Raw genomic sequence first — 72,089 nt, forward strand, 5'->3', positions numbered from 1 at the left:
CACATTAATTAAATATAATCAAGAGGTTCTCGTAGAGTATTACGAATATTTAGGGTGCTAATACCTTCCCTAAATATAACCAACCCCCGAACCCTAAATCTCTCAATATGGGGTGTTTTGAACTTTTTTCCCCTTTTTCTTAAAAAATAAAATGTTCAGTCGTGAAATAATTAGTGAGTCAAAAGCTAATCAAATAGCCTTGATCTCCGAAAAATGACGCGACAGAAATGGCGACTTCACTGGGGGACCCCCCTAAGAGGGTTGAGCCTAACTTGGCTTTATTTAAATTTTGTGCTATAACTTGCTTAAAACAAAAACAAAAAATAAAAGATGGAAATACGTGTATATATGTTCTCTCTTCTTCTTTCTTCTTTCTTAAACGTGAGTGGTGAGATAAGTCCTACACCCGGACTTGAGAGAAATATAAGATAGGAGTGGTAGACTCATAGTGGCATACCGAGAGTATACTCGTGTCTTGTCACACGTGAGATAACCACACTTAGCGGAGGAGCTTAAAGTGATATATGTCGGCGTGTGTTTTCACGTTTAGACTTTATTACTCTTAAGTTTCCAATGAAGCTAAGGACCTTTAGTAACCCTTAACCCATCTTGGCTTTTAGGACGTAGTGCGGTGGCTAACCGAGTGTTGTCTCGGAACTAGTCGACACGCGATACTACACTCAAACGAGACTGTCCTACGAACGTTGTTGGACCGAGTGTTTTCTCGGTATGCGATAATATTCGAAAGTGGTCGAGGACTTTGGGAACTTGGTAGAACCCGTGATACAGGTACATTTGAAACCATAGTCCCTACCAAATGGCGTTGTTACCCTTAAGCTCCAACTTTGTGGGCTTAACCTCACCATGCGTTCCATGTTCTTTAGCATAATCATGCATACATGCATTCATTGATGAAAAAGAAAAAAAAAAAAACTCACTAATATCGATGGACTTAGATAAAGTTCTTGTAAACATCAAAGATATGGACCTTGTAAGAAAGAAATCCAAACATCAAAAATCTTAATTAAGCTTTAGCTTTTGTTAAGAACTTTTATCCTTGGTTTCGTTCTTACTTTTGAAAAGGAACCAATTGCAACATCTTCACAATTTTCAAATAAAACAATGTTCCTTATTATGTTTACAATGACTTTGACAAGTCCTTAAAAAAAAATGTGTCTATTTTTGCATAAGCATAGCATGCATCATTTTGCATTCATAAATTTCAAGTCCGAGTCTTACTCTGTGTCATTTCTACTAAAGGTCAATCCATTTCGAAAGGGGTCTGACTGTCCTCGTCCAAAGCCAACTCGTATCTACAACACTCGTGCAAACAAACAAAAAGAATATATCAGTTTGAACAAAGCATTCGTGAAGAGGTAACAAGACTCCGGGCCGAGTTAGAAAGACCGAGTACCTTGGTAGCTTCGCAAAAATCAGCTGCAGTTCCAGCAAGGGCCCAAACGCCAACATCAACAGTAGCCTCAACAACAGGCTCCAAGGATGCAGTTTGACCCAATCCCAATGACATATGCGGAGCTACTTCCCATTTTGCTTGAGAAGAACCTTGTCAAGACCAAAACACCTCCTCGAGTGCCTAACGAGTTGCCAGTATGGTATCAAGCTGACCTCTCCTGTGCCTTCCATCAAGGAGCTCCCGGCCACGACGTCGAGCACTGTTTCTCTTTGAAGATTGAAGTCCAGAAGTTGATTGAAGCTAATATGTTGCTTTTCGAAAGTTGAATTCAAACACGCAAGATAATCCACTAACGGGTTATATTCCCTGGTATTGCGACACATGGAGTGGTTAGCCGTAATTGGGCCGTTGTTGACGTTCCTTCCGCTACTTTTTGTTCAAATAATGTTTGTTTGTTGCTTTTCGTTTTTCAAAAGAACATCCTTTCGTCCCGCCCGAGATGAAAGTGAACTGGTGTAGGGCTTTTTGCTTTAAGAATTGTCATCATTAATAAAAAGGTCGTTTTGATCTCGACTTTGTTTTCACTTTGTGCTTCTTCTTGGAAAATGGTAATACAAAAAAACCAAAAAAATTCTTCTAAAAAAATCTTTAATCATTCTCAAATATCTGCATAATCATAACTTGTACTTACTTGTCAAAATCAATAACCAAATCATGCATTGATAAACCCGTTGAACACATTTACCATGTACTCTCTTCCAACTTTGAGTTCCTTGTACCCGAAGCTGAAGAAAAGAATGAAGAGGCTCCCGATGAGATCTCTCACATGCTGGGGCATCATAGCCGTCAAAGCTACAAACAGAAATCATGAAGATAGTCCAGAAGATGGCAATCGCTTACGAAAACTGGCTTGAGTTGCTACAATTCGCTTTGCTCGGATATCGTGCTTCAGTACACATTTCAACAGGGGCAACCTCCCTCCTTCCCTCAAGTATATAACATGAAGGTCGTGCTTCCTGTGGAGGTCGAAGTCCTAACAATAGGAGTCCTGTCGAAGTCCAAGCTTGATTGAACTTAAAGTGCATGACGACCTTGTACAACCATGTCAAAAGAGGTTGAAACAAACTTCCAACAAGAAGGTTCGTCCCCGTGAAATTCAAGAAAGAGACTTTGTGCCCAAAAAGGTACTATCATTCCAACCAGACTCCAGGGGCAAGTGGACGCCTAACTATGAAGGCTCGTGTGCAATGATTTTTAAAACTACGGATGGTGACAAACTCGCACGTCTTATGAAAGCCGATGCAGTCAAGAAATACTTTGTCAAAAAAATAAAAGCTCGATAAGTCGCAAACCTGAAAAGGCGGCTTAGGAAAAAATGAGCGTCTCGGTGGACTGAAAACCTGAAAGGGCGGTCCAGGCAAAAATTAGAGACATGAACAAAAATGATTATCTTGATAGATTGAAAACCCGAAAGGGCGATCTATGCAAAAGTTAAGGATCAAAAGACAAAGTAACTGCATATGGTCGGGCACAATCCACTTAGGGCATCCAGTTATCAAAAGACCTCTGATTCGAAGCATCTGCAGATCAAAGACTCGGAACCGGGGCATTCAAAGTTGTTAGGGAGAATAATGGTTATTGTGTTCAATGTACCATCCCATACATTTACCATTTTCCAAATTTTTCAAAGATCTGTGGAACCATGCCCTTGGTAGGTCACCACTCAATTCATCAAATTTGAGCATGTGCCCATTTATTTAGAACTCTCATTTATTCTATTTGCAAAATTTCTTCTATTTTTGATGGCAATACTTAAAGCAAAAAATTTCAAAATACAAAACTTTTTTTTACACCTTTTGAAAAGTGTGAACAACAAACACACTCCCTTTGAACTCATGAGTAGGTGAAGCGTACATCAACATTCGCCTCGAGAACGGTTACACTCCAGAAGAGAAACAGAGCTAAGCACTATGGAAAGGACCTCTGCCTTGAACAAGATGCTGTCACAGTAAAAAAAAATATAAAAAAATAAATAAATACAAAAAATCAAAGCTCGCTAAGTTGAAAACCTGAAAAGGTGGCTTAAGCAATATAGAGCGTCCCGGTGGACTGAAAAACCCGAAAGGGCGGTCCAGGCAAAAATTAGGGGCACAAAAAAAGGAATATAATCCCGGTGAACTGAAAATCTGAAAGGACGGTCCAGGCAAAAGTTAGGGATCTTTTAAAATAAAATAAAAAACGACTGCTGAAGCATACCAATGGAAGAATACTCTCTGCCGGTTTTCAAATGGCGACTTTCTTCCAAACTTTTTATCAACAATGGGCTTACCCCCTGGAGGCATCAATTGCTACCTTGTGCAGGTTCTTACATCGTCAATGGCTCGATTTGTTCACAATAGTATCATCTCCAAGGAAGTTTGCCGAGTGTTTGTACTGCGATGTCAGTCCACCTCCCATCTTGCCTGTCTTGTCTCGTTTCATCGAGTCACCTGTCATATACAGTCTATATAGTCATGCAGTTGCATATTTGTATATTCACACATTCATACATTCACACATCCATGCATTCATACAATCATGGATTCATCAATATTTTCACATATTCGTACGTTTATACGTACACATCATATGCACAACATCAATTCACACATAATTGCATCAGTCGTCCAGAATCTCGATTCGGTCGTGTCTCTTCGGTTCAGTCTTAACTTACCATTGTGTCAAGCCGCAAGTTTCTACAAATAAGCCTCTTTCATTTACCTTCTTATTGTCAAAGTGTCTTCCCCGGCGTGAAGCCATGCTAGTCATGACACTAACCAAACTTCAATTTCAATTTCAAAAAGTGACATCCCCAGCGGTAGCTGTGCAAGTGGTGTCACCAGTCAATTTCAACTCTCAATAGTGTCATCCCCATTGTGATTGACCAAGTTGTCCTTTCATTCTTACCTTTGTTAAGTTATCTCATCGATAGTTAGGTAAAAGTATCATTTGTCTTTGTTAAGCTATCATTTCAACGATAGTTAGACGATGGTTTTTCTTTCATTCTTACCTTTGTTAAGCTATCTCATCGATAGTTAGGTAAAAGTATCATTTGTCTTTGTTAAGCTATCATTTCAACTATAGTTAGACGATGGTTTTTCTTTCATTCTTACCTTTGTTAAGCTATCTCATCGATAGTTAGGTAAAAGTATCATTTGTCTTTGTTAAGTTGTCATTTCAACGATAGTTAGACGATGTTTTTTCACTCATTCTTACCTTTGTTAAGCTATCTCATCGATAGTTTAGGTAAAAGTATCATTTGTCTTTGTTAAGCTATCATTTCAACGATAGTTAGACGATGGTTTTTCTTTCATTCTTACCTTTGTTAAGCTATCTCATCGATAGTTAGGTAAAAGTATCATTTGTCTTTGTTAAGCTATCATTTCAACGGTAGTTAGACGATGGTTTTTCTTTCATTCTTACCTTTGTTAAGCTATCTCATCGATAGTTAGGTAAAAGTATCATTTGTCTTTGTTAAGCTATCATTTAATCGATAGTTAGACGGTGTTTTCTCTCATTCTTATCTTTGTTAAGCTATCTCATCGATAGTTAGGTAAAAGTATCATTTGTCTTTGTTAAGCTATCATTTCATCGATAGTTAGACGGTGTTTTCTCTCATTCTTACCTTTGTTAAGCTATCATTTCAATAGTTAGGTAAAAGTATCATTTGTCTTTGTAAAGCTATCATTTCAACAGTAGTTAGACGATGGTTTTTCTTTCATTCTTACCTTTGTTAAGCTATCTCATCGATAGTTAGGTAAAAGTATCATTTGTCATTGTTAAGCTATCATTTCAACGGTAGTTAGACGATGGTTTTTCTCATTCTTACCTTTGTTAAGCTATCTCATCGATAGTTAGGTAAAAGTATCAATCGTCTCTGTTAAGCTATCAATACGATAGTAGACAATCATTTTCCCCAGTGAAACTACATTCCCGTAGCGGAGTCGGACCCCTTTTTCTTCAACGAATTCGGGTATCCCGTTGTTATTTCTCAATCGAGTCAAATCATCCTGCATTCATAAATTGCATCACATGCATCCATAGCATCTTAGGTAAAAAATGGTGTACTTTGTATTTAAGTCTCTTCGCCTCGTCAAATCAAAGATTTCATCTTCAAATCTCCGGACGAAGAAACTTAAATAGGGGCATATGTCATACCCCAATTTTTGACCTAAGACCCGCTGACACATATCACTCGACTCTGATCGATCTGTGATTTTTCAGTAAAAAAATTCGGCAGAGTGGTATTTTAAAATACCTCATTTTTTATTCCGAGTCGGGCCCTCTTTTCTTTCATTTTATTTCATTATCTAATTTCCATCTTTTATTGATTTTAATTTTAAGGTTAGTTACTATATTTAATAATTTTTATTTTCCATCTTTTTTTTTTTTTTTACATAATTTAGTTTAATTTGTTTTTATTTTATTTCGTATTAGATTTATTTTATTTTTATTTTATTTCTTTTTAATTAATTAGTGTCCAAAAAAACAAAAGTGTCAATAGGTCCAAAAATAAAATGTCCAAGGTCTAAAAAAAATTCAAGTCAGGTGTCAACTTTAACATTCCTTTTTCAAAATTTACCATAATTGTCCATCATTTCCATTAAACCAATTTTCCATTTTTCATCAACCTCCTCACCTATAAATAGAGCTCTCATTCCACACAATTTCACACACCAAAAGTTCTCTTGAGTTGTCAAAGAACTTTTCTCTCTTCTCCCTTTTTAGCTTGTGTTGACGAGCTATTCTTTTCTTCTCCCTCTTTTTTCTGTCCCTTCGGAATTTTGTCCCTTCGGTTGTCCCTTTCTTTTATTTTCTTGCGTTTTATTTCTTTTTAGCATTTTTGCATTTTATTATTTCTGTTTAGCATTTTAATTATTGTTATTTATTTTCCAGCAATTAGAATGTATTTAGGTTCAATGTAAATATAAATGAGAAAAGTGTGCGTGTGTGTCCTTTTATTTCTTTACGGCCTTATATATATATATATCCAAAAAAAAAAATGCAAAAAAATTAGATTAGGGATTTTGTGGTGATCCAACGTCACTACAAAAATCCACGTGTTTTTATTTTTATATGCTCCGTTAGTTTAATTTTAGTCCAATTATTCAAAAACAACAAAAACATGCAAATAATCAAGATCACAAAAATATTTTCATAATAAACCTTGATTCCAAATCAAGTGACCGCATTTTTATTTTATTTTCTTAATCAAACTTCAATCAATTTAACTTTACTTCAAGTCTCTTTTTTCAATATTAAAAAATACAAACAAATTCTAATTTGCCACTTGGCTTTTCAATTTAAAACCTTTTTCAAAACAAATAAAAAACACAAAACAAATCAAACGTCAATTTTTACCCCGAACTACGAGGTTTTGATCCCTCACGAGTACGTAGGCAGAGGACCATGTCCTTCCAAATCAATAAAAAATGTAGATAATTAGGTCTTTATTTTTATCACTTTAATTCCTTCTTTTTCAAAAATAATAAGCAAGTTATATCACATTAATTAAATAAAATCAAGAGGTTCTCGTAGAGTATTACGAATATTTAGGGTGCTGATACCTTCCCTAAATATAACCAACCCCCGAACCCTAAATCTCTCAATATGGGGTGTTTTGAACTTTTTTTCCCCTTTTTCTTAAAAAATAAAATGTTCAGTCGTGAAATAATTAGTGAGTCAAAAGCTAATCAAATAGCCTTGATCTTCGAAAAATGACGCGACAGTTCTGATCAACTTTCTGATCAACATTCTGAACTAACTTTCTGAACTTCAGAATTAGTTCATGGATTCAATGTCCTTTGATTTTATGCATCTTGGTATGATTCAAACCTTGTTCCTGTCTTAGTGAAAACACTCAAGAGCACAAGTTAAATACCAAGGAATTAATCAAAGTCCATTTAATCCTTAATCATTAAAGTTTATTATCTTTAAAATTAATTAGGGATTTTGCCTCAACAGATGACACCTTGGAAACTTAAACCAAGAACACCCTACAGGTTATAGGTACTCAAGTATCGCAATAGCCTTTACACGTGTCATTCAGAAACCAAAGGTCATGTCTCATCAACCTTTCCCCCAAAGACGTGACCAATAATTCTGGAATGACAATCGACCAAACTTTCAGACGAGGGAATCTTTCCTCCGGCTTAAGTCAACCGAGCACTCACACGCCGGACACAACCTTTTCTATTGACGAACTAATCTAGTTAAAGAACAAGAGAATACCAAAGGATTGCGAGCGCGCCCACTCACGCGCCCGCACAGTCCTCGTGAAATTCATAATCAAACATCACGTTCTGGACCGGCCAAAAGGACCTTTGACCCATATACTTAGGCCCAATACAATCGAAAGCCCAAACACCACGTTTGACAAAGTTACTTGTGACACACCCCTTCCTCACAAGGGGGTGCACGGAGCGAAAGAGACTGGTTCAAACGAACCACAGCGTCTCTCTGCACGTTCCCGCAATAATCTCTCTAGCGATTACACTTCCCACGATTTCGTAACCGCCAGAGTCAGGTGTGCCATTACAACGGCTCTACAGCCCTCCACCTCTATAAATAGGGGACTCAAAGTACTCCCCAAGGTAAAATCTATCTCTTCCTCTAAACCCTCACTCTCTATGATCTCTACTTACTTGAGCGTCGGAGTGCCTGCAGGTACACACCCCCATCCGCTCCAAGAAGCATCTGGCGCATTTCACCACCACTCAAACCATCACATTCAAAGCACCGACAATCACCTTCTGATCAGGTACGATCACTTTGTATATTAAATTTTTCATCCATAATGATGCACATATTTGTATATCTCTTTTCAAAATCTTTTTTGAAAAAAATTTTGTTTGTGTTCAAGGTAGTGTAATGCTACCAAATATGTTTGTTGGAGATTTTGGTGATCAATTTATTCGTTATCCAACATTGGTCAATCCAAACAACAATGAACTACAAGTGTTAGTAGAGAAGTTTAATGGTAGTGTTTTTTTAACAAAAGGATGAGAAGCTCTTCTTGATTTCTATGGTATTCGTTTAGGTGCTTGAGTCATGATGACTTTTGTGGTTTTGGGTCGATTTAGAATTAATATTAAGGATAAGGTTGGTTGGTCAAACATTTAGTTATCCTAAATTTGATCATCTTATGAAATTTGTTGTTGAAAAGCCTGGTGTTGTTGGTCATATGTCTAATGGTATTCCACCGTCATATCAACATGGTGAGGTTAATTTTCGGTTTTACTATGAGAAAAAATTGTCTTCCTATAAATTTACTTCCAAATTTTTGGTGAGTTGACATTGAACAAACAAACAAATTTCTTTGGTTATGGTTGATGATTGCGGCAATAAATGGGATTGCATTCTAATTTTTGAATCACTCCCATACGAGCACTTCAAAATTGGAGAATAACCTCCTAAGTTGTTGGCTCCTTGTTCGAGGAGAGGACTCAGAAGTGCTCAAATGTATGGGGTTCCTATGTTTGTTACTACTTCCGTTCATTTTTAATTGTCACTTTTTAACATTTTTCACAAACCAAGACAATCAATAATTGCTACTACTTTTGATGCAATAATTTATACTTTTACTATAATGACCTTGTTCATTTAACATCTCATTTCATATATTTCTCTCTCCGCAATAAATAACTAAGAATAATATTGGTAAAACAACATTTAATGTTGCATTGAAATTTGAAAGTGACAGTTTAATGTTGCATTGAAATTTAAATAGGAACAAAAAATTTCTCCAAAAAGACACTTAAAAAGGAACGGATGGAGTATTAACCTCATATGAATATCATGATTATGTGATCAAGATGATGATTATTCTCGGAGGATTCAACCATAATTCATTATGTAGTGTGTCTTTTCATTTAATTAGCGCTTTGGAAATTTTTGCATGTTGTTTTTGTAATTTGAAAATATACGATGGAGCTTTTGAAACTATTACCGGGATGAGTCACGACCAGGTCGCTCTTTTTAAGACATTTCGCGGCACTACCTGAATTGTGCATTCTTACTCTACGATTAAAGGCTACACTGCCAGAAATCGCTCGAGAATGACACCTCGATATGGTACTTAGACCACTCTTCCGAAACCCACAATATGGTTCTTAGACCACTCTTCCGAATCCCACAATATGGTTCTTAGACACTCTTCCAAATCCCACAATATGGTTCTTAGACCACTCTTCCGAAGCCCACAATTTTCCGAAGCCCACAAAAAGAGGAGGAGGAAAAGAACGATTCGTCAACACAAATCGCGGGAGATGAGAAGGGGAGAAAACCAGAGAAGAGTATTCGATTCTCAGTTTTGGAGTGAAGAATACTATTCCCGAGCTCTCAATTTATAAGGAGGATTTCTACTAGAGTGTATGATCTACCCGATGTGGGACATAAAATTTTCAATTCACACTTTACACTAGTTTCTCCATCCTTGTGTTTACATTCCAAAGGCTCCACAAACTCACTAGTATACTCCAAGTTTTTCCAATATACACTAGTGTTCCAACAATCCCCCACTTGAATTCAAAATTGGTTTCGAAAGTTACGTTTTAAACGTTTCTTAAAGATTGCTAGTAAACAAAGGTGTCGCCAACAACTTGAACCTTTGCATAGTGAGTAGTATTCCGATTAACAAGAGTTGCTTACAGCATTGAACTCTATCTCAGACATAGGACCCACACACAACCTTTTCTTAGGTGTTTTCTAAAAAGCCTGTGCGTTAATGGCCTTGCACGTCTATCCCAGTTTTAACGAATGCTCTAGGAATTCTGCCTCGGAATTCCATAAGAACCGGCCTCAGTTCTACATGCGTATAAGTGAGTCTATCAGAAGTACTCCTGTAGCTTTGTACTTCACTCCATAAGGAGTATAGATCTCATTAAGAGTTTCTATTATCTCAACCTTCGGTCACTGCAGGATCATACGTTCTCATAGCATGTTCTATCACTTGTGATTTGTTATTACCCATTGAACCTAGTTCCTGGGATCTCCAGTCATATAGGTCGGGTTTCCATCACTTATGATCAATAGGCATTAGTCCCATCCTAATAGATGTATGTACGACTTTCTCTCTGTTTAGTCCTTTCATCAAAGGATCAGCTAAGTTTTCATTTATTCGTACGAAATCTACTCTTACCGTTCCGTTCGAAAGATATTCTCTTATCGTGCTGTGTTTTCGTCTTATCTGTCATCTCTTACCATTGTAATAACGATTCTCAATCTTTGCGATAGTCGCGGTACTATCACAATGAATTAACACAGCTGGTAACGGTCTCTCCCATAAAGGGATTTCAGATAGCAAGCATCTTAGCCAACTTGCTTCTTCACTAGCAGCAGCTAGTGCTATCATCTCAGATTCCATTGTGGACTGAGCCAGAATGGTCTGTTTCTTGGATTTCCAGGAAACAGCTCCTCCAGCAATGCTAAATATATAGCCACTGGTCGCTTTGGAATCATCTGATAAGGTGTTCCAATCTGCGTCACTGTATCCTTCAAGCACTGCAGGATATCTCTGATAATACAGTCCTAGAGTCATGGTCTTCTTCAAGTATCTCATGACTCTTTCGATAGCTTGCCAATGCTCCATGTTTGGCCTACTCGTAAACTTGCATAATAGTCCCACGGCGTAGCCGATGTCGGGTCTAGTACAATCAGTGGCATATCTGAGACTGCCAATGATGCTCGCATATTCAGTTTGTCTAACACTATCTCCAGTGTTCTTAAATAGCTTCACACTTGGGTCACAAGGTGTGCTCGCAGGTTTACAATCGAAGTAATTATATTTCCTTAAGATCTTCTCAACGTAGTGAGATTGATTCAAGGAAATTCCATTATCAGTTCTAGTAATCTTGATTCCAAGAATTACATCTGCCTTTCCTAGGTCTTTCATATCAAAGTTGTGGCACAACAATGATTTCACATCTTTAATGGCATTGAGGTTTGAACCAAATATGAGTAAGTCGTCTACGTATAGACATATGATCGTGCAAGTGTTATTTTCGTAATTGGAATAAATACACTTGTCGCTTTCATTCACCTTAAACTCATTCTCAATCATAAGATTGTCGAATTTCTCATGCCATTATTTCGGTGCTTGTTTTAGACCATACAAAGATTTGTCTAACTTACAAACTTTGTTCTCTTGTCCATGGATTACGAAACCTTCAGGTTGGTCCATGTAGATTTCTTCTTCTAATTCACCGTTTAAAAAAGTAGTTTTTACATCCATTTGGTGTACTATCAAATTGTGGATAGACGCCAATGAGATTAGTACCCTAATGGAAGTGATTCTAGTTACAGGTGAATATGTGTCAAAGAAATCTACATTTTCTCTTTGTCTAAAACCTTTGGCTACAAGGCGTGCCTTGTATTTGTCGATTGACCCATCAGGTTTTAGTTTCTTTTTCAAAATCCACTTACAACCTATAGTCTTGCATCCATGAGGCAAGTCAGTTAGGTGCCAAGTTTCGTTGGACATTAGAGAATCCATTTCATCATTTATAGCTTCTTGCCATAAATCAGCGTCAATTGAAGACAGAGCTTCCTTGATGCTTGATGGATCCTCCTCTATTGTATATGCCACATATTTGGGGCCATATTCTTTAGCAATTCTTGCTCTCTTACCTCTACGAGGTTCTATAACATCTCTTTCGATGTTTTCATTGCTTGTTATGATTTCAGAAGGTTGATCAAGAACTGAGTTATCGGTGCCCCCACTATTACCCCCACTGTCTCCTGACTTAAAGGGAAATTTATTTTCATAGAAGTCAACATCATTTGATTCTATGATCGTTTTAGATTTCAGGTCGTAAAACCTATAGGATTTACTATTTAAGGCATACCCAATGAATACACATTCATAGGCTCTACTTGCTAGTTTGACTCTTTTGGGGTCTGGTTTTCTTACATAGGCTAGATAGCCCCATGTTCTAAAATAAGACAAGTTTGGTTGTCTTTTCTTCAAAATTTCATATGGAGAAATTTTGTTCTTTGTTTTGGGAACTCTGTTTAGCACATAGCAAACAGTCAATAAAATTTCTCCCCACCAATGAGGCGCTGCTCCGGAATTAAGCATTGTTGCAACTACTAATTCGGTAAATGTTCTATTTTTTCTTTCCGCTTTACCGTTCATTTCAGGAGAATAAGGAGCAGTTGTTTCATGAATAATTCCGAGTTCTTTATAATACTCATTGAATATATGTGATCCATATTCAATACCTCTGTCACTTCTAAAACGCTTGATTCTAATATTGAATTGATTTTCAATTTCTTTTACATACTGTTTAAACATATCAAGCGCTTCATTTTTATTTCTCATTAAATACACATGTGTGTAATCCGAGCAGTCATCTATAAAAGTGATGAAATATCTTTTTCCATTTCTAGTCAAGTTTCCATCTAATTCGCATAAATCAGAATGAATTAATTCAAAAGGTTCAGTTATTCTGGTTACTGATTTATGTGATTCTTTATTTATTTTTGCTTGACTACAAAATTGACATTTTTCAAAATCGTTTAAAGATATTTTAGGAATTAATCCTAAACCGCTCATATTTGAAATAATTCTTTTGTTAACGTGACAGAGTCTAGAATGCCAAATATTAAAATCACACAACATATAAGCAGAAGAAGAAATTTTATTCATATCAATGTTCAACTTAAACATGCCATCAGTGGCGTACCCTTTCCCAACAAAAATACCATTCTTAGTGATGGTGTACAAATCAGCCCCTATGCTTTGAGTAAACCCAGCCTTATTCAAAAGAAAACCTGAAACTAAATTCTTCCTAATCTTAGGAGTGTGCAGCACATACTTCAGTATCAGAGTCTTTTCAGAGGTGAACTTCAGCTCTATATCTCCGATTCCAACAACATCAGTGGAGTGGGAGTCTCCCAACAACACCTTCTGATCATCACAAGCAGTATATGTTTTGAACATATCTCTATCATAGCAGACATGGCGAGAAGCACCAGTGTCCACCCACCAGCCATCAGAACCTGCAATCATATTGATCTCAGTAATCATAGCAACGTAGGGCTCATCAGGTGCAGCATCAGTAGCCATGTGAGCCTGTGCTGGTCGGTTAGTTCTGTTTCTCCACTTGCGTGCCATATGACCTGCTTGCCCACAATTGTAACAGTTGAAAGGTGGAGCAGCATCATTCTTTGGTGGCTGTTGAATCTGGGGTCTTGGATTGTTCCCAGTCTTATTCCTATTGGAATTCTTATTCATAGGGCGGTTCTGATTCTTAAAAGGTTTGCCAGCAGGCTTCAGAACAGCACCTACAAATTTCTTTTTAGTGTTGTTGTTAGAAACAACAAACACCTCTTCATTCTGATCCTGCTTTCTCGCTTCTTCTTCAATACAAAGGCGAGTGATCAGACTTTCAAGAGAGAACTCCTTAGTTTTGTGTCTAAGAAGACTCTTGAAGTCCTTCCAGGCAGGAGGCAGCTTATCAATAATCACAGCTATTTGGAACTGTTCGGGAAGTGCCATCCCTTCAGCTATGATCTCGTGAGCAATTTGTTGCAGCTCATGTGATTGTGCCTCAACGGACTTATCATCACTCATTTTGAAATTCAGATAGCGGCTTACGACGTATTTCTTAACACCAGCCTCTTCAGTATCATACTTCTTCTGAAGTGCTTCCCATAATTGTTTAACAGTATCACAGAGTCTATAATAATCATACAGAGGGTCTGTGAGTCTATTAAGAATATAATTCTTACAGAGGTAGTCATTTTCCTTCCATAGAGCTATATCTATGGCTAGCTGTTTATCTGGGTCAGCTTTCTCAGGTTCAGCTTTCTCAGCAGCAGTAGGGTCTGCTGCTTTACCGTTATTATTCGCTCCAGCAGGAGTCGAACTCGTAGGTGCTACATGCATAGCTTCCTTCAAAACGTAGGCAACCTTTTTAGTGGTCAAGAAGAACAACATCTTTTGCTGCCAACGTTTGAAGTGGCTACCCGTAAACAGAAACGGTTTGTTAAAGTCATCAGCTGAAACCGCGGTAATCTTTTCAGAACTCATCGTATCGTATTCGAAACGTCTTAAAAATGTTGTTTTTGTAATTTGAAAATATACGATGGAGCTTTTGAAACTATTACCGGGATGAGTCACGACCAGGTCGCTCTCTTTAAGACGTTTCGTGGCACTACCTGAATTGTGCAAGGTAGACTAGCAACCGCGCCGTCTCCAGGATAAAACAGCCCAGATTCTTACTGTACGATTAAAGGCTGCACTGCCAGAAATCGCTCGAGAATGACACCTCGATATGGTACTTAGACCACTCTTCCGAATCCCACAATATGGTTCTTAGACCACTCTTCCAAATCCCACAATATGGTTCTTAGACCACTCTTCCGAAGCCCACAATTTTTCGAAGCCCACAGAAAGAGGAGGAGGAAAAGAACGATTCGTCAACACAAATCGCGGGAGATGAGAAGGGGAGAAAACCAGAGAAGAGTATTCGATTCTCAGTTTTGGAGTGAAGAATACTATTCCCGAGCTCTCAATTTATAAGGAGGATTTCTACTAGAGTGTGTGATCTACCCAATGTGGGACATAAAATTTTCAATTCACACTTTACACTAGTTTCTCCATCCTTGTGTTTACATTCCAAAGGCTCCACAAATTCACTAGTATACTCCAAGTTTTTCCAATATACACTAGTGTTCCAACATTGCATAATCATTGCACTTGTCAGCCAGATTGCTCAATTTGCCATTTTGTTGACGTGTGTGACTACTTTTTATGGAGCATTAAATGGTGATTGAGGTGGTTGAAAGACGTCCTTATGCACTTCGAGGAAGATCTCAACCACATTAGTGTCGTTGGGAATTGAAACCAACACGGTTCAACAAAGAATACCCCGTAACTGTCGCAATCAATCTCTACACGGTTGTCTTTGTCGGAAAAAAAAAAAAAAAGATCCGACATTGGATAGAACAAGACAAGCACCTTAATGAGAGCTTCCTTCATAATCTTGGCGTCCAAGAAATTGGAAGTGGTGTTGGTTTTATAGAAGTAAACACCGAGCGTGTGAATACTTGGCGCCTTCAAATCAAGATTGGAGTTCCACACCCTTCGTCGTGCAACCTCCTGATCTAAAGGTTGCACCATCGTTGAATCTCTCACATTTATGATCATCTTTGTTTTTTGGTCTGGTTCCACACTATCAAGTACTCCCTTCGTTTCAAAATATAAATAAAATTCACTTTTTAGGTTCATTTATTTAATGATGTATATGATACATATTATAAACCACATACATCATTAAATGAATGAACCTAAAAAGTGAATTTTGCTTATATTTTGAAACGGAAGAAGTATAACAAAATAATTAACAAATCTTACTAATGAACGTCTATTATCAAAGATGTTATAATATCTCTCTCAATGCTCCATAAAAAAATATTCTTTCGCAAGGTATTAAATATGGCAAATTCTTATTTACCCACCTTTTTTTAAAGGATTTATCCACCTTTTATTGAAGGTAGTGTAGTTATCACCATTAATAAATGATCATACGTTTGCAAAAACCGATTATATTGGTACTATTTTAATTTTTTGATTAGATAACCCTTTACCTCAAAACTAACGAGTCATAAACACCCCTATTAGTAGTTAGTTATGAAAGAATTCGTACTTCGAGTTTAGAAACTTGAATTTAGAAAGAAAAGAAAAAAATACTTGATACTTTAGTCGTTAGATTAATTCAATAACCTAAGTTGGAAGTAAAGAGACAACAAATTATTCAAACTAGTAAAAAAGATGAGGTTTATTAATTTTTGGCTTATTGCATTTTGATTTTTAATTTTATCACGCTTACGAAATCACTCTCTTATTTTTATAATCAAACTCTTTGGTCCTCAATTATTACATTTGTAACAATTATGATTCAGAGTTCAGACTAGATTTTCTGCCTTAAAAATATTGATTTCAAGTTCTAAAAGTGATGATATTTAGCCACAAAAGTGATAGTTTTTTTAGTGGCGGAGTCAGAAAAAACTCGGATGAGTCACTAAAAGAAATTATAATATATAAATACAAATTAAAATTGTAATAAGCATTAAGTACAGAGTTGAAATGACGGAGTTTGACTAAAAGATATTTAAATAATTACATATTTTATAACTATTATAAAATATGTAACTTTTTTTGTACAGTACAACTGTTAACTAAGAGAATTTTCAATTGACAAGACAATATGCGGGAGATTTGAAACCCATGTAAATTTGAAGGTCTATAAACCTCCGCTAACATGTCAAGTATAAGCATCACATAAATCACGTATGCCACTTTTGAAACCGTCGAAAATTAAAACCGTTGAAAAATTGTTTAAAGTCTTTTATAATAGACCTATAATTGAATTGTTAAAAAATTTCGAATGGACCACTACGCCACTTTGTGGAAATTTGGACCAACCGAAATCTAAAATCGACACAAAATTGTATAAAATCTCTTAAAATAGACCTATAATCGTTAATTTTTTTATTTTTTTCAGGTGGGATGTGGCCACCCTATCAACAATGTTGTTTCTGAATCTCAATCAGCCTTCGTAATTGGGAGATAAATTCTTGATGTATTGACGATTGTTATGGAAAATTACACTCACTTTCTTTGAGGTCTTCTTAAATAACACTAACATTCCCTCTAATTTTTAACTAAACACTAACCTCCTTTCTCTTGTAACACTGTTAGCTAGAGCTCTCAAAACGGGCCGTGTTGTATGGGCCGGCCCGTTTAGCCCGATTAATTATAGGGCTTGAGCCTTAAATATTGATCCCAAATTTTAATAGGGCTTTTTAGCCCGGTCCTAAAAAGCTCGCTACCCATTAGGGCTAGCCCGAACGGGCCAAGGGTAGCCCGCTAGCCCGCATAACAAAAAAAAATCCTATAAATTATATATATTTTTCAAATAATTCTTTACTTAGTTGATTATCAAAGTAATAAATAAAAGTGAAAATTCAATGAATTAACACAAATATACATGTAATATAAAATTATATTTACTTGTTTCGTTATTTATAATTTTAAAGATTGAAAATATAAATATCTATAACTATAACGTATCTAATTTATTTAAAATTGTTTTCCTCGCCGTTTTAGTTTACGACGTTTGTACAAAAATGTTTACAATTTATATTTGTTCTAGGCATTATTTAAACATATTAAAAATATTATTTATATAAAAAAAATTATAGGAGTATTTTATAGTACTTTTTTTTAAAAAAAATATATAATTTTTAATACGGACCGGCCCGTGTAGGGCCGGACTCGGGTAGTATATTTCAAGCCCGTTTTTCAACCGGGCTTTTTGGCCCGGTCCGATAAAGCCTGAAGCCCGTTAGGGCCGGCCCTAAACGGGCCGGGCCGCCCGTTTTGACAGCTCTACTGTTAGCTTTCCCTTAGATACATGACAAGAATTTTATAGATTAGCTACCAATTTTGCTACCACCACTACCTGGGGTGGTTAACTCACTGCTAATTAAAACACTACAAGAATGTTAGAGATTAATAACGTTTCCCTGGATCGCTCACACTATATTCATCAAACCTTACTACTTAATCTAATTTTTTATATATATTCTTAGTTAAACAATGTACAAACGTTTCAATTGATTTTTGATTTCACACCTTCCTTCAATTCACACCCTCTTCTTCTAAGATTTCCAATTAACAAGTTTATCTTGATTTTACATCTTGCTGCTAATGAGTTCATATTTTCAATTCATTTGTTTCTATTTCTTTGATTTATGGACTTAATTATTCTTCATCCTCTTCAATTTGGTTTATCTAGTTTTTCAACAAAGAATTTCAGTTTCTATCAATTCACTTCCTTCTCCAATTCCGCAAAAAGCAACATTAAGCAATTCATCCAACTTTATTATGTCGATGTGAATTAAAATCACTTCCTTCATCCAAAAATTGATATTTATTACGTATAGACATCAAACTTCTCGCCTCAAAAGCTAAGGTTTTATCTCAGGTCTTTCCATTAAGCCTTTTTTTTTTTTTTTCACTAAATAGAAGATGGTCATTGTTATTGCTTTTCCATTTTTTTTTATATTTCCTTTAATCCTTCCATTATTCCATTTTTCACTAAATAGTATGGAGCATGTGTGAGTACAAAGAAGTTCGTTGAACAGCTTGCTGTGGCACTTTTGCTATCATTGCTCGGCCATTGTATGAAAAGCAAAGATGAATTGTAGGGGGGTAGTTTTTTCGACAGAGAGGGCTTAGTTAACAGAGAACTAACGGTGTTATATAATAGGGGAGGCGTTTGTAGATTTGAATAAACATTAAGGGTGCGTTTGATTTGCTAAAAATTGAAGGACAGGACAGAACAACTCTAGTTGTTCAGTGTTTGATTTGTAAAACTGTTTCAGGTACAGGACAAACTGGAAGCAAGGGGTAGGACAAAAACTCATATTTTTATCCCTCACCAAACCACAGCACAACTTTTTGTTCCACGTACAAGTTGTCTAAAATACCAAAATAGTATTTTGTCCCTCAAAAATCGTATAAAACAAAAAATTACTCAATGCCATAAAAAATTTGTCATGTGCTGTTCTGCCTTGTGTTGTACTGTTCTATCTTGTACTGTTCTGTCCAGTACTTGCTGTTTTGCAAACCAAACACACGTAAGTGTTTAGTTAAAAGCTAGAGGGGATGTTAGTGTTATTGCTAATGAGTTAATTAGTTGAGGATGCAAAAAAGTGTAAGAAATCTCATTCTATTTAAAGTGGATTTTGAAAAGAGACGTGGTATTTGAACAATAATTTATGTGACAAATTTTGGGACAATCATAAATTTATAAAGAAAAATATATATATTGACACGAAAATCAAAGCAATAGCGAGAGAGAAAGTAAAAACATAATGCGAGTATGAGAGAGAAAGTTATCAAAAAATGGTTGTACAAATATCATTTCTTTTTTGAAAAGGCCTACAATTATGTGGAGTGGTATTATTTGAATTCGATTATGTTAAAGATGGGTTTTCCGAATGAATGGTGTCATTGGATTATGGATTGTCCGACGGATAAATGGTGTCATTGGTCGGAAACAACATCAGTGTTGGTTAATGGCAGTCCGACATATAAGTTTGATATGGGTTGAGGGTTGTGTCAAGGGGGGCCTTTATCACCTTTTTTGTTTTTGTTTTTTGTTTGTTTTTGTTAGTTGTTGAAGGTATCAAAGTGATGTTACAATCATATGCGAAAGCGGGGTTATACACTTGTTGTGGTGTTGGGTTGAACTCTAAGCTGTGTATTTCACATCTACAGTTTGTTGATGCCACATTGATTGTGTAGGAGAAGAGTCAGGATAATGTAAGAGCTTTGAAAGCAAAATTGATTTTATTTGAACTCATTTGAGTATGTGTATTGGTGGAGGATTAGGGAATTTAATTTGGCATTGTTAGGTGAATGATACTGAAAGTTGTGCGTTGATTAGGATGGGTTGTGGTACAAGGTGTTGGCGTAGTAAGGCATCGAGCTGGTGGAAATATCTATGTGGCATAAGAGATGGTGTTGGTCCAGTCGTGGGCGGTTGGTTTGTAGATGGTGTTGTGTGTCAGGTTGGACATGGTGAAAATACGTCTTTCTCGAATGATCCTTGGTTAGGGGAAGTACCATTGCTGGTAAGATTTAGGCGGTTGTTTGAAATGGAAATATATGAGGATGTCGCATTGTCGGTCTAGGGTGGATGTGGTGGATGTGGTGGAGGAGATTATTTGCTTGGGATGAGGAGCAGGTGGGAAAGTGTATTTCTTTGATAGATAACATTGTTTTGCAGGAAATTGTGTCATACAAATAGGTTAGAAAGCATTGGTTATTCAGTCAAAGGTGTGTATCACTTATCAACTCGGGTGGATCATCGTAATCATGATCCTGTCTCAAAAATTATTTGGAATAAAGTGGTGTCGTTGAAAGTGTCTTTATTTGCTTCAAGGCTTTTAAATAGGAGAATTTCTACCAAAGACAATTTGGTGTATTGCATCACTAACAACTTGGATTCGTTACTATACTTAGGGGGCTCCAGAAATGAGGATACTATTAATCATTTAATTATGGATTGTTTTTTCTCTTTCTTTTGAAGCATTTGGATTGATGTTTTGCATTATTTGGGAGTTTAAAGTGTCTTGCCTAATGATGTGGGGTTGCATGTGTTTCAATTTCCTAACTTATATGGCTCTGCCTCTGTTTGGCAAGACCAAGAAGCTAGCTTATAGCGGATAGTTTATAAGTCTGTCTAAAGAAGGAAAAAAAACTCATTTGGTAATGATCTTTCACCACGAACTTATAGCCTCTTTTACTAACTTATAGCTTATTTTTTAGGCATTATTTCAAGTAGTGTTTGAGCTTGTAATTTTTTCTTCTAATTTTACCCTTATTATTTTATCTAAAATACATTTTTATCCTTTATAAATTAAATGCAAGGCATATGAAAGATAAAATTTATTTACATATGCAAGGGATACGAAAGATCAAATTTATTGACATTTCAGATTAGGGTTTTATAAATAATTTATGAAGACTTAATATGATTTATAATAATGTATCATTATATTCAATTTTATACTTCGGATTAAATTATAAAGTTACCTTCCGGTTGAATTGAAAATGATTGAGTTCTGTAACCAAAAAAAGAAATGATTGAGTTCAAGGGGTTAATGAGCTCCCTCTAGGACAAATCATTTAGAAGAATACGAGTTTGATTCCTGGTGGAAACAGTTATTGGCTAGGCTTTACTTACATATCAATTGAACTTCGGATTACTAGTGCCCCATTCTCCTAAAAATCGGAGGTTTAAAACAAAAAAAAATGATAAAGTCACTAACATTTTTGCAGTAATTTAAGTTTATTGACCTATATCAACTTTTCATATATTGAAACATATTATTATAAACTATAAATGAATAATACCAAAGAAATTATTTGCTCGAAAGAAGAAAAAAAACCAAATAAATTATAAAGTTACTAACATATTTTCAGTAATTTAAGTTTATTAACCTATGTCAACTTTTCATATATTGAAACATATTATTATAAATTAGAAATTAAATATAATATTATATAAGGTTAGATTCTCTAAAATGTCGTGTTAAATATCAAACTGGAGGTTTAATGCTAAAAAAATATGAAGTCACTAAATTTTTTTCAGTAATTTAAGTTTATTAACATATGTCAACTTTTCATATATTGAAACATATTATTATAAAATAGAAATAAAATATAATATTATGCGTAGTGGCAACAACACTTTCTTTTTAATATTCTCTCAAACACTCACTTCCTCCTTGGTTTAAATTAAAGTGAGTCTCACACTTTAAAAATAGGTTCTACTTGAAGTGGTGAGGCATACATTAATTTTATTCAATAAAAGATTGAATGTTAAAGAGAGTGTTTAAAAATGAGTGTCCTTAACATTTCTCTAAAAAAAATTAAATAAGCATTCCTCTAGTACTGTAATAGCATTCCTCTAATATTAATGTCATTTATCTATTAGTTTGCTTTTCTATTTAAATATAATAGATTACTTACTTAAATAGATCCAAATGAAATAAACTTTAAAGTAAACCAATATGTCATACCAGACTTTCGACAAAGTGATTTATGCTTGAAAATAAGTCCACGATAGACTACTGACCAGACCCATTCCTTAAAAAATTTATCAGACCAAACATAGATATTATAAAACTCGACATATTCTTACCCCTACTTTAAAACAATCTATACAATTTGAAACAATATATCAAAGAGAATGTTAGACCTATAATTGGGTGTTAGGCGTCCCAACACAACGCATTGTATTGGACATGTGTCTTTTATCATATTTGAGTAATCTTTTAATCATATTTTTGTTTAGAAACTCGTGACTTTAGCAGAGAAACACAAAGGAGGTTATTCTTAACATTATTGAACGATTTTTCTTAAGAATCGTTCATGAATTATTTTTGTAATTCTTTTTTAATCACTATTTTTTGTTTATTTATCATAAGTACCTAAAGCCCTCGTTGTTGGTTATGATGAGAACTAGATGAGAACCTTTATTATGTGATTTGATCTTTGATTATTAAATAAGTTTATCTAATTATTTAATGATTTTATCTCTTGATCACATTAAAACTGATTTGCGGTTAATATTGTGAAACATAATTTGAATTATGAATACTTTGACATAAGAAAGTTTTTCCTATGTAGTCTAGGAATATATACAAACTCTTAAAACCAATTGAAAATTCTTGTTCTTTCATGTTTAATTTAGATCTTAATTTCACTTAGGATTAGATGTTATTTTAGAACTAACGACTATGTCACTAATTTCACTTGGGTTAGTTTAGTGATGTTGGCTTTGAATCTTGAAGTGTGATTTTCTCATAGTCTCAAATTCGATTCTCCCTGGTGTCAATTTCTGTGGCCTGATTCGTCTTTAAAAAAAACGACTTTGTCACTAAGGAATTAAGGCAAGAGTATTTTAGAGAACTCGATAGTAATTCGATAAAGAAGTTAAATAGTGTCGCGTCATTTTTTCGGAGATCAAGGCTATTTGATTAGCTTTTGACTCACTAATTTATTTCACGACTGAACATTTAATTTTTAAGAAAAAGGGGAAAAAAGTTCAAACTACCCCATTTTGAAAAGATTTAGGGTTCGGGGGTTAGTTACATAAAGGGAAGGTATTAGCACCCTTTATGTCCGTAGTACTCTACAGGAACCTCTTGATTTTATTAAATTTAATGTGTTATAAACTTGCTTGCTTTTGAAAAAGAAGGAATTAAAGTGGAAAAATAAATACCTAATTATCTACATTTTTTATTGATTTGGAAGGACATGGTCCTCTGCCTACGTACCCGTGAGGGATCAAAACCTCGTAGTTCGGGCTAGAAAATGACGTTTGATTGGTTTTTATGTTTTTTATTACTTTTGAAAAAGGTTTTAAAATGAAAAGCCAAGTGGCAAATGAGTATTTGTTTGTGTTTTTTTTAATTTAAAAGAAAATGGACTCAAAATATGATTAAATTGGTTAAAGTTTGATTAAGAAAATAAAATAAAAAACGGTCACTTGATTTAAGATCAAGGTTTGTTTATGAAAATATTTTTGTAATTTTTTATTATTTGCATGTTTTTGTTGTTTTGGGAATATTAAATGAAAATTTAACTAACAGAGCAATAAAAATAAAAGCGCGTGGATTTTTGTAGTGACGTTGGATCACCACAAAATCTCTAATCTAATTTTTTTGCATTTTTGGATATATCTAAGGCGGTAAAGAAATAAAAGGACACACACACCCACACACTTTTCTCATTTATATTTACATTGGACCTAAATACATTCTAATTGCTGGAAAATAAATAACAATAATTAAAATGCTAAATAAAATAAAATAAAAATGCAAAAATGCTAAAAAGAAATAAAATGCAAGAAAATAAAAGAAATGGACAACCGAAGGGACAAAAATTACCGAAGGGACTTTTCCAAAGGGACTTATTCCGAAGGGACAGAAAAAAGAGGGAGAAGAAAAGAATAGCTCGTCAACACAAGCTAAAGAGGGAGAAGAGAGAAAAGTTCTTTGACAACTCAAGAGAACTTTTGGTGTGTGAAATTGTGTGGAATGAGGGCTCTATTTATAGGTGATGAGTTTGATGAAAAAAGGAAAATTGGTTTAATGGAAATGATGGACAATTATGTGAATTTTGAAAAAGGAATGTTAAAGTTGACACTTTGATTTGAAATTTTTTTAGACCTTGGGCATTTTATTTTTGAACCTATTGACACTTTATTTTTTTGGACACTAATTAAATAAAAAGAAATAAAATAAAAATAAAATAAATCTAATACGAAATAAAAATAAAAACAAATTAAACTAAATTATGTAAAGAAAAATAAGATTAAAAGATGGAAAATAAAAATTATTAAATATAAAAAAAGTAACTTATCTTAAAATTAAAATTAATAAAAGGTGGAAAGAAAATAAAAAAGAGAAAAGAGGGTCCGACTCGAAATCAAAAAATGAGGTATTTTAAAATACCTCCCTGCCGAATTTTTTTACTGAAAAATCAGAGATCGATCAGAATCGAGTGACATGTGTCAGTGGGGTCTTAGGTCAAAAATTGGGGTATGACAAATAGTCAGAGCCAAATTATCAATTCAAGGTGGAAATCAGGTGAAACTCATCCATGACATATTCTTTATTATTCATTTAAACCATTTAAATTGTTCAATTGTATAGTTTGACAGTAAAAGAAATCCTTGAGTTCAACATTTGGTTTATCGTTTTAAATATCACTTTTAATGATTTTGTACACTTGTGAAAATCACCAAAGGAGAAACTATAAATTTCCTTCAAAAAAAAAAAAAAGGAGAAACTATAAATTGAACTCTCTTCTACCTCGATTCATTTCATTATCATCATCTTAGAGTATAAAATTATAAGTCCAAAGTACATCAAATTAGAGGAAAAAAGAAGATAAAAAATACAATTATTTAGTGCATACACAAAAACTAAATGACATCTCATGAATATTTTAGCATAAGATATATTGTACAACTTACACATTCATCTCATACACGGATCCTTGCACATTGACCTTTACGACACCTAATATTATATTGCGAAACTTTTGGACAATCTTTATCTGTTACACAAGGACCAGAATTAACGTAAGGAATAGAGTCATAGACACTTGCAACAACAAATATGGAAATAAATATAATTAGAACATAAAGAAACTTCATAGTTTTAGTCATATTTTCCTCTCTCTGCTTCTAAAAAATAGGATATAATTTGATCTCTTTATAGTGCATAAAATTCACGCTCTCATAAAACTAATTAAATAATTTAAGCATTTATGAAATTTTAAAAATCCATCATAACATTAGAACCATTAGTAAATGCCTCTTGATTATATCAATATGTTGTGTTTGTTCCTTTAGCATACTTAGAAAGAAGATCATACGATAAACTTGATAATAATAATAAGAGTTTAATATTATTTAACTAAATTTTCATTGCTTTTTCCTTCAAGGAAAATTTTATTACTTTTTTACTTTCTCCGATCCTATTTATGAGAAATATAAGTGTTAAATTTTTTGTTCTTTTTTATAAGAAACATTAACCAATTTTAAATGTATTGGATGTTAATTTTCTTTTATGTCCTGATTTATTGTGAGAGAGAATATTAAAAGTATGTAAATTGGTGTAATCCAGAGTAATTTTTGGAGGGAATATTCATAGGAAAAAAATTAAATTTATAAGAGTATTAAATAAAAATGTCTATTTTCAAGGTGTTTCCTTGATCTTGATATTTTACGTGTTTCGTTTCTTATAAAAAGAATCAAAGGAGTAACCTTTTGTGATAGTAAAGAGGAAAATGGTTTTTTAAAACCATGGTAAAGTTATCTAGAAATACAATGCACAACATTTGGGTGATAACATATTTATGTTAAGATCCTTAGAAAAAACATATTTATGTTAAGTTTGAACATATATTTTGATTAAATAAAAAAAAATTGTACAAGCAAAAATGGTGTATATTAACAGTGGCAAGCAATCTCTTCAGCACAAAGTGTATTAAAGAGACCACAAAGAATTTACAAAGTCGGCACCTGAATACAAATACAAAATTAGTCGATTCTCAAACAAACAAGGGGGCATAGAGTCCCAAATACAAAACGGACTTTCTTAGCTTGAAGCTACCATAAAGAATAAGACTTGACCTTTTCTAATAACTGAAGAATAGTATTTTCTTTCTGCTTAAATATAATAACTTGTTGTTACACTCATTCCACACAATTCAAGCACACAATAACCAAATCAATTGAAGAAAAGACCGCCGCAATTTCAGACCACCTGTGTAATAAATAAACTGCTGAAAATGATTTGTAATCACCTGAGAATCTGCACCATCAAAATCAATTCACGATCGCATTAGCTGCCACAAAGTACCAAATGTGCTACACAAGAGGAACAAATGTTGAACGTCCTCCTCGTGACTGCACCCAGCCACACAAAACCCTACCAAATCAGTCGAAAATTGGAGTCATGGACTTTTTTAAAAGACAGAATATTTTGCAATGGTGTTTTTAATTATTATTTTTTTTACATGGACCAAAATCAAAACCGATGATATTTGCAAAGCATGTTTAAGTATAAGTCTAACCGTGCAGCTAACTACCACAAGTTTAGGAGATACACTTGATTAAATGCTTGGTGCTGCTTACTGTGTACGAATATTGTAAACGTTGGGAACTGATTTCAATTTCTACTCATCAACAAAATCATGCATCTAATTACATCCCATAGAGATATTTCATGAACTAATTTAACAAAATAATCTATGTGATTGCATGCATGCGTAAATATATTTTTATTTATGTGCATACTATTACTAATAATAGTAAGGAAAATGCTAATGAGTCACCTTAGAATATTGTTTAAGCATTAAAAATTATAGTAACTTTTACATTGAAAATTGTATAATTATAATTTTTATATGTATTTGACTTGTATTTTCGAGATAAATTTCTTTTATCCCACCTTACATGATCTTCTTTGATTTTCCCAAATCAGAAATTGTCCACATAATCCTTTACATTTAGTCGTTTGCAAAAATTAAAATAGTACTTACATAATTCAAATTTGTTTCTTATAAACTTTATGATGTAGTTTTGTTGGATGATATTCACTTATCATTGTCCTTATTATTTTCAACAAAAATCGAATCCAATGTTGTTTCTGTCCACGTTGGACTCAGATTCCAGTTTCGTGAAACATTTCTAGATTTAGAATACGATATTGATGTCTGATTGTCTCACTAGTTTTTTTGTTGTTGGTGGGGACTTGCTCTCATGTTTTGTGATGATGATTCCAATCAACATGATGTGAGAATGCACGGAAATGAAAGCGATACATGTGACATGTGAAGAATCAATTAGGTTGTGAAACTTTAACTTTTATGATATGAGCTACGTGTGAAATGTGAATCATGAATGTCTGAGTGCTAGGTTTGAAATAAGAGGAGTGAAAGTGGGGATAGCATATCAGAAATGTAGTTGTATTAGGTCATTGTTGAATGATAGAGCGCGGAAAAATACATCCATATTCGAGTTTTAGTAATCTGGAGTTCGTGACCGGAAGATAAGTAAAATATGATCAATTATTGTTTCAGTTCCCAAACTACCTGAATTTAATTAAAGTCCCTTAACCACTTGATTAGTTGCACCAAAACTTTTATCACTGGTCACTACCACTTTTTATGGTTTTATTATAAAGTTTGTTCTTGTATTGTTGTAGGGAGATTAGCATGGGTTAGTCCTGGACAAGAGAAAAGAAATGCACTTAACTTTTAACTTCTCAATTTGTTCAAAAAAAAAAAAAAACTTTTAACTTCTCAATGAATGTCTATGATGCTCAATGAATGCTCTCATTTTTTGAACTCAATTTTAAGCTTAATCATAGTTTTCCCTTTATGTAATGAGACTGGGGTTACTTCAAATGTCTGGTAGAATTATTTCCGTTTGGAATCCTGACGGTTTTTTCTTGCCTTTAAAAATACTTAAGTCACTTTCATAGCCTTGGTCTCTTAGTGGAGAGATTCCTAAAATTGATTGTAACATCTATGGTGTACAGCTGAGTCAAAAAAAATCTATGGTGTACAGCTCTTGGTTCCTTTTCTATTTAGTGAGTCATTTCAAACGCTTTACAGGCTCATGGCCATTCCATTTTTGTATATGTATATTACAGTCCTAATAATTTTTTAGTAAACCACCAATTTCGGCCTGTCTCTCAGTAAGTGATTCTCAAATTAGTCTCTCTGTAAGTGATTCTCAAATTAATCTCTGACTCTGTTAATATTTCAAAATAGTCTTATCTTTGTTAAAAGTTTTTCAATTAAGTCCCTCGTCATGTAAAAAAAACATAGAAACATGGTTATAATTGAGAAACTTCTGCCAATATTTCAAAATAGTCTATGTCTTTTGTCAAAAGTTTCTCAATTAAACCCATGTTTCTATGTTTTTTTCACATGACAAGGGACTAAATTGAGAAATTTTTGACAAAGACATGAACTATTTTAAAATATAAATAGAGTCAGAGACTAATTTGAAAATCACCTTACAAAGAATGGACTAATTTGATGGTTTAATCAATAATTTTTTTGTATATTATAGCAAAGTTCCTAACTATAGAACAAATAATGCAACTTTGGTGTGCTATAAGTCAAATATACCAAACAGTTTCTTCATTGTGAAAATCTAATCTAACAAACATCTTATGCAATGATATGTTACAAGCTGTAGAAAATAAACAAATGTTGATATAGTTTACATTGAAACCATTGTGAAAGATGACTAACTTATAGAGTAATCAAGCAGTTTTTGACCCTGATTGACTCATACCATTTTCCAAGTGTTTCGACTGCATTTTTTGTTGAAATCTTGCATCTGATTCGGAGCCCGGCTTCTTTATCAATTCCTGCAACATTCTTGGTTTGCTATATTAAAAGAATTGTAAGCATAGAGCAACTGGGAGCTTGTTCACAAAGACACAGTAACAAAATATTTATTGTTTGACATTGGAATATGGGGGGGTTAGGTACATTCAGCCAAAGGGCCAAAGCTAGAACAAATTATCTTCCTCATAGTTGAAAATAAACCTGAACAATTGAAGAAGGCAATGGATTGTATATACACTCTTTTTGAGAACAATATACCAGATACAAATCATTCAAAATCCTCACGCAATCAACAACAATAACAACAACTAATTACTCTTCCTATTGATGTAATTTTTGGAATCCTCTTGAACCTCTAGACTGGTAAAGCTCCAGCCTACTCTTGGACTCTTGCAACAATGCCTCAATAGCTTCATCATGAGCCATGTTAGGTTGCTTAGACGCCCATTCAAGAACTCCCAGAATCTCAGCTTTTGCTAGTTCTTCGCTGTCTGGCACGTGCAACGCAATATAGGATAGCAGAACCAAGGCTGAATATTGAACTGGCGGCTCCCCAAGATACACAAGCTGAACCAAGGGTTTTACACCACCAAAGCTTATAATTGCCTTACAGTGATCAAGGTGAAGGTAGTTATCATTGGAAGCGAATTTCGCGAGTGAGTCTGCAGCCTCTTTTGATACTTCAGCCTCTCTTTCGTCAAGAAGTCGAACCAACGGACCAATTATCCTTGTCTCAGTTGCCCTGAATGTCCTAGCCAAACTCCCAATAACCTTGATACAAGGAATCAAAAGTCTCTTATCTTCTTTGTCAATAATATCAATCACTTGATCAACAACCGCTTTACAAGCAGGGGTGTTTGGCTTAAACGCCGATCTTCTCAATTCAGGATCTTTCTCAGCCACTGCAGTAATCTCTTTCAACGCCAAAGCAGAATTGTACTTCACTTCTTCAGGCCCTTTTTCAAGTAGAATAGCAAAACATAACAAAGCCCTTGATTCAGTTATGCTACGACAAATCGCCGAGTTACCCTTAGCTAAATACCTAAGAGCTTTCGCAGCCATTGCTTTCATGTCAGCCTTACTCTCAGCATCCTCAAGCTCCCTTCCCTTCACGTTAATTCCAGAATACGAATAGCCTTGCTTCGTGTTACCATTACCATTCCCATTTGGAATACTAGCCACCTGAACCGGAGGTTGAGAGTTTAAACTCACTTTACTCCCTTCATTGGTTTGTTGCTTGTTATTATTGTTTGCAGCATGCATTGCCATAGTACTTGCCACAACTTTATGCATCTGATGTGCAGATTTATCACCTAAAGGATGCTGCATCTTAATTTTCACCTCATCTTCATTCTCTTTTTTCACATCATTTGAATCAGGATTATTATTATTACCACTAGCCAACACAACAGCATGAATTGAAGAAATAGCCTTATTACTAACAATTGCATATTTACTATGTTCTTGAACAGTTTCAAAAGCAATGTGACTCACAAGCAACCTAACAATATTATGCTGAGCAAAAACATCTTGACATTTAGGATACTTAGAAACAAGTTCAGAAACAGCCCAAGCTACAACAGCTTGAACTTTCATAGGACCTTCTTTAAGAATCTTCGCGAAAACAGAACAAACACCAGCATGAATCATAACCTCAACACTCTCCGGATCACGACCCAATAGCCCAATTGCTTTCGCAGCATTCTCTTGACCTTCTTTCTTACCTTCTTTCAAAAGTTTCAGTAAAGGCCCAACACCACCCTCTTCAATAATCAATTTCCCATTCCGATCATTATCACGAACAAGAGAAACCAAAGAAGCAGCAGCATCAGATCGATCATCAAACGACCCATTATGTAAAATCGCAATCTGCTCCCAAATTAAACCCAAAATCGGTTCATTTGAAGCAATTGGTGGCAGCCCAAGACATTCATAACTACCTTCTTCAGCCGGAGCTGAAACTCGAAGAAGCCATGAAACATCCCCAATTGAATTCTCAAGATGAGAAGACATTTTACGAAAAGCTGCAGAAGGAACTATGCTGAAAACACGTTTCATAAGACCGTTGACTTTGCATTTAAGGACTAAAGTGAGTGCTTTTTCAAGAACTTGTTCGGTGTCTCCGATGATACGACGTGTGGGTCGTTCGTATAAATCGGAGCTTGATCTTGCAGCTTGTCGGAGAAGAGAAGCGAGTTTTTCGGTTTTTGATTTGAGGTCTAGACATTCTTGTTTGAAAGATGAGCTTCCTTCTTCAGCTGCTTTGCTTACTTGGTCTGCTAGTTGGATCGGTTTTGCTAACAATTGTTTAACTATGTCTGCCATTTTTGTTGGATCTGAGATATGGTACTATGAAGTTGTTTGTTATTGTTGTCTTGTGTTTTTTGAGTTTAGATGGAAAAATTGTGAGTGAGGTGGTTATATTACAAGATGACAGGGAAATTGGTTGTGCTGTACTATGTGAATTATTGAATGAATTGGTGTATATGGTTTTAGGTTTTGATGAGGGTGGAGTTGTGTGAGATTGTATTGTATTGTTGGTGTGGGCGTGAGTGATTGGTAAGAATGATATGTGGAAATTTTCAAGAGGAAAAGTTGTCAGAGTTGAGTCTCATGGTGGACGGGATTTGCAAAGACCAAAATGCGGTTTAATTTTTTAATTAATTAAATAAAATAGAGTTATGATACATAAACACCCTTAGGTGGCAATACATCCTTGACATCCACACAAAAATCTGACATGTGGCCATATGGATCCTGCACAAGTACACTTTCTCTTTCTCCTTCTCTTCTCTCTTCCTAATACATGAGGTGTACAAGGGTGTATGCAATTAAAAGGTGTCTATGTAACATTTTCCAATAAAATAATTAATAATCGGCAGAGAAAAGAAGGGATGAGATTAGTGTTTTTTCTTGTTTGAAGAAATTGACTTTTTAATTTCATTCAATTAATGATGTATGTGGTTCATATTATGGATCAAATACATTATTAATTAAATGAACCTAAAAGATTAATTTTGCTTATAGTTAAAAACGGAGGGAGTAGTTTGAACAGGAGAAGATAATAAAGTGACATAACTAACTAAGGTCCCTTTCACAATTCATCTTTTAACTAAGCTTATTAACAACTTGACAAACAATTGCTTGGGATGGATTATTGTTGCTTTAAATAAAGCAAGCATTGGAATGAAAAATACGAAAACCATCTCATTTCATTTCCTTTTTACGTTTTGGGATTCTTTCGTGTGATTATGGTCAATATTAATTATTGTTTTTGTTAAACGTTTTGTCTTTTGCCTTCCAAGCACTAATGCTTCAAATCGGATAATTCATAATATGTGACAGTTTCCCTCTCTCTCAAAAATAAAGTGACAAAGTTTTCCTTCAAAACAATAATATTGCTTACATTATCAAGATTTAATTCAAATCAGAACCTCCTTATATGTTTTTAATTCTTACCATCTCATGTAAGTGCTTTTAATTATTGCTTGAGTGTATTTAAATTTGTACGTATTTTGGGCTTATATGCACAATTATAATACTTACCTTTCTCATAAGTGTCGATTTTTTTGCAAAAATAAAATTAAACGAATTCGTTAATAATCAAATTAAATAGAATAATAAAATATTTCTTTTTTTTTTTCTACTGACTTTTGAGATTTTTTTAAATCTTTAATGTATACTTAGTAAAATTGAATGAGATGCTTACTTTAAATCTTTAATGCTCATGTTAATCTTCAATAACATCATGCGTATGTGTTTTGCGTTTACAATAATTATGACTAAAATGAGTTGAAAATAAAATAATTTGTGTTTGGATATATTTAAGTAAAATTGAGTTGAACAACTTTATTTGAAATGAAATATAACCAAAAGAATAGTTGAAAAAGTTGATTTATATTTGGAATAAAGTTAATGTATTTACCAGCACATTTCGATATAAATGGATCATATTACCTAGTGCATTCAGACACTAGTTAAGAAAATAAAAAATAAAAAAGTTTTGTATTTAAAACAATATTTTATACATTTGTTAAAAAAAAGTACTACTATGTCCCGCTTAACATTTTCCTATACAAAATTAATGCTGCATTTTTTTCATAAAAAAAAAGTAAAAAACAAGTTTCATTATAAAAGGTACAAGATTCTTTTTTTGAAAGATATAAAAGGTACAAGATGTACTAGCGTAACTACAACAATAATTTTGGCAGTATAAAACTAAATTCCAGCAAAAACAAAAAACAACACAACAACGAAACGATGCAAAATTTGGCAATGTTTTGAGAAAAAACAAAATAAACGATGTGAAATTTGTGAAGCTTACTGTTCTGCTGATTTCTTGACAGCAATCATTACGGTATTTTCATTTTCACGAATCGTATATTCTGTCTTTGGCATTTGGAATTCGGAAAGCGTATTGAATATTGATACCCCATTATTATATCGTGCAACCACACAACTCTCACCCCCATCACAAAAACTAATCTCTCAAGCAAATTTTTGGAAAATTTTTAACAATATTCTTTTCAAGTTATAACAAACTCCCTCTGATTTTAAATGTAAACAATTTTTCATTTTTTAAGTTCAGTCAATAATAATATATGTGGTTTATAATATGTATCACATATATCATTTATCAAATGAATTTAAAAAATAAAAAATTACTTATATTTGAGACCGGATGAAGTATACACTATGAAAATTTTTTTTGAGCAAATATAGACTCTATAAAGCTTAAAATCTGAATTATATAAAATAACTTTTTTTTTCAAAAGTTTCCACTCAAATATATTATTATTGGAGTCTCTTATGCCAATTTGAATGAAATAGTAATTTCCTAAGAAAAAAATAAGTGCATCTTTTATGAAAACTAAAAAATACTCGGAGTTTTACAAATATAGATATTAATAATTTATCTTTTTCTCTATCTTAAAAAGTTTTATTTTTCTTGTACTTTGAGTGAAGCCAATTCTAATACATAGTGATCACCTAAATCGAGTGCATCTATACATGAAGGTTTTACAGTTAATATTTAAAATTGTCTTGTTGATCTTACCTTCATTTCGAGTCAATGTTATGGAGAAAGTATCTTTGAGAGTGTAGTTTTTTCTTTGCGTTGTTTTTGTTTTTTCTTTGATTAAAAAAATATAGTTAGAGAGAATATATTTTTTTTAAAGTGAATAGAGAAGACAATTAGGGAAGATGCATTTATAAGATAATTTTTTTTAAGAAGTTAAATTAACCCATTGAAATTGAGACCGATGAGAATCAAACAAGAGACCTTGAGAGAGCAAACTTTAAAGTCTCAAGTCAATATCACCAGACCAATCTAAATAGATTCATTTCAAAAGATAATTAAAATAGTAATTTTGATATTTTCATTATTTTTCGAAAAGTAAAACAATTGTTCACTCATTTAACTTTTCGCCAACAAATAAAACTAGCACAAATTTTATGCGATACATTTTTTTTACAAAGCAAATGAGACCTAGTATTTTAAGGTTTTATAAAATGTGGAGCATATTAATATAAAATTTTAAAGATATTATTTATTTGTATTTTTTAAGGGTTATTTACGGGCGGTGAGGGGTATAGAAATACCTATTTACAATTAACCGTGTTTGTTAAAAGAAGAAAGAAAAAAAAAAACTAGTAGAACATTTTGTTATATATGGGCCTAATCAAAGTAGTCCAAAATAGAATTCTGCTCTTTATCCAACATATTTTGCTCATTCTTAACCGAAATTTAAGAAATATCTCTGCGTGAGTTAACTCACGCTAGTGTTAAAATTGTATGACTTAATCCACGCTGCGTGAGTTAACTCACGCTAGTGTTAATCAAAATACTAACTCAAGCAAGATTTACATTACTGTGAGTTAACTCATGCTAGTGTTAATCAAAATACTAACTCAAGCAAGATTTACACTAGCATGAGTTAACTCACCCAACATGATTTAACTCACGCAAGGACATTATGCAAATTTCAGCTAGGAACGAGCAATTTTGGTTGGGTAAAGAACAGAATTCTCCAAAATATTATAAGAGGAAGGTTACTTTTCCCACGTTTCAAATTGCTAAAAAAACATACCCGATTATAGTTAACTACAATTTTTCTTTTCCAACGATAATTAACTATTGTTGGACGCTTTTTAAAGCGGTTTAATCACTTTTAAAGTTGAATTTAACCGATTTAAAAAGTGATTGAACCATAGAATTGTAGTTAATTACAATTGGTACGTTTTTTTTAGTAATTTCATATGTGGGAAGAGTAACTTTCTTATAAGAGTTGTCCATTAAAAAAAGCCCAGGTTGTTTTTTAACAAAAAAAAAAACTCAAGTTGTTTGTAATTTTTTTTTTGGTATCCAAGTTATTTGTATTTAAAACATAAGAATGAGTAATCAAGTGATTAATATTAAGTGGTTATTGAGCTCCAATAAAAAATAAATAGTTTGAGAGAATTTGAATTCAATTTTAGGGTAGAATAATGATTGGTCAAACTATAATTACCTCACGATAATTTCAGATTATCAAGGTCGTTTTTTCCTAAAAACTGAAAGATTAGCACACACATAAAACCGTAACAACGAGCGATATTGGAGCTTCTTTCGCCACCTCTTTTTTATATATAGAAACAGGGATGACCCTGAGGGTGGGTCGGAGGGGTGGCAGCCCAGGGCACCGCGTTTGTAGGGGCACCAAAAACTATTAATTTTTACTTAGTAGTGAGTGTTTTACAAATATATTTCTTTTTAACTCGTTTGGATTAATTATATTGAAAATAGATTTTTTGAGAAACTTGATGAATAAATCTTTTGCAAAGAAAAAAGACATTCAAATAATTAAAATGATACAACTTTATTGATTCGCTCCGGGCATCAAAAATCTTAGGACCGGCTATGTATTGAAAAGATTAGCCATATTCAAAAGTATTCTTCTAATTAAATATGTCTAAAAATATACTTTTGAAAGTATATCTTCGGAAGTCTCTCAAAATATAGTTCCAAACACAACAATATGTAATATCCTAAACTCCAATTTAAATTACTTAGTAAAATAAACAAATCTTGAGAGAGATGTACGATGAATTGAATTGAGTATTACAAATTTTCTTTGAATAAAAAGGCTAAGGATGCCACATACATTTTCATAAAACACTTATAATAGAAGTCATGAACTAATTTTGGAATCAAATACTTTACATGCAGAGCTTTGGAAACTTCCACTCACCCCATATCACCTAAGTAGAGCTTTGGATCATCGACTAACAACCTGCAACAACTGCATTTTCATAAACAACCGAACGGGTGCACACTCAAAATACTAGAACATCATATATGCACACAGATTATGAATGAATATGGTAAGATGCATGAACACATAATTGACATTTAGAAAATTAGCATAGAACTTAGCACGGATACAAGCCAATATTATGAATTCACAATCATAGACATATGCAGATCACAAACACCTAACATAAGGATGCATAATTAATGTATGAGTAATATCAACAACACAATGCAATATTGCCTTAGAGGAGTATAAGGACTTTATACAGTTCACATAGTTAAATATGTACACACACTAACACACAACACGTGTTCAAGATAGACATGTAATTGCATATATAGTTAGCTCGTTTTAGGCTCATTTAGTCGTTCTTAGTTACGTATTTCATTCAATTACACTAAGTAAGGCTAGACATTTGACTTTGCCTCGCACAACGTAGGAAAATCAAGCATTTCTGTTCAAATTTGAAACCCCACGTATCAATCCCATCTCTCACAATTTATCTCATGTTTTCCATTGTACTCAATAAAAGTTTATCACATTTCTGTTCAAATTATTCTATTTGGCTATGATACCAATTGATAAAAGTTTTAGTGTTTAGCCATGGATCACTAGATACAAATTATAGCATATTATCGGTAGTAACAAAGAAGGAATAAGAAATTGTGTACCTTGTATGTTTAGGTTCATGAAGGACAGCTGTTGTCAGAAGGATGAGAGGGATGACTACCCTCATTCCGTGTAACACCAGAAGAGTTCAGAATAGTTTAACCGTCTGATGGGATGACGTTTAAATAGCTAAACGGCTGAGGGCAGGGACCTCTCATTGGGCTTAGCTAAATGGTCCAACCCATCACGGTCCATTTAGAAAGAATAGTCCAATCATACATATTCATCAACTAATGAGTGCTTAATACAATAGACCATATTATAAATTATAACATTAATTTATAATAATTGATTATTGTCAATCCATAATTGATTAATTAAATAATTAATCCAACATCTTTATCTCCCTCAAAATTCATGCTCGCATATTGTTCTTGTTGGAACATTTTTGAAACACTTTAAATTGTAAATTGTTGTTGTATTTGTTGAACACTTAAAATTATTTTTGCAAAAAATCGAACACGAGCATACAAAAATAATTTTGTCAGGTGACAAACTGGGTTGAGTTGCGGACTAAGTTGCTCTATTTAAGAGTTATGCGGTTCTGTTTTAATAGTGCAACAATTCTTTCTTGTCTCGTCGTTCTTAGGATAAAGCAACTCTCCAACTCTCGAGTATGAGCACTCTATGCATAAAGAGAACTCATCAAAGTCCAAACCAACTCCCACAAAATATATACTACTATCATTATTGCTCGGAATACATTTCTCAAAACTTTTTTTTTTTTTTTTTCTGTTTGTAAACATGATCACCAAAAGAAAATCATCTCTCTACGTGATATCTCATCCGGTTTTTATATAGCCAGAAATAAAGCACTAATTCATTACAATATGGCCACTTAGTGCAATTTAGAGCCATTCATTTAGGAATTGATGAAGAAACAGGCTGCAAAATACACAAAAACACCATGGTAATATTTAACTTACAATTCAAAACCTTCAATGCAGATAATCAAAACTTGGAAGAACCGTCAAAAACTATTGTCAAATAAAATTTTGCAATAAAAGACTTAATAAAAAATAAGTGAAACTACAGTTTTTATTTTAGGAATTCATATAATCTAACCATTGAAAAAATTGATCCATCATAAACCAATATTTTCATGGGTTCATTTTATAAGGAAACCACCCTAATTGTTAGTAAGACTATTGTTCTTGCATAATCAAGACATGAGGAGTAAACAAGAAGATAAAGAATAGCAAGTGGATGGAATGTATTTATGGTAAGAGATTAGATCAAAAACCAATAACCATTTCAATTATGACATGACAGTAGGATAAGCCACTGGTAGTTGTGAGTCAGCAGCAATTAAAAATCCAACGCCCATACGGATAAGATTGTCTTCTTTCGTTTATAAACGCAAGACAGTTATTTTTGGCCCCACAAAACATTGCCACTCATCATCTCTTATTATATACGACAATCCAATCCTCATTCTCTTCAACTTAGTATTACAACAAACAACGTCGTATTCCTCTGTAACATGCTCTCAACATCTTTCCCCGCACCTCTCAGCACCGCCACTTTTGCTGGCAAAACTATTTCATCACCGCCGTTCCACGCAAAATCAAGGAGAGTACTCATTTCTGCAACAGCCAGCACCACTGAACCTTCATGCACGTCGTTGTACGAGATTCTTGGAGTTGCAGCCGTAGCTTCTGATCAGGAGATTAAGGCGGCCTACCGACGACTTGCCAGGGTTTCCCACCCTGATGTGGCGGCGGTTGATCGGAAGGTTTCTTCGGCGGATGAGTTCATGAAGATTCATGCTGCGTATTCCACTCTTTTGGATCCTGAGAAGCGAGCTAGCTATGATAGAAGCTTGTTCCGGCAACAGCAACCGCTGACGGTGACGGGATTTTCTGGTTACGGTTGTCGGAAATGGGAAACGGACCAGTGTTGGTAGCGAGTTGAAACTTCATATTTGTATTTGTATCTTAAGGCTCAGTTATTATTTGATCGCCTTTGAGTATCTTACTAATTATGATCATTAGTTTATTAGTATGAAATTGTATATTACTAATATGTATTATTAATACGAAATTGATTGTAGCAATTTTTTTTAGGCTAAAATATGATCTTAGTCCCTGCAAATATGTTTCGTTTTGGTTTTAGTCCCTGTAAAAAAAAAAAAAAAAAAAAATTTGCAGGGACCTTTTTTAAAAACAAAATATTTTGCAGGGATCAAAAACTACAAAATTGGTTCAATTATAACGTGCCACGTATGCAAATCATCACAAAAGTGGGGTCAGAGACTATTTTCAAAAACAAAAAATTTTGCAGGGACCAAAAACAATTTTTTTTTACAGGGACTAAAACCATATTTTAGCCTTTTTTTTTAATAGATTTTTTGGTTTTCATATATAACGACACTCGTCTTCAACTTAACGATTTCAGGCACAATTTGGAGAGGATGGATCTTTTCACTGACTCATTGTTTAAACTATAAGTCATTCATATAAACTAAACATTAAATATTTTAAAGTCATTCTTTAAACTATAAGTCATCCCAAAATCCAAACAAATATGATGATAGATGAACTAAAATAATATTCGATTTTTGGTTTAAATGACAAATGCAAAAAAATTATAAGGTGACGATTTAATTGTGCATAAATTTCATTTGGGATTCTATCACTGAATCTAGAAAGTGCCACGTGATTTTCTAGGAGAAAATTTGTGACCTAAAATTGTTGGAGGTTTGGGTTTATGACTAATTCTACATGATGAAGCCGGGTTAGGATTAATGTCCCCATATCTAGCATTATGATAATGGTGAGGGTTAGAATTGGTCTAGTTTCAATCACCTTATTCCTAAAAAAAAATATGTAGTAAAATTGTGAGTATCAAGCCTCCTAATCCTGACCAAAATGACTTCCATATTTGGAAAAATTCTTCTCATTGTTTTTTCTCAATAAAAATTGCTTATAATTTTTTGATTCTAGAGGTGGATCATCCCATTTCCACCCATTCATTTACACTATGTTTGGTTGAAGAGAAACAGTGAAAAGAGAAGTATTGAAGAGAGAAAAAGAAGAGAAAGGCTGCATTTCTATCGTTTGGAATGAGAGAAAGTGAGAGGACATAGATTTTTCATGGGCCCCACACCTTTTTCCAATCTTCTCTATGCACCGAAGAACGGAGCTACAAACATTCATGTGTCTTGAATCTTCTATTTTGATTGGTCATCTCTCTATATTGATTCTTTTGATTGATTGGTTCTCCCCTGCTTTTGATTCTTTTGATTGATTGATTTTCCTCCTTTTGATTCTTCTGATTGACTATTTCTCCCCTTCTTGATTCTTTTGATTGGTTGCTTCTCTCTATTGATTCTTCTGATTGATTGTCTCTCTCCCTATTTATTCTTATGATTGATTGCTTCCCCCATATTGATTATTTTATTTGATTGTATATATCTCTAATGTGTCTCTCTCCCTATTGATTCTTTTGATTTATTGTCTCTCCTAATTGATTGTTTCTCCTTGTTGATTCTTATGTTTAATTCTCTCTCTATTAGGTTTTTCTTTTTGATTGATTCTTTCCTTATTTGATTTTTCTATTTGACTGTCTGTCTCCCTATTAATTCTTCTAATTGATTTCTTCTCTCCATTTAATTCTTATGATTGGTTGCCCGTCTCTCTATTTGTTCTTTTGTATGGTTGATTCTCTCTACCGGTTCTTTTGTTTGGTTTAGTTTGACTTGGTTCATCATCGCACCATCTTCAATCCACTTCATCTTCTTGCCTTCCACAAATGCATACTTAGACTCTTCTTTCATTCTAAGAAGTCGTCAAACCTAAAAGACGAATATTTCCAAATTTTACATTAAAAGTGGAAAGAAATGTCAAATTTTACATTAAAAATAACACTTTTTTGATTTTCAAAAAGTATGATACATAAATTCTAAGGGAATATTTCCTTTTATAATCTCTTAACAAGTGCGTCGGAGGCACTCGTTAACATTTATCTTCTTTTAAAAGTCGAAAAAAAAATGTTGAAAAACCAAAAAGAAAAAATATAAGCTCTCTTTAATTCAACAAAAAAGGTATAAAAGCTCTCTCTAGTCTCCTTCATTCTTACGAGCTTTAGCATCTTCACCACAAAACCAACGCCATGATCGTCTTCCTCTTCTATAAATCGTATTGTTTCCAGTGGTAGATCATCTCGGCGATGAGGGTTTTCAAGATCAGACGAAACCAGCGGTTAACTACATCGCGCATTTAAGGTATTAGGTTTTTCCTGTTTAATAAGTTGCCTTCAAAATTCATTTTTTCTTCCGTATTCAAATCCGATCATCTCCATTATTTTTTGTTAATGCATCAGAATATTATTGTACTATAGTCACTGCTTTAAAATCATGTTCGATGATGATTTTGAGGGTTTATACTATTAAATTATATTGGAGTCAAATTAGAACTTAGAACTAGCTATTGATGCGTCTCAGCTTTTGAAATTTCCCCGTGGTTTTTAGGGGAAATGACCTCTAGTAATCCGGAGTTTTGACGGAGTTGGCAAAAACTTTTTCCACCCATGAATTGAACTCGGGTTATCCCGAACCACTCGTTAGTTTGGTTATTTAGAGATAATGTCATTTATTAATTTGCTAAATTATGAAAGTGAATTGTTGCATCTGATTGGTGGACAATATAATGAACTGGTTGGTTTCTTTATAATTGAATCATGTAGTCAATCGTGGGTAGCGGCCGACCCTCAAAACGCTAAGAGGCATAGCGGTTAGCAGAATGGCTGCTATGTCGGAGTTTAGGGAAACAACAAATTTTTTTTTCATTTTCATCATACACATAGGGAAACAATAAAAGAATTTTTCATTCACGTATAAAAGCTTAAAAATCGAAGAATGTACGAAATTAAACACGTTCATAACTCTAATAATCGAAGTTTGTTGTTAGTAATGTTCAGACGTCATGAAAATCTAATGAGTTTTAGCCTCCATGGCTTAAAGTAACTCATCATCGTACAAAGAGGACAATGCAGAACCGAGAGGATTACACAAGGGGAGGATGAAACAACAGAGAGGCCACTATTCCACAGTAGAGGCCGCTATGGGCTCTATTGATTACGGATAATTGAATTTGTATCTTGTTTGTTGAAGTAAAGTAGAAGCTTTGGTTTTTTAAAACCTGTTGCATGCTGGAAATTTTGATTTAAATTCTTTTTTACAGAGTTAAATACATATGCCTTATTAAATTAATATGAAGGTGCAGACTTGGAAGTGTTGATGAAGATGAATAGTAAAACTATTCGACTTGCCAGTATTTGTAATGTACAGACATGATTTAAATTTATAGTCTTGGCTTCTTGACAATTAATTATTGGCTGTGGTAGTTAGTCATGTGAATCCAAAGCTGTATAGTCATGTTTATGGTTTAAATTAAAATGAGATGCAATGTGGATTTATACAAATCTAGGCTTTCTTCAAGTTCAAGTTTATATGTCATCTCAACTCTCGTGAAATAGAAGAAATTATATTATCAGGGTATATTGAACGTGGTGTTGCGTTGGATGTGTGGTAAGACTAGACGGGATAGAATTAGAAATGACAACATTAGAGAGAGAGTTGGGGTATCACCTATAGTACAAAAGATGGTAGAAACTAGACTTTGGTGGTTTGGCCATGTAGAGAGAAGACCTGTGGATGTTGTAGTAAGGAGAATAGATCAGATGGAGGGGTGTCAAATCACTAGAGGTAGGGGAAGACCTAAAAAAACTATTAGAGAAACTATCAAGAAGGATCTAAAGATCAATGAGTTGGAGAAAGACATGGTTTTTGATAGAACACTATGGCCGTTTGATTCATGTACTGACCCCACTTAGTGGGATAAGGCTTGATTGTTGTTGTTGTTGTTCTGTTGAAGATGGCGGAAGTATGAAGCGCCGTGGATAAGACCATGGCATTTAATGAAAGTGTAAAGTAAATTGGCTCTTGTATTTATCTTATTGCATTAGGTATGGAAGTTGAGCAATTGGAATTAAGGCACTCCTTTCCCTGGTATGGCTGAATAGTCATGTTTATGTTGATGAGAAACATTATATTGCTGTTTCAGTGAAGATTGTTATCGGGATGTGCCTGATTCATGCTATCTATTTGACACTCTCATCCATTGGAATCTATTGATGACCTTTGATATAGGACATTTGATGACATACCTGGTTATGTTATTTCAATACCTTTGATATAGGACATTTGATGACATACCTGTTTATGTTATTTCAATACCATTCAGATGCACATGACACATGTCCGGAGATTGACCAGATCAGCAGGGCATTTGAATATAGGCAAATAACTATTGCCCCATGTCTATATTATTTTTCCATGGACACCCATTCCTTGTGATCTCTGGCCATGTGTGTCTAATCCAATCTTTTACTCATGTTCACTGTGTATAGAGGACAGTAGTAAAATGTAGGCCGTGTCGTTTGAGTGATTTCTGTAAAAAAATTGTTTGGAAACAGCTTAACTATTTTTGGCCAAATAAAGTTTCCCTGTATAGTTTATAACTTTATATTATGTTTTTACTGAGGACCTTTTTCTTTTTTGTGTGTAATGAACACGTGATATTTATGAATGCCGTATGCTTGGGTGATCTTCAATTAGTTACTCCCTAATGTTTCAAACTAAAATTTTGGTGGCTTTCGGTAACTGATATTTTCTTCATAGGTGACCAATGTGTTGAATCATTTATTTATTTAATTTTCACAACTCCTACCTTAACCATTATACAAGAACCAATTCATAGATCTTTCACTATTATTATTAAAATTGCATCAAGTATATGTTACTATGTTACAGATTGTCCAGGTAAGGTATATCACAGAATCCTACTATATAATTTATTAAATTAAATATAGAGAATTAATTACATCTTGATGTACTAGGCAATCATCTAAGTTAACTGTTTACATTGCACCAATTTTTTGTCCGCAAAAAAGATTGTTAGTTTATATGTTTTATAAAGAGGTTTTTTGTGAATTATTTTATCATACTTGCAAATTAGCCATGCTTCCTTCATAGATCTGTAATTATTTTGTCAAACTAAGTAAACATTCAATAGTTTCATTTCTGTATCATATCAGAAATTTTAAAATTAAACAATTAAATTTAACTTGAAACTTGAAAGGGTAGAATATAAATTACAAATCATAATACTTTCTTCGAACTTGGATTTATGTTGTAAGAAAGTAGGATATCACTTGTTAGTTGTTACATTTTTGGTATGTTTTTTTGGCTGCACTTATGTGATATCATGTCATATACTGAATAACTCTTATTATGTTCTTCTGTTGCGCAGTTGATATTATTACTGGGTGGCTCTGGCTTAGCCCCACTCCATTCTGTTGCCAGATTTTTTTATTTAGAGATACAAGAAAACTAAAGTAGAGAGAAGGTGTTGATACAAAATGCTTCAACACCAAATCGTGCAGTCCCCTGCTAGGCTAGGCCTTACAAACCCTAACTCACCATCAATTTTGAACCCTAACCCTCAAAAGCTACCACCGTCACAGACCAATCATCACCAAGACCGCCATTCTGCGACCCCTTCAGCCGCTCTAATCTCTCTTTTGCCACCCCTCCCTAGAGCACAAGCACTTCTTTCTCAAATGGCTTCCCTAGCTTCTAAGCTCTTCGAAGTATCACCTAATAGATCTGTTTGGGTCACTGCATTCCGTGGATCACTCCCAACATTCCTCTCTTCCCAAACCCAACCACATTCATTTTCCTCCCTCGAGTCTTCTTTGCCTTCCACCACCAAAGAAATTATTTCACTTTTCACCACCCTTCAAACCCAAATCTTTGAAGCTGTTTCTGAACTCCAAGAAATTATTGATCTACAAGATGCTAAAAAGAAGATTGATGGGGAAATTCGGTCAAAAGATTCAGCACTTCTTGCATTTGCCAACAAACTCAAAGATGCTGAGAGGGAACTTGATATTCTTGTCGATGATTACTCTGATTATCGCCGTAGCATCAAGAGATTGAAATCAGGAGATGGTAGTGAAGATGATTCCTTAACAACCTCAACTGTCTCATCTCAGCTGAAACTGTCAGATATATTATCATATGCTCATCGAATAAGTTATACAACCTTTGCACCACCAGAATTTGGAGCAGGAACGGCTCCTCTTCGTGGTGCAATGCCACCTGCACCACAAGACGAGCAAATGAGAGCTTCACAGTTATATAATTTTGCAGACCTTGATATTGGATTGCCTAAAGCAGTTGAAACTAAGGAGAAAACAGTTGAGGCTATTATTGAACCTCCACCGTCTGTGGATACTAATCCACTTGGAAATTTGTCTGCAATTCAAGGGATGCTACCACCAAATTTTGCAATCCCACCTGGTTGGAAGCCTGGAATGCCTGTACAATTGCCTATTGATATGCCAATTAAGCCCCCACCTGGGTGGAAACCAGGGGATCCTGTGGCATTGCCACCTATTGACTCACTTCCAGTACCAAGATTTGAGGAACAGAAATTACCCCCTCACATTCCTCAGCCCAGGCAGCCAGAAATTATTCAAGTACAGCATGTTAATTTGGATCTTGGTGGAGAAAGTGATAGTAGTGATTATAGTAGTGATGAGGCAAGCTCTGATGACGAAGATTAAGAAGTCCATGAAACTTATCATCTCAAATTGTTGACTGTATAGGTGAGATTTTGTTTAAAAAGTTTTCCTTTTAGTTTAAAATAGTTGGAAATACATGATCTATATGAATCCCCAGCATTAATTTAAGGTGATAACGTCCTGTCATTGAATTTTAAGATGGTATCTTTGACCTTGATAAGTTGCATTGATTGTATGATAACAACATAACTGCTTTGAGTAAAATAGGACATAATCATGGGCTGAGGGATCTTACTGTTTCTCCTATACGCCCTAGAAAGCAGAATGCATATCCATGCTTTATAATCTTGAAAATTTTAATTAGCACTGCATTTATACTAGCGGAGGATTGTCTTTTCCAAGATAGAAAGTGTTGAATATATGTGAAATCACATGCTATGTATGTATTAAACTATTAAAAAGAACATATTTTTCATATCAGCCTTGATTTACACCTACTTCTGATGATTAGCATTTTTAACAGAAACAAGTTAATACTCACAGATCTGTAACCAATTGTGATGAGGCACCTTGTGGGCATCTGTTTTAGTACACTTTTTATAAGAAATAAATAACTATTCATTCTATAGAATTTTCCACCTCTTACGCACAAAATCGCTTGTAGTTGTAACCATTTTTCACTCATAGATTCTCATTCTCTTCTTAGTCTCTCACAACTCAGTTTCTATAGCGCCATTTTTCACTGTTTCACCTACTGCAAATGTAGCAATTACCTTACACTGTTTCACTGCCATTCACCAAGTCTCAATGTTCTACACATTCCTTACACACTGAATTTTCGCCCACTTACCACATTTTTTACACCCTCAAGCAACCGCCTCACTCATTCACATTACGTCGCTCTTTACCCCTTTTTTTACCAGTCACACTTTTTTTGACACAGTACACTTCAAAAGACTCTGTGGTTTTGCTCATACATAGAGTACAGTAACACTTACCTGGATTTTTGACTCATGCTTAACAGATTTTACACACAGGAGTACCAGCCACAGTTTGAGAGGGGAAAAGGTTAAGCAGCTGGAAAAGAGTTGAACATCCTTGGCCCAGCATCAGTTAATTTGAGAAAATACACACAGGAGGGTTACTCAACCGCTTTTTCGTTCCTCTATTACCATTTTTTGGTTAAACTGAGTCTGAGACGGTTGAAGATAATGTCGTTGATTCTGACATTTTGTTTGTTACTATTGGACTCATGTATTCTGGATTTTGTAGAGATTGCTAATGAGTTTAATGTTTTGATCCGACTCCTCTAAATAGGTTGATTGTTACTTTATTTGAATTGATATTCATTTGCGTGAAATTAGTATCACTATAATTACATGTTGTCATGATGATGTAGTGCCCATATTTATCTGTTTTGGAAAATGTGATTTGAGCTTGTTTGGTTTATAGATCTAAATGGAATCAGACAAGCTTCATTATAATCAATTTTGTACAGAGATTTGGCCAAAATTTCGTTCTTCTTCAAAGTTAAAACTTAAGCATAAGGTGGCCAAAAATTCAACTTTCTTGAAAAACAAAATTAAACATATGTCAGAAGAATGTAAAGATTGAGAAACTCACATTAGACAACTACGTAAAAAGAATTATTAAATAGGGTTCACGATGAATATTTGAATGCCTCTGAATCCAACAAGAGCTGAAATGTTATTGTATTTCAAGACGGAAACTTTCATGCACATCTTTATGTTTTTCTTGGTAATTTGATAAAAAAAATTAATTATTTAGTAAGGTAAGCAAAGGTAAATTATAAATTAAGGATAAAATTTGAAGAAAAAATGTATACCAAAATTTGGTACCCCTTGAATAGGTATAGATTAAAAAAATCAATTATTTGATTGGTAAAAAAGACAAAAATTAAAAATTACATAATCATCCTGTTACCAAAGAGATAAAATCAGAGCAAAAGTTACACAAACATCGTTTCCCTACAAGTATAGATGGGATAGGGATTTGATGTAGTCACCACAACACACATTTTCATGCTATAAACGATCTTGATTGTTGATTTGAAATTATACAAACAATTTCGCATACATCACCATCACAATCTATGGTGACTTCAGAATGACTTTCTTTAGGATATGTTCAACAATAATTTTTGTCCAGTATCTTTTAGGATCGGTTTTTCTTCCCTATAAATGTGTCTACGACCATTGTCTAAAGAATAACCTATTACTTGACAAGATTTGCAAACTGAAGGGAGTTTCTACATCAACATTAAAGGTGTATCTTTCCCTTTCTACCAAAAGAAAGTTCAGTAAAAAAATCCAAAAGGTCAAGAGCCACCTTTATTTAGCAAAATATCCAAGCTTTTTGTTACAAGACGCTTCATCTAAGGCCAGAGGAGATCTCATTATCTCATTCCCCTTGCAATAGCAAAGAGTTTGAAAATTGCTCTTTTCCTTTTTGTTTTTGCTTATTCACGTGTCTACGTGAGTTAACTCACGCTGAAAAATGTCCAGCGTAAGTTAACTCACGTTGAAAAAGCCAAGCATGAGTTAACTCACGCTTATTTTCGAAGAGTTTTAGGCCAACATTCAAGAGAACATATAAAGTATTCCCTGTGCAAGGTTTCAAGCCCCCACAAGAACCCTATGTAAATACTCTAGATGAAAAAATGATAACAAAAAATCTCTTATCAATAGGTGTGAGAGACCATTTTGCCAAACACCTTCTAAAGATTGTTTAATTTATCATGCAAGCCATCCAAAGTGGTAGGGGTATCCCTTTCTTCAGCATCAATCTTCCATGAGGGAAAACCTTGCAACTATCAACCTCACCAACATACTCAGATTCCAGAATTTTAATTACAACCGCATCACCCTTAAAAGCAAGGTGTGGCTAATTGGTTCAAAGGTATATCCCAAGTGTTCTTAAAGGCTTGCTTAAAGATCTAACTTTGACGTTCTGATACACTATAACCACCTTATTATCATTCTTCTCGGTCAAATTTACTGCAGCAGCCGCTGGATCACGATATGAAAAAAACAATATTCTGCAGCGTATTCAAAATAATTTCTCAAGTATTTTAAAAAACCATTTCAAAATAAAACAACGATTTTATTTTTCAAATGTAGCTTTTAACAGCAAAAACAAAAACAAAAAAAGCAAAAGGAAGAACAACAAATGCATTCAGTCTGAAGGAAATCATCAAAATGTCCAACAAGGAACATGATCCTGTCCTTTTTTAATCTGTTCACTTCATGATTCATAATTTTCTTTTGAAGAATATCAATCCATTCATCCTGAATAATGTTGCACTCACAAGAACACCTAAATTAAATAAATAAGAAAAAAAAATGCTAAATAAATTACTTGTGAATACACTATTTTTTGGTCAAGGACATGCTATATTTTTATCTGACTAACTACAGTTTCTACCAGTAAAGCAAATGGGCCGTAACACAAGATGACTTGAGCAGAAAGGATACATATGAATATTAGTAGCGCGACTTTTCAAAATAAGAGTTACCAATACATTCTCTTCAACACTATCGTTAGTTGAAATTAGCATTTCTCAGTGTGACAGTAATGTGACTCCACCCCTTACATGTGGGCTAAGACCTATCAATCCACCAGAAACTGATAAACACAAAATTCTACCACTTCCGATGCCTAAAAGAAAATGAGGGGGTGACAAACTTTTAAACCGAAGTAGTCGTAGAAGCCAAGGTAGGTGGCAAGATCACGAGTTTAATCATGGGATTGCTTGATGGAGCACTTTTCACAACAAACATGGTGCAGGGACATGTTAAGCAGAATCTCAAGTAAATAAATCACCTAGGGTTGTTGGCCGCCTCAATGTATGCTAGAGTGGTAGGATCCAACCATGTTAGATGCTGAGATGAAGTATTGATAGCCGAACTAATTTTCTTTTATCCAATTCCTTATATCGTTTACTTCTTAATTATTCTCCTCTGCGCAGAAACATGCCTGCTACAATATGTCAAAAAGGGTGAACAAAATATTATAGAGGCATCTTCTTCAAATAGGTTGTTGCAGTGTTGCACTTTCAGAATCATTCAAAACTGCGATGCTCCATACTGTCACCAACAAAGCAAATCAAATGTTCTTCACCACCATTATTTATTCTTAGACTTTGAAGTAGCCCATTTAAAGTAGCCACAGTTTGCTTCAGGATTAGATGCAGGGCCCTGTAAGGAGGAAAACATATTAATATTCACCACTTAGTGCATAGGGTGATACACAACTATGGAATGAAAGACTAAGAAGAGACAAGGTTGAAAACAGATTATTAAGCCGCCAGGCGCCAGCATTTGTGGCTATAATACAACTCATTGCAGGCAATTGACATTGATAGCTCATTAGAAGGCAGAACCCAATACTTCACTTCAAACAAGTGTTGAGCTGCTTATAGTTTTATTATTGGACGATGCAACTATGCTAGTTATTATTAAGAGTCAAACCTTATTGAACTCCTTAGATTTAGACTGTCGATTTAGTTCTAAACTTTATGGACAATAGGGGGCTTCTAGCATTATAATCCAGATGATTGTTGCAATTCTGAACTTTATGGACACACTAAACTCTGCATAGACTCGGTTTATAGTTCAAACATTAATGAAAAGGACAATGAGACCAAATAATAGAAGGGTTATCTTATCTCTCATCCACGATTCCATTCTTTCATTTTTCTAGAAGGATATAATGGTAAATTAGTTTTATTTTCCCTCCCTTACCTTTGCAAACAAAACAATAGAAGGGTTCTCTTATCTCCCATCCCTTTTCCTTCCATCAAACCAAACAAGGAATTTCATCCCTCACATCCCATACCACCCCTTACCTCCTTTTCCTTACTTGAACCTGTAAAATATGTAAAGCTCTATGTGTCTTTATTTGGTGGTGGCCGGGGTTTGAACCCCGGACCTTGCATATATTATGCATTGTCCAAACCAACTGAGCTAAGCTCACATGGACAAAGCTCTGTGTGTCTATAATGATATCATACACCTTGTATTTATAATGGTTTTACAATAAATACATTGAACGCTTAATTAGTAAGCACTAGCCTAGGAAGTTGTATAGTCTAAGAGTAATAAAAATCAATCTAGAGAGTTGTATAACCAAAGGAATATCTGAAGATTCTTAATTTTAACAGAACCAAACAATAAATATATAAATATTCAAAAAGCTTAAAAGTTAGAAGAAGATAAATGAATGGTTTTTGTTCTATCTTTAATGCTCCCTCATGCAAGAGCCATTTGGGCTTGAAGTGTGGACCATGCACAAGCCTTGTGCTGAATTTCAGCTTTTTTATTTTCGTCAGGGGAAACAAGAATCAAACTCTAGCCTATAGATGATCATAGAGGCTTTGGTACCATGGCAAGAACAAAACTATCCCAAAAGTTTAAACTGTTAGGAGAAGACCTAATGGTTTCTTATAACATATCTGAGAATAGTAATGGTACCTTCTAATTAAAAAATAAAGAATCACTATACTATGTTTTCTGATTTAGTCAAAGTTAATAATTTTATTAATTACATATGTATTAAAATAATCAAAAGAAGTGTTATTAACTGGTTTACTCAATATCTCTGGTAACACTCGCAAATTAAGTATTTCCCTCACTTGCCTTGATCAAATAACCAAAAGAGCAATTGGACTAGAGATAACAAAGTTTCTCTATTGAGAAAATAAGCAGGACGAGATTGCTCTTATGCACTTCACAAATTTTATATGAAAGTAAGAAATACTTTGAAATCGTTTGACACAACAAATCAAAAACAAAATAGTAAAAGATGTAAAATTCAACTATGAATTGTGCAACGCTTACAGAGTTGCAGGATTCAAAATATTTGGGTATAAAACAAATTAGCCATATCCTCACAATATTCAGATTGCAGTGCACAAGAATAATTTTCAGAGACAAAATACAATGCACAAAACCACTTGATGGAAACAGTTTACCTCAGCACGAGCACAAGTATAGAATCTGCGACCAAAATTAGCTCCTTGTTTCTTTACCACTCGAGCAATACAAGGTTCCTTATGTCCCTTGCAAAGAGGTATACTGTTCTGCATCAATTTTTGTATTCTTTGCCACTCTTGTGAAGCTACATTACTCTTTTCTTCCTTTCTAGAACTATTATTTATTTCAGCTAAATCCTGACCACAAACATCAGCATTTATTTCATCTTGACCAGGATTGCTACTATGATCAATAATTGTACAAGTTTCAAGTAATTGAGAGTTGGGTTGTGAGGGTTCTGCCTCATTATTAGAGTAACTAATACAAGAGTCCTTGACACCATTGTCAAGACTTGTGCTTTTCTGAAAAAATGATCTAATGGAGAGTTGGGACGATTGACTATTTCTAGCTTTTTTCTTGGATTCATTGCATTTCTGAGTTATTGATTTTTCATATACACTTCCTGATTTAGAAACAGACTCCTGAGAAGAACCCGCCGAAAGTTCATTTGGTTTCAAAATGCTACCTTCTGAATCCTGGTTTGGAAACAAATCGCATTCACAGGTTGACGAACCAATTTTGTCGACTGGTTCTTCTATTCTCTCACAAGTACTAACCGTTAGAATGTCTCCGTTTGCCATCTTGCACGATTCAGAAACTCGTCTTTTCATCAACAATGACACTGCAATAGGAAGTTTAAAAACAAATAAACAAATGATATCTTACATAAAAAAACTATCACCATAAGATAAAACAATGTCTTGTTACCTAGACTTTGCTGTACGCCATGAACCATGGGAACATATCTAGAAGATAAGGAGGGAGTACTATGCAGAGAGACCTCAGGAATTCCCATTAAAGTCGCACAAACTGGAGCATGATCGGATCCTTCAAGTTTAATGCTTTGTCCTCCCTTCCACCTGTGGGAACTGTTCATGCAGATCATAAAGTCAAAGTTAAAACCAATGTTCTTATCCTAACCTCCAGGAAGACATGCAGCACAGATTTGTGCAAATCTTGAACCATTTGACACAGTAGTGGCGAAAAACCTCACTAGGAGTTAGAAAAGAAAGGTATAAAATGTACTTTGAAATTCCATAAATGTGCAATGTGAAATGATATATTCTACAACATAAGAAATGTTATCGTATAACCAAAGAAAGTTCTTCGTCCATGTTCATATTTCACAGACAACATAGCTTGCAATATTTTTATTTTTTTGGTTGGGACTTGCAACAATATATTTAATATGCAACATTTGTACCTTACCTCAGTGTGCTTTCAGGTTTGAACCGTTTGTACTGAGTCAGAATTTCACATTCCTTAACATGGCATCCTATAAAACTATGGGATTGCAGGTCATCTGATTTATGTAAGCATGAACCAGCACATAGAATATGGTCAATTCTACTCCCATAGTTAAACACTTCAGCACCTGAACTTTGCGACCAACATGTGTATGCATCCATTCTGCATAAAAACTCAATTAGTGCAATTATGACATAACCATATTGATGATGATATTGAAGATTTAGACAGAGTTGAAAACACAAACAATGGAACATGGGTGAATATGGAGGATTGGCGTACAACACAATCCAAGTGCACAGAGAAATGTATCATCAATATAAGTCAAAAATAATATTTGAATTTTGAAGCAAAAACATAGTCATCATTTTCAAACAAGTGCTCTGAATTTGGAAAGCAATATATCCCAAGTGAAGATGACTAGATACTATACTGGAAACAAGAAAACATTTTCAGAAAAGATAGAATTAGAATATTATCCTCTTTCTGATAAGACAGTGTTAAGGATGGTATCAGCAATAGAATTTCCAAGGGGATACTACACATCAATATTTGATATTCAAAAATACAGGTAACCAAGCATTCTTACTTATCAGGATGCTTGGCTCGGAAAACATCAGAAAAGCGACCTCCATTTTCGATTAACATTGATCTGAACCATCTTCTAAACCTACACGAGAATTCGTGCAAAGATTTTAAGATAATTATTCGTATGTTTGACATTAAATATACTTTACAGGAATCTGGCAGTCAGCTCACTCATTTTTTTCAAAATCAGGTCCTGCATCACACCGATCAACTGCAAATGGCGCAATATTAAGATCACCTACAACAAATATTCTCCTTCCTTGATGCAGTAGAGACTCCAATCTTTTCTATTAAAGAGACTATCAACATCAATCAAATAGAAAACAAAAAAAAAAGTGAAAAATGGAGGCATCAAAGGTAAGCAGATAAACTATGATAATAACATATCCTGATTGACACTTCAATGTTCATTGAATCATGCTGATTTATGGGAAACACAAATGGCGTAATGATAAAACAAGTTTTATTACCAGCTTTAGATTTTCCTAAACCCCAAAAGATATTCTTACGGATAAACTGTTTCAAAGTTACATTTTCTCATAAATGAAACAATTAGAAAAATCATTTCAAAAATCAAACATAATCAACATTACGAAGTTTGGAGAATTTCAAATTCTAGTTCCAAATTATCAACGTGACTTATTATAATTACAATATTTACCCAGTAACACTAGAAATTGTAGCATAAGATAACAGTCAAGATCCGCATAACAACAAAAGATGTATTTAAACATAAAGCATGAAAATAGTCAGCAAAGTAATGATTTTCGATCATATACATACCTGCAGTATCCTGTAAAAAGTTTTTTTAAACTGAATCCTCTCTGTGTCATCGCCTCCAGCTCGAGGCCCATAAATATTGAAAAGAACTAGATAGATGCAAACACAACTACGTCAAAACAATTATAATATAATTATCTTTCAAAACAAAAAGTAAAAAACATGGATGACTGATCCAAAGTTTCAAACAAAATATGCGTCATTCTTTTGGGTCACAAGCACAAACTTTTATATAACTTCATACAGCTTCTAACTTTTTTGGTTATGGTAGATATATGTTGATAATAGGCATATAAACAGGACACGCACCAAAATGACCATGATCAGTGACAACACATCGCCCTTCACTATCAACATTGAGAAGCTCATCTTTTGAAAAATCCTCAAGATCTTCTTCCATAAAGAATGGCAACTTGCCTTCACTAGTTTGAGAGCTACACAATAGGCCAGTGAATCCTTCCTCAGCTGCCAAAGGCAATGCTGCTTCGTTACTGGAAAAAGCAGACCTTACACGACAAAATGTAATAACACCTGCACACTCAAATCAAATTTATTGCTTGAAGTTTAGTACTATTTAGCCTACAGTTTTCATTTCCACAAACAACCACTTAGGTTAATAGCATAACAGTAATAATTCTTTTGCAGCAAAAGTAGTAGTTCTTTTAGTACCTAGTTTTTGCAACCAATTAAACTAGATTCTTGAGGCATTTCATCCATAAATCTTAAGGTTATATATACAATTTAGTGCCAACAAAATTGACCTCTTTTGTTTCTATTCATTGTATCCACTTTTCGGTCTCTACAAATTACAAAACTTAAATCTGTACAAGGGGCAAAAAGAATGTAGTTTTGTAACTTGTAGGGGCTGAAAAGTAGATGCAAGATGAAAAACAAACGTCGAAATAATTATAATGACTAAAAACATATTTAACCCTAAATCTTATTCACGAAAGTTATTGTTTCCGAACCTATATGGAACCAATCCAGTTAAGTATGTTTGGTTTCACTTTTGAAGGAACCAAAATTGATTCTAGATGTGTAGAACAGATTTGACAAGTTTGGTTGCTCTATAGTAAAATTGATTTTACCTCCATAATTGATTCTAACTTTAAGCTAGAAATTGGAGCTTCTATTCTAGAATTGATTTTTACACCCAATATACTGTTCAACTCACTTTTACATGAATGCGTCCAACCATAGATCACTTTACTTTCAACCTACGAAGCGCCAACACAAATATGGACACCGAGCATGACATAAACACCGATAATAATTTGAAAGAATGACATAATTGAACGTAATTACCTGCGTCAGACGCTAATACATGTTGGACATTCAACACGCCTTCAACAGAATGAATTCACTCAAAATCAATTTTTATCACTATATGCTTAGAAATTCAAATCATTTTGTTTCTTACACATACCCAGCTGAATTCTTTTACTAAATCAATCATCTAGTCAGAAACAAATATTGCAATTTTACAGAATTGAATTAAATTTTATAGTTAAAATTCTGTTACACTAAACATGTTACTACTATGTTGTTTGAGGCAATGAAATGAAACAAACATCTTACCAGAATAACCGGTTCGGCCTTTTTGGGAAGTTCTGGTACAAGAAAAGAAAGATTCGTATCCATCAACCATAACCAAATCCGCTGTAACATCTTGCCTACTAAGTTTTGTCTCCTGAAAGCAAAGAATGTCAGCGTCGAATGAATTAAGAAGATTCCGAAGAGAACCGAACTGAGTTATGCGTTGTCTCAACCCGTTCACGTTGTAACTCACTATCTTCATTTTCTGAAATAATTTATCAATCTATCAGAAGCGTTCAGGTAATGTATTTTTGGCACATTGGAAATGTAAGCACGTACCGAATCATTCACTCAGTACTCCGGCCACTCTCCGTCCCAAGATAAACAAGTTATCAAACACAAGAGGTAAATGCATAAAAACAATAAATGATGTGTCTATTTATGATTGGAGTGTGTTATAGGGTGGCATTTAGCATGCACAAGGGAAAGATTTGTGCACCATGCACAACTTGTGCATTTAAAAACTGACAGCCAATTACAACCGTTGATATATTAATATTATACTTCAACGGTTGAGATCTGGAGAGATAAAGGCATGGGTTACCTGATGTTGTTTTTGCATGAACAGTACACGCGGTCCCACCATCAGAATAAATGTTATTATTTAATTGCTTTTTTTTGGAAACATTTGTATTGGGTTTGGGCCTTTGTTTTGGCATTAATGAATGACATTATTGGCTGAATTTAATTTCTATCATTTTAATGTTGTTGAATGAATAAAAATTGTGTGTAATAATTTATGAAAATCAATAAATTGTATAATCAACCCATTTTAGATTCTCGCTGATTTTAATCTAACCCTTCTTCAATTCTCATTTTCATTCACTCTACTCTCTTGGGTTTTCATCAAAATTTAAATTCTTTTATCTCTGTGATTGTGTTTTTTTTTAATGTTTAATTAATTAATAATGAAAAAATCTGGGTTTTTTTTATAAGATTTTGTGTATCAGTTCAATTTAGAATTTATTATTCAGTTAATTGTGTTAGTTCATTTTTACTCATTGTTGTGTTTTTGTTCAGTGAATGAAATCAGTGGGAGTTTAAAAGTTTAAATCTTCCAATTGTTCAATTATTCAATTCAATTGAAGTAAGTTTTTTTTTTTGGATTTTCTAGTGTTTTTATTTATAAAAGTTTAAAATGAGAATTTGGGGTTTTGATTTTTGTGTTTAAAAGAAGATTTGAGGTGAACATAACATAAATTCATGATATTTTGAGATATATTTGTGTAGAAATTTTTTTGACTCAAGGAAAATGATGAAGATTCAAATGAAGAAGATGAAGATTCAAAGGAAAAAGATGAACAATATTATTTCTGGATTTTTTTTATTTTTAATAAAAATATATTTAAAAAATAAAATTATATATTTTTAAATAAAAAATGAGAAAAATGATTTATATGTGTTTTTATGAGAGATAAAGGACCTGAAAAGGAAAAAAGATAAAGGACCAAAGTACTACAAATAAATAAGATAAAGGACCCCTAATTTAATTTTGACAAAAATTTAACATTTTAGGTTTTTGTGTGTGATATATTTTAAAGACCATATACATAATTTATTAATTATCGATTTTAAATTTTTGTATTTTTATGAATTTAGTTGCCGTATTTTTAATCTTGAGCTTTATTAATAAAATTGTATTATGTTAAATTATATATATAGATATAAAATTTGTTTTTTCGTTATAATATAATATTATTAATGTTTATTTATATAATAATACAAATAAATTATAATAATAACTATAATAATAATTAAATACAAACCAAGTAGTGATTAACAAATATAAGTCGATTAACATTTATCAAAGTACTTTATGTATAAGATTATTTCTATTAGGGTGAGAGTTGTAAGCTTGGTTAGTCGATAAATAGTTGGATTAGTAATTGAACGTTCATCTAAGTACTTTTACTCCAAGATTCTTTCAGTTGGGGTTAGAGTTGTGAGTTTGATCAGTCGTTTTGACATCTTTGAAGTAGTTTGGGTTAAAGAATCTTGTCATTTGGGCGAGAGTTGTAAGCTTGATTAGTCGATAAATAGTTTGATTAGTCATTGAACATTTGTCTAAGTACTTTGACTCAAAGATTCTTTCAGTTAGGGTAAGAGTTCTGAGTTTGTTTAGTCGTTATGAAATCTTGGAATTAGTTTGGGTAAAAGATTCTTGTCATTAGGGTGAGAGTTGTAAGTTTGATTAGTCGATAAAGAGGTTGATTAGTCATTGAACGTTCATCCAAGTACTTTCACTCCAAAGTTCTGTCAGTTAGGGTAAGAATTTTGAGTTTGATCAGTCGTTCTGAAGTCTTTGTGGTAGTTTAGGCCAAGGAAACTTTTCATTAAGGTGAGAGTTGTAAGCTTAATTAGTCGATAAATAGCTGGATTAGTCATTAAACGTTTATATAAGTACTTTCACTCCAGGATTCTTTCAGTTAGGGTAAGAGTTGTGAGTTCGATTAGTCGATAAATAGTTTGATTAGTCATTGAACGTTCATCTAAGTATTTTGACTCCAAGATTCTTTCAGTTAAGGTAAGAGTTGTGAGTTTGATAAGACGTTCTTACATCTTTGAAATAGTTTAGGTCAAAGAATATTATCGTTAGGGTGAGAGTTGTAAGCTTAATTAATCGATAAATAGTTGGGTTAGTCATTTAACGTTCATCTAGGTACTTTGACTCCAATATTCTTTCAGTTAGGGTAAGATTTGTGAGTTTGATGAGTCGTTCTGCAATCTTGGAAGTACTTTGACTCTAAGTGTATTTTCAACGTGAGTTAACTCACATGTGTATTTTTTAGCTTGAGTTAATTCACGCAAAAACAAATGGGAGAAGAACAATTCTCAAATGAAACATAATAATTAAAGTGTCATCAATTTTAAATTAAGGAACCAAAAATATTATTTTTTAAAAGACCAAAGTAAAATTTAAAATTAACTTATAGATCAAAAATATAATTTACCTAAATTTAGAGACTATCAAAAACGCTATTATGTCATATATGCCTCGGCCTTGGAAGACTACCTACCAAGTTTTCCCTTTCCTTTCAAAAACAATTTCTTTATTTTTAGGCAACCTATTTTACCTTTTCATCTGTCTATCTAATCTAATAAACTCATAAGGTAACATGTGTGGTGATTTTTTTTTCTTCTCTTTTTTTTATTTTTCCCATATTCACACAAAATACATTTTAAAATGGGGAAGGAAAAAGAAACCCTCCCACAACTGTAAAACTATTTTATATATTTCTCCAGCAGATTCCAACCATATCTAAATAATAATTATATCCATTAAATATTATTAATTGATTTAATACTAATTCATAGAAATAATATTTTAATTCCCTATTCAGTACCATTTCTCCTTTTCCTGTTTATTTTTTTAATCTCCAATTTGGACAGTCTTAGGATTACCAGGTCCTGAACTACAAAACAAGGATTCATCGTAAACTCCAAAAATTCAATTTTCACTCTTTCTTTCTACACAATATATTTTCTTTCTATTTTCTCAAAACCAGAATATTATTTTTCCTCTTTCAAATTTTAGATATTTTTTTTTTTCATCTAACACTACTATTTTTTTTATTTAACGATGAAATTTATGCAAATGGTGCAACTATTGTTCTTGTTTTATGATTTAGTTTCTCAAGCTTAAAATTTTAATCTGTTAAATTATTTTTCTTTTGAAAAAAATATTTACCAGTGAAGTTTTGAGTGTTATATGAGTTAATAAGTGTTTGAAAACATGGAGGCTAGTGGTGGCGTTACGGTGGTCGGATCAGATGCTCCGTCGGAGTACCACGTAGCTCCAAGAACAGACAACCAAACTCCGATATGCAATCTGCTCCGTTGCCGCCGGTGATCAATTTCATGGCGGAGAAGCGTGCAAAAATGAAGCCAGTTAGCTCTGTGATATGCTTCTGTCAAACAAACATGAAGGATGGGGGAAAGAAAACTAAGGTGAGAGGTGAGAACCAAGCTGATGGCACATGTTTCTAAGGGTGGTGTGAATTACTACCTCTATGTTTCACTTTTGGTGGTGTATCTAGCAAAAACAATAAATGAAATATTAATCAATATAATATGTTTCATTTTTTTAATGTTTTATTTTTAGCAGATAACAAAACTAGCATTCCTAATAGTCATTTTTCGTTAGTAAACGTGTCATCTGTACTCTAAAAATCTATTTAAAACTTAATTATTATTTTTTGTTAGAATATGTATTTGACCTATATAATTTTATCTTTTTTAATAAATATTCGTATTATATGACACAATTGACTCTGTCACGTAGTATGTCTATGTATAACTTTGATCTTAAATATTTTTAATAATTTATTAGAAAAAATTATGAAAAATTGATATGTTAAAAATATTCGTTGAGATAAACCCAACAACATCTTATATGATATAATTTGTCTTTGTATATTAGTAGAAAAACATGTTCAAACTTCAAAATATATTATGTGAATAATGTACATCTTCAAAGTAAGTCATTTAAAACGGGACAGATGTAATATACTCTCTCCGTTTCACAATGAGTGTCGTTTAAGTTTTTGGCACACATATTAAGAAATTGAACGAAATAATCATCAGACATAACACTTTTACTAAACTTAAAGGTGCATTGAAAATTGTGTGAGAAAAATTGGAAGAAAAGAATTAAAGTTGGAAGAAAATAATTAAATTTGTATAGAAAATGTAAAGTGACATTCATTTTAAAACAATTTTTTTTATTTAAAGTGACACTCATTTTAAAACTAAGGGAATATTATTCTGCACTTTCTTAGCCAAGATAGTGTTTTTGAAATTAAAATTCTCTATTTTAAAACAGAAAATGGTAACATGTGTCCTTAAGTATCATTATCTCCCCCTCTCTCTTTTGTGAGCCGTCAGCTGAAACCCTAATTTCTTCTCCTTCATCCACCAAAGAGGGGTAGTTTAGGGTCAATTTTTGACCCCAAATCACCCTTCTAAATCGTTTCTCTCCTTCCCCTTTATTTAAATAAGTGATTTTCATATTGAATTAGGTTTTCCTTTTGTGATTTCGTCGTCTTAGTGCGACGCTGTTTTGTTTGTCGTCTTTGTGCGACATTGTTTGTCTTTTCCCTCTTGTTCAGGTGTTTGTTCGGTTCAGATTGTCAGATCAGCTTCGATCAAGTGCAGATCCAACCAATGACTTTGGCGTCATCAACGTTGCAGATCCGGAGGCATGGCTATTCCAAAGATTTTAATATAGTCATATTTGTATGCTTATGCACTTTGTCGTTTTATGCTATTAACATGGATGTTGTGAGTTTGTTCACACATTGATCCTTTTTATTTTTAGCGAATTTGTATTGCATCGATGTACTATATCATTTTAAATGAATAAATGTTGTTTGTTTTGTGTAAAAAAAAAAAAACATGTGTCCTTAAGTCACAAGTTAATGAATCAAATATAGAAATAGTTATTGGAATGTGTACATTACATTTAATCTTTTATCTTTTTAATGAATTGAATGCACAAAATTTTAAAAAATATTTCTTCTTTTGAGTTTCTTAACATGTTCCTAAGGTCACAAGTTAGCACTACCGATTTAAAATAGTCATTTTTCTATCATTTTTTTATCGGGAGAATCGAATCAGAAACCTTGAGGAGAAGCACACTCATAGGTCCCAAACCAATATCATCAGTCAACCCAAGTGAGTTCATTTTTCTATCATATTATTCTCTCGATATACTTACTTACTATCGTAAAATACTTAATCTTGTAAGTATTTATTGTCGTATTGGTCTTATAAGAAAAAAGATTCAGTGTTAGCATTGACGAACTATTTTAACGTCAAACACTATTTTAATTAATGGAGTGTATAATCAAGAACTATTTTAGAATTTTTATACATTGAAAATATTATTATGGCTACCCGCTACATATTCAGAGACGAAAATGACCATTTTCCCTTTCTTTATGAAAAAATCCTTATTTATTAATTTTGTTACGTTGCTGCAGCAATTTAAACTAATTTTTTCCCGCTCATTTGCTTTATTAGGTTTGCAATTATTTAACCTAACAAATTTCATCTAAAAAAAATGCATTGCACCAATTTCATTTCTATCCTCTTGTATTTTTCTTTATAAGAAAATATTTTATACACTTATTTGATGCTGCACGTTTGTTCTAGAAACTAGAGCATATCAATGATCAAGTTTGATGCGTTCTATTTTTTTTCTTTTTTGGCTACCCTAATTTCCATCTAAACTCGGTTATATATACCCGAATTATTGATAGGATTACCGAATTTTCTTTTATAATATTTTCAGATTTCATACATTTTATGAAGTGTTTTATTTTGTCTACTATGGATTATCACATGTTATTTTTTCATCGTTACCTATTATATATTGCATTTTATTATTCGTATGTTAATCCCTTTACAATAAATCCGACGGAGCACGAGTCAAAAATCTAGTTATAATAAATTATACACTGTTTTATGGTATTGATGAAACGTTAACATTATTTTTCTTATTATATAACTAACTATTTCGTCTAAAATAAAAAATAACTATTTATTATTCTTTTTTGTCCCAAAAAAACTATTTATTACTCTTTTTTTTTCAATTATTTAATGGAAAAATGACTTTTAACGTCCCTTAACTTAATTTCAGATAACGATTTCGTCTTTTATCTTTGTTTAATGTCATTTTCGTCCTTTTGGCGTGTTTGCATATCGATTTTCAAACATCAAATATAAAATTTATAAGAGTGAAAGACCATAGATTTCAACTCTATGAGCTTATAGTGAAATAAAATCATGATTTGAAGTTTGAAAATTCATATGCAAATTGACTATAAAGACAAAAATGATATGAAAAAAAAGATAAAGAACGAAATTGTTACCTAAAATTAACTTAAGGGACGACGAGAGTCATTTTGCCTTATCAAATTTATTTTTAGCAGACAAAGGATAATTTTGTAAAATAACTCATACAAAATTTGATGCTACTTGCAATTTTGCATATATGTTTATGTTAGATATATCTTTAATCATATAAATTCAATGAGAACTTTTAAAGAATGATAAAATCTTAGTCTTTTACATTTCGTATGAGAACAAGTAAGTTTTTGGACCATGTCTTTAATTTGGTCTATGTTGTAGAGGACGTTGTTAGATGAAAATGAAATTGTAGTGTTGGATAAAATCTGGAACATAGTTGAAAATAAGTTGTTTTTAATTTATTTTTTTTTAACTTTATTTTAATGTTGGATATAAAATATTGTAATGTCTCGCAAAAACCACGACAATCGAATCAACCAAAACGACATTGATTTGGTTTGATTTTTATTTTAAGAGTCAACTGAACAAAACCAAACCAAACCATATATTTTTTTTTATCTTACAGTTATGATGATTTTTAACCCTAAAACTGAACCATTCTTAACGCAAATATCCCATAAATATATCCGGATCAATTTTACACACCTAAAATCAATTTTAACCCTTCAACATGAAACCATACATACCAAAAAAATGAACCAAGAAAAAAAAAACACCGAAAGACATAAATTATGACACAAAGAAATAAAAAAACAAAAGAGAGCACATGGAGTTATGACATAACAACTACAGCATTCTTTAAATAAAAGTACAGCGTAAATTATGACACAGAAAAGAAAGTCTTTTAGCACCTTATACTTTCATGTAAAATATTTATGTTATTTTCTTTCAAATAAATTTTATTGTTGGATTTATTTTTTATTTTGATAAATATGATTTTCTTCAAAAATATCTGTGGATTTTAATGAAATAAACTTTTTATTTATTTTAATTCTTATTTTAAAAAAACTATAACTCTTTTTTTTTTGAAAAGGCTAAAAAAAAAAAACTATAACTCTTATATACTAAAAAGAGCAATGCTATATATCAAGAAAGATTTTATCAAGAAAATTTCAAGAATGACATGGCAGAATAATCACCCTTAGATTTTATCAAGAAATAATTCTGAAATTAATGTTAACCAATAAAATCTCAGCCTGGCCGGAAATCATGGGCTGATGGGTGTTATGTATCTTTTTTTTTATGAAAGATTAATAAATGAGACTGAAATCTAAAGGTGATTATTGTGTCATGTCATTCTTAAATTTTTCTTATAAAATCATTCTTGATATCTAGCATTTTCCTACTAAAAAGGAGTGCACTCAATTTTTCAATCAATGAAATGTAATTATTTAAAAAAAAAAAAAAAAACATATATACTATAACGACTCTCCGCACAAGACGGATGAGGAAAGTCGGGCACACAAATTACAAGATGACATATATGGGCGGCACCAGTCATCAGACCAACAAACAAACACCAAAACAAGTTCAAACAAAAACAACACTACACAAAGAGAACAACAATAATAACAATGTTCAAACCCCCAAACAAAAGCAGTAAGGACAAAATTGTTGCAACAAAAACACAGGTAGTTGGGAAACCGAAACTCGATGTCTCGGTTGAACATCCAAACATAAGCCAAAACATCCACACACCAAAGACCCACACACACCAAAAAACAAAAATTGTGGCCCACCTCATCTCATAAGATACTCTTTTGGATTCCAACGCCAAGTTATCACATTTATCTCATCCACAATTTCATCTACCTTCCACACGATTATTGAAAATAAAATCATTTCTCGCCCTCCATATGATCCACAACGAGGTATGCCAAATTAGTAGCAAGCCTTTGCGCAATTTGCAAACCTCACCTCTTCCACCAACCTGCCAAGTCGACAAATAAATTACATGGAGTGATAAAATTAAAATCCAAAACCACCTCATGACCTTTTTTCCATACCCTATCCACAACGTTACAATGGAGAAAAAGGTTGATTGAAGTCTCCTCATCCAAGTCACAAAATACATAGTTCAAGTTTAAATTTCGGTCCAACACATTCTAAATAGCAAGATTAGATCACATTGGGATACGATCTAAAAGTAGGGTCCAAGAGAAGGCCGCCGGTTTTGAAGGTGCCAAACTCTTCCAAATTAATCCAAAAACATGTTTCTCCATGTTATTCAAAGCTCCATCTAGAATATATATTTTCTTTAATCGGCAAATATTATTAAACGCCATCACCGCAAGATGCAAGGTATGGACGAAACAAGATACAAATGGTGCCGCATATAGACGGTACACATAACCACCTAAAAACACCCCTGAAGATAAACCCACCAAAACACATCACCACCTAAAACAAACTCCAAAAAAACCAACACTGTATCCACCACAACCAACACTGTATCCACCACCGCCCATCGTCACTACTCACTCACAAAGAACACCCTCCAAATAAAACTCTCAGACCCCAACACCCAAGCTGAACCACATTTCAAAGAGCATCTAACCGAATGATCATGCAGCTATCACAAACCTCGCAACCTCTGAACCACCGAAAGAGCACAACACAAAGCCCAAAAACCAACTGGAGTCAAAGAGCTGACTCCCGATTTCGAATCAAAAGTGATCGGCCCACCAGACTATAGCACCAAATTAGCAGGGCACCCCTCGCCCCCGGTACACTAGAGAAAAACCAAATCAAGTCAAACAAAGATTGCAACTAGACCCCGAATCCCGATCTCAAAGCCAAATGAACCGGCCCACCGAAAACCAGCACACAATATGTAAGACGAAAGACATGGCATGCGAAGTTTGAACAACAAACAAATCAAAAAGAAAAGGCTCAACACAACATGACACACATCCTCCAAACTTTGTAAATACCTAAACCACCCGAAGAGCACAAACAAGAGCTAGTGACGACGAACATGTACCCATGTAACAGAGGTTGCTTCTAAAGGAAATCACCCCAACAAACACCCACCTCCTCACTTAAAACACCAATCACCACCACAGATCATCACCCCACCACACAAACCAAACACCATGGTTTAGCAGACATAAGTAACTTCTCTAGAACCTAATATATATGTAGATTTTACCGAGAACTCTCCTCCCTCCTCCGGTTTTCACCCCACGAATCTTCCACCACCCTCCCTCTAAACCCATTTATAGTGGCCAAAAGGTTTTCAATTTGCTCCCCCTCCCACACAAACGGTAATCTTCTCCAAAGAGTCTCGACACACCCCCTCCCAATCAATGGTATGTAATCATTATATTTTATGTTCTCTATTTAATCTTTTCAAAATAGTAAAGTTTAATATAGAATTTAAAGTTGATTTGGAGGGCCTTGAAATGTTGTCACATTTATTTTATTTTTACAATATTGTGTGGGGATCAATTCGAGAGTGCGTAATAGAGCTTAAAATGTATTATTAATAGATAAGGTACACAATCAAATGCATAAAATACATCTTCCAAAAGGACAAATTAAACATAGTTACTCACCGTAGGAAAAACAATTTATAGAGAATAATTACTATATCATAATTCTGCAAGTCTAAGCAAGAATCTCATTCAATGGTTTGGGCTCAAGTTTTGCCTTCTCTAGGTTCCTAAGTTCTTTTTCTTCCTTACCAAGCTTCTTCATCCTAGCAATCTCAAGGTCCTTGCTCATCTTCCTCCTATACATTTCAGCAAAAGTGATTGGTTCTTCCATCACAGATTTCTCTCCATCTCTAATCTTCAAAGGGTACACAGTTGCATCTGGTGCTGGATTTTGGAATGTTGCTATGGATAAACGGCTATAGTTGGAATTCACCACTGCTTGGTGATCAGCATTTTTGAACCGTCCATTACTTAGATACTGCATGTACCACGCCACAATTAAACAAATCATAAAATTCCACCAAATCATAAAATGATTAAAGTAATGAGCCCTATTCACCTACTCTTTTCCAACATTTCTTGAAATAATGTTCTTGAAACCATTTTCAATGATTTGCGAAAATTTAAATTGGCCACGTGAAATGTGAGCTTCATTTATATCACACTACCTTAATTTTTTTTTTTTTGAAGGAATCTACCTTAATTTATTATCCACGAGTTCTATCTAACATATTTATTGACAAAAAATGTTTTCAAAATCTACAAAAATCTTCAGAGATCCCTTCCAATGATTTTACGTTAACTATTTTAAAAGTGATTAAGCATGCATGTGTTTTACCGTGAAAAAGTTCAATTCCACGTGTTGCCATACGGTAACTTTGAAAAAGTTCATTGAACTGCAAGGTTCGAACTATGCCCCATACGTATAAGATTTAATATATAAGCTATGAAATAAACAAATAATAAAAAATAAAAAAAAATAAAAAAGGCATCGTGCAATAAAATAAATCATAAAAAGACATCATGCAATAATTAGATTCCAAATAAATGGTCATAAGGAAAAGTGTACTCACATGACCATGATCTCCAATATTGACAACAAAAGCACCTTCAATTGGCTTAACAGTGATCCATGTCTTACCATTATCTCTTGTAGCTTGAAGACCACCCACTTGGTCTTGAAGCAATAGAGTAATAGTGCCAGGGTCAGTGTGTCTTTTCAGTCCAAGAGTTAGGTCAGGTTGAGGGCATTTTGGATAGTTATTGATCACAAGCTTCTGATCCATATCAACACATGCTTTTGTAAGAGCTTCTTTTTCTAACCCCATAGCTTCAGATAACACTTCCAATAGCTTGCATGATAAACTCATTAGCTTTTCACTGTATTGTTCGGTCACCTCTTTCCATCCTTCTGGCTTGTTTGGCCACCTTGAATAGTCTCTTTGTTTAATTGGATATGAAAAATAGATCATCATCTCTCTCCAATCTCTCACTGGTTCTCCCTGTAAAAAATTACTTTCAAATTCACTATACGACAATCATTATGGGAATAATAATCAAATATGGCAAGGAACATGAGTTGGCATTCATAAAAAAAATGCATCATAATATAAATTAGTTAGATGCATCATTAGTCCATAATTATTAGTTAGATGCATCATAATATAAATGTATAATTTATGTAAGTTTTAATAAATTTATCTAATATGGATCCGATCTAGGTAAACCCTAATATTTTTGGTAAATATTAATAAAACATCTTTTTACTAAAATAGTAAAGGTTCATCTTTGGAACATTTTTCAGATGTTGACACTTGACACTCTACAATTTTGTGTTCATATATATATATATATATATGGGGTTTGCTAGGATACACCAACTAGTTTTTATTAAGGTGTGTTTTAGCAAAGATATAACTAAAAAGTTGTTAAATAAACCTTAAGGTGAATGTTGCTAAAACACACTTTCTAAAAAATAAGTGGGTGTATGTTAGCAACTCCTATAGGCATTTGCTAGGATACACCCACTTATTTTTTAGAAGGTGTGTTTTAGCAAGTTATAACTAAAGTAGTTAAATACACCTTAAGGTGTAGCTTGCTAAAACACTCACACATGAAAACTAGTGGGTGTGGTCTAGCAAATCCCTATATATATATATATATATATAAGAAAAAATTTAAAGTGAACCAGACTGCATGTTAGTTTGATATATATTAGGAATTTAGGATCATATGACTTTTAGCTTTAAAATTGATACAGACCGAACTGCAAACACACACATTCTTTCGTAATAAAATTTAAGCAAAATGGATCTAACGGGTTTATCTAAATTTTTAGGACATAACACATTTGATTAGATCATTTTGCTTATATTTTGTTAGTGTTATTTTATAAGTGCTTATAAATTTTAGCAATGATAGATGCAAGATTTTGAGGTGAAAAGAGACAATGTATGTAAATAGTGTTAATGGAAGAAAATTTGATTACTTGAAGATGACTAGAGACTATGAAGCCACCCTTTTTACCACCGGAGAGGTCAAACCGAAGCTTCTCCTCCGGTGGCAAATCAAAGAACCCTTTAGCCAAACGGGTCATCTCAGAAATGAGCTTTTGATCTACACCATGATCAACAATTTGGAAGATACCCCAGTTCTCGCAAGCCTCCACAATCTTGTTGCAAGTCTCTATTCTGAGGCCATCGACATCGTCGATTCCGGCGAGAGAAATGATTGGAATCTCATTGCTGAAATTATTGTATGCAACTTTTGGACGCTCACTTACATCTCGAATGAAACTAGACTCGAGGGTCTTTTCTTGAGCTAGATATTTAAGAGTTTTCACTGGTGCCATTGTTTCTATAGAAAGTTGGAAATGTTTCTATGTTTCTTTTGTTCCTTTTGGCTTTTGCTGTCTTTGGGTGGTTGGAAAGAGAATGAGAGATCAATTGATAAGGTAGTGTTTATGGAATGCTCAAAGGTAAAGGTATTGCATCCTATTTATACTTTATTTTTTTTACAAAGAGAGGGGCATTTGAGTAGTTATATTGAATAAATTAATATGACATAGAGAGATGGACCTAGACGTCAATATTTTTAAGAAAAATACGAACAAGTGGCTTCATCCAATAATTAAGCAATCAATAATAATAAATGTTTAATATAAAATTATGTAATTATTATTATACAACACACGAAAAACACAATGCAATTTATAATTGTGAAAGCTAAGCAAGAATCTCATTCAATAGCTTGGTTCTCAAGTTTTGCCTTCTGGTCCCTAAGTTCTTTCTTCCTTAGCCAGCTTCATCTTCCTCCTATACATTTCAGCAAAGGGTACACAGTTGAATCTGGTGCTGGATTTTGGAATGTTGCTATGGATAAACAGCTGTAGAATTGGAATTTACCACTGCTTGGTGATCAGGATTTTTGAACCGTCCATTACTTAGAAACTGCATACCACGAGCAAATTAAACAAATCATAAAAATTAAAAAATGCCCCATGCAATAGCAGCAAATCATAAAATGATTAAAGTAATGAGCCATATTCACCTACTCTTTTCCAACACTTCTTGAAATAATGTTCCTAAAACAATTTTAAAAGATTTGCAAAAATTTAAAAGGTAGTTAAAAAAATAAAAAATGGTAAAACTTTTTTAAAAGTTGTGTAGTCAAATTTTTAAAGTAAAAATGTTCTTTTCAATGCAATTTTTTTTTTATTTTCCGCATGTAAAGTGTGAATGAACTTCATATGTTACACACTACCTTAATTTATGGAGTATCCACGAGTTCTATCTAACATCTTTATTTATTGACAAAAAAGTTTTCAAAGTCTACACAAATCTTGAGGAATCCCTTCTAATAATTTTAGTATTTTAAAAGAGATTAAGCATGTGCTACTGTGAAAAAGTTAATTCCACGTGTGCCCATACGGACTGTGAAGCAACCACAGAAAAAATGGCTCATGTAAATCAGTTTTCGCCTCCTAACTTTCACGAAATTACGATTTTGGCTCATTAAAAAAAACCACAAAACCCCCTTTTAAAAAAAAAAACACACCTCACTTAAGGTGATATGTCAGCGTAGACCGAGTCAAAATTGTTCTTGGAGACCAAAACTGTCATATATGCAAAACTTAGGGGGCGGTTTTGTAGTTTTTTCTTAGGGGTCAAAATCGCAACTTTAGAAAAGTTAGGGGCTAAAACTGCTATTAAGCCTAAATCATAATAATTAAAAGTCCTAATTTTAGAAAACATCATTTCATAAGAAAAAAATATTATTTCATTGTTTATATGAATCATATTAAACTTTTAACATTTTGTTATAAAAAATAATCGATATTCTTTCTTATGAGTAATAAAAAATTTAAAAAAGTAAATTTTATTTCGTCGAAGCTTTTGGTAAATAAGATTTAATTATTATAATTGTCAATGATAGAAAATAATTCTTTTTCTTCAAAAAAAAAACAACTCGTATAATTATTAATTTAACGATTTCGTGTACCGATTCACTCAAATTTTTCGGTGTACCATAAAATTTGCCATCATATTATAGATGTCATATTATTATTATTTTATAAAAAATACGACTTTTAATTATTAATGTAATTTTAATTAATTTTTTTCAATTGTACTTATCTAATTAATTTTAGGTTTAAATTGGTCTCTAATCCCCATAAATATATGTCATTTACATTTGTGTCATTGAATTTACTAATCAATCCTTCCAAACTTCCAAATACCACTACTCATTTTAGTTTTAGTCCTAATCTCCTGTTATTACTGATGTGGCATGTAATTAGTGATGTGGCATAAGCTGATTGGGTAAAAGACATGATGACTCACCAAAAGCCATCCAAATGACCATTTAACCCTTAATGACTTCAGACCCATGTGAAAAAGACAAAAATACCCCTTTATTCTTCCCTCTAGTTTTTCCAGCAACAAATTAAGGTTATTAAAAATCCAGAAAAATAATTGATCAGCAAGAAATGCTAGCAACATTCACTTTTCAACACTCTCTCTAGCACTCACTCTTTTATTGGATGAAATGAATGTATGTCCCACCACTTTGTGTGGGTTCAATTTTTAAAGTGTAGACCCACAATTATTTAAATCAATAAGAGAATGGGCATTAGAGAGAGTGTTGCTAGCATTACTCTTGATCAACATCATCTTCAAGAACACAAAACTATAAAATATAAAAAATATAAAAAAAACCAATGCTCACAATCTTTCATAAGTGATTTCGGTAAACTCAGATTGACCTTCTTAATAACTTTGAAATTGATACCGTGAGACGAAAAAAAAAACAAAGACAACATGATACTCCAAAATGACTACATTTCCCGATTGTTGTTTAATTGGTGCTTTCATATCCAACAAAAATTCATTCCTACAAATGGTATTACCAAGAACAAGATAATTTTTTTAACATAAATGAAGTAAAATCTTGATATAGTCAATCAATAACCCAAGCAAGAGTTAATCAATAATCCAAAATTCCATTCACACCGAGAATCCTTGCACTGCATCGAAATTCCATTTCAAAATTCCCTTTCTTCGTAAAGAACAATTGATTCTCCAAAACGGATAGTATTTTTCCCATTTGCAGAAAACATATTGAAAAAAAATATTATATTTGTTGGTAATCAAGTTGAAATGGTCGTATTTTTCAATCTACCCTTCTTCCTTCTCCGTTTTTTGGGCAGGGCCGGCCCTAGACATAGGTTGGGGATGCGATGGCCTAGAGCTCATGCTGGTATGGGGTCCAAAAATAAATTTTAAGTAGGGGGTTCATATAACAAATGAGCTCTAGGCCATCGCAGCATGAGCTCTAGCTCATGCTGATATAGAGCTCATGCTGGCAAGGCCGGCCCTAGGAATCATAGAAACATTTGGCTTATGGGAGGTATATATAACAAAGTTCACCGAAAGACCCGAAAAGTTGACATGATGAAGGGTTGAGCTGAAGTTTGTTATTGTTTTTGGCATTTTTGACGTGATTTTCTATATATACCCCCGTATAACACAAATATTTCAATATATACCCCCAATATAATTTTTTTTAGGTGTTCTTAATAACGTGCCAAAAAATTATTATCCAAGAAATTTG

The 72,089-nt window shown here is 33.4% G+C and overlaps 5 protein-coding genes across 6 annotated transcripts; 2 read left to right on the plus strand and 3 right to left on the minus strand.

Annotated features, from left to right (window-relative positions):
• Nucleotides 1-28,717: 28,717 nt before the first annotated feature.
• On the minus strand, nucleotides 28,718-31,549 carry LOC11440161 (uncharacterized). Its single transcript, XM_003629266.4, has one exon. The coding sequence runs from the start codon at nucleotides 31,239-31,241 to the stop codon at nucleotides 29,238-29,240; it is 2,004 nt and encodes a 667-aa protein (XP_003629314.1). The 5' UTR covers nucleotides 31,242-31,549; the 3' UTR covers nucleotides 28,718-29,237.
• Nucleotides 31,550-38,054: 6,505 nt separating this feature from the next.
• Nucleotides 38,055-38,942, plus strand: LOC11438046 (chaperone protein dnaJ 11, chloroplastic). The gene has a single exon (XM_003629267.4). It carries the CDS (start codon nucleotides 38,361-38,363, stop codon nucleotides 38,781-38,783), a length of 423 nt encoding a protein of 140 aa, XP_003629315.2. The 5' UTR covers nucleotides 38,055-38,360; the 3' UTR covers nucleotides 38,784-38,942.
• A 1,968-nt stretch (nucleotides 38,943-40,910) lies between these two features.
• Nucleotides 40,911-46,860, plus strand: LOC11438689 (mediator of RNA polymerase II transcription subunit 4). 2 transcript variants are annotated; one of them, XM_003629268.4, is made up of 3 exons: nucleotides 40,911-41,102; nucleotides 44,191-45,550; nucleotides 46,504-46,860. In XM_003629268.4, exon 2 carries the CDS (start codon nucleotides 44,300-44,302, stop codon nucleotides 45,506-45,508), a length of 1,209 nt encoding a protein of 402 aa, XP_003629316.1. In that variant the 5' UTR covers nucleotides 40,911-41,102; nucleotides 44,191-44,299; the 3' UTR covers nucleotides 45,509-45,550; nucleotides 46,504-46,860. The 2 variants fall into 2 exon arrangements, with proteins under 2 accessions (XP_003629316.1, XP_024629271.1); XM_024773503.2 differs by having other exon boundaries at nucleotides 40,912-41,102; nucleotides 46,491-46,860.
• Nucleotides 46,861-48,832: 1,972 nt separating this feature from the next.
• Nucleotides 48,833-56,092, minus strand: LOC11443192 (DNA-(apurinic or apyrimidinic site) endonuclease 2). The gene is made up of 10 exons (XM_003629270.4): nucleotides 56,011-56,092; nucleotides 55,714-55,936; nucleotides 54,445-54,666; nucleotides 54,139-54,224; nucleotides 53,527-53,642; nucleotides 53,357-53,437; nucleotides 52,729-52,929; nucleotides 52,228-52,388; nucleotides 51,459-52,141; nucleotides 48,833-49,683 (listed from the first exon to the last, which is right to left on the minus strand). The coding sequence occupies exons 2-10, from the start codon at nucleotides 55,931-55,933 to the stop codon at nucleotides 49,612-49,614; spliced, it is 1,842 nt and encodes a 613-aa protein (XP_003629318.1). The 5' UTR covers nucleotides 55,934-55,936; nucleotides 56,011-56,092; the 3' UTR covers nucleotides 48,833-49,611.
• Nucleotides 56,093-65,991: 9,899 nt separating this feature from the next.
• On the minus strand, nucleotides 65,992-68,949 carry LOC11443565 (naringenin,2-oxoglutarate 3-dioxygenase). The gene is made up of 3 exons (XM_003629272.4): nucleotides 68,467-68,949; nucleotides 67,052-67,480; nucleotides 65,992-66,456 (listed from the first exon to the last, which is right to left on the minus strand). Exons 1-3 carry the CDS (start codon nucleotides 68,827-68,829, stop codon nucleotides 66,151-66,153), a joined length of 1,098 nt encoding a protein of 365 aa, XP_003629320.1. The 5' UTR covers nucleotides 68,830-68,949; the 3' UTR covers nucleotides 65,992-66,150.
• Nucleotides 68,950-72,089: the final 3,140 nt, after the last annotated feature.

Source organism: Medicago truncatula, chromosome 8, assembly GCF_003473485.1.
Source record: "Medicago truncatula cultivar Jemalong A17 chromosome 8, MtrunA17r5.0-ANR, whole genome shotgun sequence".
NCBI classification, from domain to species: Eukaryota; Viridiplantae; Streptophyta; class Magnoliopsida; order Fabales; family Fabaceae; genus Medicago; species Medicago truncatula.

Coding starts and splice junctions, on each gene's coding strand:
- LOC11440161 (XM_003629266.4), bottom strand. CDS start 31,241: ATGGCAGACATAGTTAAACAATTGTTAGCAAAACCGATCCAACTAGCA.
- LOC11438046 (XM_003629267.4), top strand. CDS start 38,361: ATGCTCTCAACATCTTTCCCCGCACCTCTCAGCACCGCCACTTTTGCT.
- LOC11438689 (XM_003629268.4), top strand. CDS start 44,300: ATGCTTCAACACCAAATCGTGCAGTCCCCTGCTAGGCTAGGCCTTACA.
- LOC11443192 (XM_003629270.4), bottom strand. CDS start 55,933: ATGAAGATAGTGAGTTACAACGTGAACGGGTTGAGACAACGCATAACT. Junction 53,643..54,138: donor CTTTTTACAGGATACTGCAG/GTATGTATATGA, acceptor TCTCTTTAATAG/AAAAGATTGGAGTCTCTACT. Junction 52,389..52,728: donor AAACCTGAAAGCACACTGAG/GTAAGGTACAAA, acceptor CTGCATGAACAG/TTCCCACAGGTGGAAGGGAG.
- LOC11443565 (XM_003629272.4), bottom strand. CDS start 68,829: ATGGCACCAGTGAAAACTCTTAAATATCTAGCTCAAGAAAAGACCCTC. Junction 67,481..68,466: donor TAGTCTCTAGTCATCTTCAA/GTAATCAAATTT, acceptor AATTTTTTACAG/GGAGAACCAGTGAGAGATTG. Junction 66,457..67,051: donor ATATTGGAGATCATGGTCAT/GTGAGTACACTT, acceptor TGGTACATGCAG/TATCTAAGTAATGGACGGTT.